This window comes from Myotis yumanensis, unplaced genomic scaffold, assembly GCF_028538775.1.
Source record: "Myotis yumanensis isolate MYYU_CA2020_CCGP unplaced genomic scaffold, mMyoYum1.0.hap1 SCAF_3, whole genome shotgun sequence".
Lineage (NCBI taxonomy): Eukaryota > Metazoa > Chordata > Mammalia > Chiroptera > Vespertilionidae > Myotis > Myotis yumanensis.
The window spans coordinates 80,803,363-80,873,262 of record NW_027223754.1 but is presented as its reverse complement, the minus strand read 5'-3'; the positions used below and the strand labels follow the sequence as shown (position 1 = coordinate 80,873,262).

The 69,900-nt window shown below is 43.2% G+C and overlaps 1 protein-coding gene across 1 annotated transcript; it reads left to right on the top strand.

The window, feature by feature from the left end:
* Positions 1 to 29,980: 29,980 nt before the first annotated feature.
* Positions 29,981 to 54,299, top strand: OLFM4 (olfactomedin 4). Its single transcript, XM_070407451.1, has 6 exons — positions 29,981 to 30,189; positions 31,229 to 31,233; positions 35,535 to 35,684; positions 43,398 to 43,610; positions 44,558 to 44,717; positions 52,264 to 54,299. Exons 1-6 carry the CDS (start codon positions 29,982 to 29,984, stop codon positions 53,064 to 53,066), a joined length of 1,539 nt encoding a protein of 512 aa, XP_070263552.1. The 5' UTR covers position 29,981; the 3' UTR covers positions 53,067 to 54,299.
* Positions 54,300 to 69,900: the final 15,601 nt, after the last annotated feature.

The window sequence follows — 69,900 nt, the reverse complement described above, 5'->3', positions numbered from 1 at the left end:
TCTTGGGAAAGGCATTTAACCCATTCACTCCTCTTAGTCTCAGTTTCTTTATTAGATAGAGGCTAAACTCTGAGCAGGGGGTAAGTATGAAGTCGGAGATGGGCAGAGAGCTGTTGAGCAAGCCACTTTGTGCCTCAGTTTCCTCCTTTACAAATTCCTCATTACTTGGCTGCATCCTGGTGAAGATTAAATGAACTAACCCCAGGAACTAGGGGAGAGGATAAAAATACATTGGGTACCAATTCTATGTTAAGTGCATTCATAATGTCATAGCACTTTATCCTCCCAACAACTTAAATGTTTGGTTTTAGAAATCTCCATTTTTTAGAAGGAGGAAACGGTTCAACGTCATACTGTTTGCAAATGGCAGAACTGGCTTCCCAATGTGACCCCAGAGCCCATGCCTGTCTCCTTTCTGTCTCTGTTGGCTTCTCCTTTGTTCAGCACCCAGCACTGGACCTGGCACGAAGGCTTGCTCCACCTTTCCAGGTCTAAGTTTGGCTGTAGGACCTGCTCCAGCCCCGGGAAGGTCTGCAGATGGAACGAGGTCTGGCGGGAGCCTGTGGCTCGGCTGGCTCAGGCCCTCTCATGATGTCTCCCTGGAGCGGGGGAGCAGGCACAGAGGCATCCAGGCAGCATGCATGGTTTATAAAAAGCCATCAGGAGCACCGTGTTGGGACTGCAGTCATTTATTCGTACTTTTCCCTTGTAAAATGTTACTGACTGTTTTACACCAAGGGCAGTTTATCCTGAATGGGATGTACAGGCATTCAAGTCACCTCTATTTTTTGCCAACTCTGCTTTCCACCCACCCCCCACTTGCTTCTGAAGTTATATATGGTTCTGAGAGAGGAAGCCATCTTCTATCTGAGGGGGAAAAAAGAGCTGACGGCTTTAAAGAGAAACCTTCCATCATAGAAAAGAACATTTGGTTGGTGAGATAATGCCTTTGTTTTTAAAAATGGAATCCTGCTTCGTGGTGTGACAGTCTTCTAGCACTGACCCCATTTCCGGTCAGAGGCTGAGAACTGTTCAGAGGTGATCCATATCAGTACCTCGTGAGGGCAAACTGGAGGGTAGATGGGATCAGCTCCATTTTTCAAGTGGGAAAATTGAAGCTCAAAGAGGTTAAATCACTTGTTTAAGATCAGGATGGAAGGCTGCTGGGGCAAACTGGGGTTAATGGAGAGACAGAGAGAGAGTGAGCACCTCTGAGCTAGATGCTCCCCCTCTCACAGCCCTCCCACCCCCAGCTATCTTGAGCTTCTCCCCAGTTTGTGACGCCAGCATCGCTGTGCTTGATTTGCACACGAGGAGACTGAGGCTCTGTGACATTAGCTATTGGCTGAAAGTCACACGCTTCGATATTGCAAAGCAGGTCTGGAGCCTAAACCTTGAGTCCAGACCCTCCAGCCGCCTTCATTAGTACCCGCCGCTCGCCTGCCCGGTTTCACAGAGAATCTAAATATAATGGATGGCTGCTGCACAATGCCAGGATATTTTAATTTATAGAAAAGAATAATGGGGTTCAGGTGAATGCCCTCTTCTGTATATTCTCTTTGGAATGAGGCTTAGCTTTATTGTCCTTTCACTTCCCGTTAGTTCTAGCTAAAGTGATTCCATAATGACATATAAACCCAAACATGAGTAATTGATGGCAGCCTCAGGAGCTTGAGCAGGATAAAGCCAGACTGACTAGAATCTCCAGGGTGAAGAATTAACATTTATTGGTTTAGTGAAATAAATTTATGTCCCAATAAAGCCAGTTACGGACTAGACAGTGATTTAATGATGTGCTTTCTGTAAAAAGAGCAAATATGAACTCTGGGCCTGGGTTAGATAGTAATTGATATGCCACCTTACTAAACCAGTTTTTCAGATATGTTCAGAAAAGTCTATGAAACTTTCTTAATCCATGGAATTTGTGTTTAACCCAATCTGTCAATGGGGTGAAAGTTGAAAGGATATTAGATCAACATCTCTAAATCATGAACAGTACCTTTGTTAATTACTCCCACAAGATCAGAACTCTGAGCTCTCCTGGAAGCTTGAAGAATGAAGATCAGAACAAATGCCACCATAAAAAGAAAGATAGTAAATACTGAATACAGATCTGCAAGGCACTCTTTAAACCTCAGGTTCTTGCTCAGGGTCTATAGGGGGACGAGGAGGAGGGCAGAAAGAAAACAGCCCTTCTTTACGATGGAGTGGAGGGCAGAGAAGGGCATCCTGACTGCTATCCCTCAGCCGCTAGCCCACACCTGCCATTATAAGCCAGGTGTAACCCTGCTGCCCACTGCCGTATTTGCTTCTCATTAAGAGAACTGAGAAATTGATTTTCTTTGATAATGAAATTCTCAGGGCAAAAACCTCAACCATCTTGAGTCTTTGCTTTTGTATCTGATATCTCACCCATCAAGAAATCCATAGGCTCTACTTTCAATCTGTCCATATCTCACCATCACCACTGCTACCTTCCTAGTTCAGCTACTATCTTCTCTTTGCCTGGGTAACTTCCAAGGCATCCTATTGGTCTTCTTGCTTCTATTCCTGATTCTCTCTCCCGACCCCCACATATATATTTACAAACTGTTCTCTTTTTTTGTAAGGTTAATGTTATTGTAAATGAAGAGTTAAATTTTGGTAGACATTTTCATAAATGAAGAATCCTTGTCATATGAAAAATCTTTGCCATATGAGTAATCATTCTTTCATGACATATTACATGCATATTTTATTAAGTATACATATTAAAGAACAAGCTCTAAATTTAAAAAGTCTAATAAGTGAAATGAAAAACTCATGAGAGGAATTCCTCAGTATATTTGAACTGGCAGAAGAAAGAATTAAGAAATTTAAAGAGAGATTGATTGAGATTATGCAATCTGAGGAAAAGAGAGAATAGAAATGAAGAAAAATAAACAGAGAAGCAGAAAAATGTGGGTAACCATTAAGCACACAGACATACACATAATGGAAGAACTAGGAAAGGAAAAAGAGAGGAAGGAGCAGAAACAGTATTAAAATAAATAATGCCTGGAAACTTTCTGAATTTATTTTTCTTAAAAACATTAATCTATGCATACAGAAAGCTCAATAAATCTAAGTAGGATAAACACAAAGAGATTCATAAACAGACACATAACAGTAAAAAAGAAATAACCTAAAATAATTACAGATGTAAAATCTTTTTTTTTAATTTTGTATTTTTATTGAATCTATTGGGATGACATTGGTTAATAAAATTACATAGGTTTCAGGTGTACAATTCTATAATACACTAGAGGCCCGATGAACGAAAATCATGCAAGAGTAGGCCTCATTTCCCCAGCTGCCAGCACCAGCTTCCCTCTGGCACCCAGGACCCAGACTTCCCTCACAGCCCTGGCTTCATCTGGAAGGTCATCTGGGAGGACATTGGTCTAATTAGCATATTACTCTTTTATTATTATAGACTAGAGGCCTGGTGCATGAAATTCGTGCATGGGAGGCGGTCCTTCAGCCCGGCCTGCACCCTTTCGCAATCCGGGACCACTGGCTCCTAACCACTCACCTGCTTGCCTACCTGATCACTCCTAACCACTCTGCCTGCCTGCCTGATTGCCCCTAACCACTCTGTCTGCCTGCCTGATAGCTCCTAACCGCTCTCCCCTGCTGGCCTGATTGCCCCTAACTGCTTCTGCCTTGGCCCCCACCACCATGGCTTTGTCCAGAAGGATGTCTGGAAGATGTCTGGACTATCTGATCTAATTAGCATATTACCCTTTTATTAGTATAGATTACCTGTAAATTGTACTGTGTGTTCACCACTCCAAGTCAATTCTCCTTCCATCACTATTTATCCCCCTATACCCTTTTCCTCAGGTAATCACCATACTGTTATCTGTGTCTATGAGATTTTTTTATTGCTTAATTCCTTCACCTTTTTTACCCAACTTCCTCCCACCCCCACAGCTTTTAGTCTGTTCTCTATGGGTCTGTTTCTATTTTGTTAGTTTATTTTGTCCATTAGATTCCACATATGAGTGAAATAATACGGTATTTATCTTTTTCTGACTGGATTATTTTATTCAGCATAATGCTCTCCAGGTCTATCCATGCTGTCACAAAAGGTAAGATTTCTTTCTTTTTTATGGCTCAGTAATATTCCATTGTGTAAATGTACCACAGATTTTTTATCCATTCATTTATGGATGGATACTTGGGCTGCTTCCAAATCTTGGCTATTGTAAATAATGCTGCAATGAACATAGGGGTGCATCTATTCTTTTGAGTTAGTGTTTTGGGATTGTTTGGATATATTTCCACAAGTGGAATTGCTGGGTCATGTGTTTCTGATATATTGCCTTGAGCAAGGGAAACAAAAGGAAAAAAAATGGGACTACATCAAACTAAACTGCACAGCAAAAGAAGCCATCTACAAAATAAAAAGACAACCCACTGAATGTGAGAACATATTTGCCAATAATACATCTGACAAGGGGTTACTATCCAAAATTTTTAAAGAACTTATACAACTCAACACCAAAAAAACACAAACAATCCAATTAAAAAATGGGCAAAGGACCCGAATAGACACTTCTCCTTAAAGCAGCCGTGGGCAAACTACGGCCCACGGGCCGCATCCGGCCCGTTTGAAATGAATAAAACTAAAAAAAAAAAAGACCGTTTCCTTTTATGTAATGATGTTTACTTTGAATTTATATTAGTTCACACAAACACTCCATCCATGCTTTTGTTCCGGCCCACCGGTCCAGTTTAAGAACCCATTGTGGCCCTCGAGTCAAAAAGTTTGCCCACCCCTGCCTTAAAGGAATACAGATGGCCAATAGACATATGAAAAGATGCTCAATGTCACTAATCATCAGAGAAATACAAATTAAAACCACCTCACACCTGTCAGAATGGCTATCATCAATAAATCAACAAACAACAAGTCCTAGTGAGAATGTGGAGAAAAGAGAATCCTCATGCAATCTGTTCTTAATATAGTAAAAGGCAGACCCTGACTCCTCTCTGCTCATGTCAGTAGCTGCCCATGTCACACCGAGTAAAGCAAAAGTCATTACCATGGCTCACAGAGGCCTGCACAGCCAGCCTCTCTCCCACCCACCCACTCTTCGACCTCACTCCCTACCACTACATCCTTGGCTCTTTCTGCGGCAGCCTCCCTGGCTTCCTTGCTGTTTCTGGAAGGCAGCAGGGATGTTTCCGCCTTAGTGCTTCTGCTTGCACCACTCTTTTCCCCGGTATCCCTTTCCAGCTTCATGTTTTTGCTCACTCTCCCCTTCTCAATTAAAGTCCACTATGACTATGCTATTTAACATTGTAATCCCTCCAAACCCCTCAAATACTTCTGCCCAAATACCTCTATCTCTGCTTTTTTATAGAGCACTTATTGCCTTTAGATATGCCATCTAATTATGATTTTGTTTATTTTCTGGCTCCTTCATTTGAATGTAAGCTCTACACAGGGTTGGAATCTGCTTGTTTGTTTACTGATGTAGCCCAAAAGCCTAGGACAGTGCCTGGGGTGTTTTGTTTTTATTCTGGAAAGTAAGATATATTGAATTGGATTGAAGCTATATTCTCTATGTCTATGAAGTTTTGAGATTTTGTGCAAAAGAGTTTCAATTAAATGTAGAGAATTTTTATTTGAGTAATTATTGTTAAGTCCTGTATTAGTGAATCATATTAGAAATTTTGAAATTTGAAACTAAGTGGAACAGCATTAGGAAAAATACGCCTTCTTGTAATGTCGCCATTGACACTGACAAAATATTTGAGCGCCCACTGGGTGCAGAGCAGTGGGAAAAAAGCCCCATTAAATATGTGGCACACACATCTGTGCTGCTGTGAGGCCAGATGTCCTACTTATGGGAATTTTATGTTTCCAGTGCTTCTAAACAGGGGCGTCAGATTCATGCATTTGAATGAACTTTGTGAGGAGTGGCTAGTGTCAAATGCGGTCAACAGCAAAGAAAGCAAACTGGTTCAGGCGGAAATATTCTGCAGCACTTGGGATGATTTTTTAAAATTATACTTTATCAGGCAAAATAGACCATAGTTGTCATCCTAATTCACATTTGTATGGCACTGTGCAGCCTACAAAGCACTTGCTTATAATAGATCATCTCAAGTGTATAGTCTCTGAGAAAAGTTTGCCAAAGCCATTGTCTCTCCCAGCACAGTCAGGATGTAGATTTCAGTTCTGCTGCCCTGGAGGCAAATGTTCAGTGTTGCGTGGATGAGGAGTCCCCAGAAGGAGCCCACAACTGTGAGGCAGGCAGCCCGGCAGCCACACACCTGGTGCTGCATTGAGAACACAGACTTCACCACCACGCTGCCTGATTTTAAATGCAGGTTTGCTTCTTGCTCACTGTGACTCTTGGTGCCTTGGTTTGCCCATCTGTAGAATGGGGTCAGTAATGGTAGCTCCTATAGGGCTCCTATGAGAATTAAGTAAATTGATAAATTGAGGGTGCTTACAGCAATTCCTGGCACGTGGGAAACCTCCCATGCATGTCTGCTGTTAGTATTAAGAAACGGCAAAAGGACCTGCTTGTCTCTCATTTCTTCTTCAGTGTTTGTGGTCAGAGTGCTGGAAAATTTCTCCTCAGAGCCACTCTCTATTTGGTATATAATTTTAACATTGTTGAGGAACAAAACCTTCTGAGAATCAGGTGAAGAGTGTGGACCCTTTCTCCAGAACAATGGGCATATTCATCTGTATATACAATTTTGCCTGCAATTTCACAGAATTTATAAATTCCTGAAGTCCAGATTCAGAATCTCCAGGCTAGGGTAGTGTGTCTCCAGAGGCTCAGATTAAATTGTCCCTGGTTCGACCAGCACATTCACCCTCTGATGCCTGTGACCACGCTGGTGTGAGTTATTTGAACTGTCTCATCTAGAACATGCAGCATTGAAAGGGCAGACTCAAGGGGATTCTGGTGTATCTCTCCCCTGAGGGATATGTGAGGGGCAACTTGAAGTAGACAGAGGAGACACAGACAAGGGAACAGAGACCAGATTTCCTAGTGTAATCACTCTCCTGGGGCACCTTGCCGCCCTCAATCCAGGGTAAGCCTGACACTCTCTCCCCTTCTGCCTCCTCCCAAGCTCAGTCATTTCTCCCTGGGCAGCCAGCTACGGAGAAACCCCCCAGAGGGAGAGAGACATCCTAGTGAAAATCAAGAAGGTCTGAGCCAATCAGAGGATGCACTAGAGAGTGATCTGACAAAGGCAGTTACACCATGGAGGCAGAATTGTGTAATTGGGTGTCAATATATGTATTTCAAAACACAGTCTCCAGGTATCCCAACTTCCCAGGGAGATGAAAAAGAATCTTTCAGTATGAAAGCTGGTTACACCCCAAAGAAAGCATGCTGGTGCTTCCCAAGGACAGAGCAAGTTTGTAGAGTGACAAGAACTGCATGGCATGGGATGACTTTGGCACCTTCTTCCATACAGCTAGAGGGGTCTTCAGATTTCTGTTGTGTGTCCATTCCTGTTCCACAGCTTCCAAGGGTGGTCAGGGTGCTCTAATGGTCAGAGTTTGGCTTGTGGAGGTAGCAGCCCTGTGATTTGGCTCCAGATCTGCTCTGTGGAGGAAAATGCTGATTCTCCATGTTTTATCTGCTGCTAGAAGAGGATAATACAAGGTTTCTTTTTTTCTTCTCTTGGGGACTTGGTGAAGATTAATTAGATGCTACCTATGAAGTGTTTTAAACTCTGGCAGAATAAGGTGCTAAGCATTATTTCTAAAGTTAGCTTCTTTTAACCCATTTCATGAAATAGGGATCTCCACTCATTACTTGGAGTCCCAGTAGAAGCCACCTATTCTCCATATCAAAATGGCTGGTAGGGTGGTGATGGTAGTGAGGGCTTGATGATAGAAACAGTTATCAATTCAATCTACTCATTTCTGAAGGAAAACCTTTTTATGAACTTTGGTGCTGGCTGAGCAAATCCGAAGTAGTGAGAGCAGATGTGGCCTGGGCCAGAGCAGCAGGGCCCCCTCTGAGACTTCTTGTCCTAGTGTGTGTGTGAATGTGGGGGAGGGGGGGTGGCGGTGAAAGGGAGGGGGCATCATGACTGAGACCAGGCAGCCAGAGACCCTGAGATGGGAGCTTCCGTCTGTCTTTCTACAAAGCAGAGCAGCAGATAGAACACCTTGACCGGGAAAAATCAACTCTCCCCTTCTTGTCCAGGCAACTGTAGCTCATAGTATTCCAGTGTGTGGTGAGGCCCTGTGAGAAGGATCTTAGCATGAGTTCCCCCTCAGATGATCTTCCACACTTCCAGAGTGAGGCATAATCACATATGTTTCGAACGGAGAACAAAGTCTTGAATCAAGAATATTTCTCTCATTTATTCATTTAAATATTTATTGGGCATCTACTATTAGTCATAGTTCTAAGTACTAGGGAAACATCCTTGCACTCTGGAATAAATTCTACTTAATCATGGTCTATAATTCTTTTAATGCACTGTTGAATTCATTTTGCTAGTATATTGCTGAGTATTTTTACATCTATGCTCATCAGGGATGTTGGCCCGTAATTTTCTTTTCTCGTGGTGTCCTGGTTTGGTATTCTTATCTGGGTAATGGAGGTTTTGTAAAATGATTTTGGAAATGTTCCTTCCTCTTCTATTTTTTTTTTTTTTTTTGGAATAGTTTGGGAAAGATAGGCATTAATTCTTCTTTAAATGTTTAGTAGAATTTACCAGGGAAGCCATTTGGACCTGGACTTTTTTTTTTTGTTGGGAGGTTTTTAATTACTGATTCAATCTCCTTACAAGTAATTGGTCTATTCAGATTTTCTATTTCTTCATGATTCTGTGTTGGTAACTTGTATGGTTGTCCAGTTTATTGGATTATAATTGTCTATGGTAATCTCTTTTGAGATTCCTTATGACTGTACTAGAGGCCCAGTGCATGAAAATCATGCATTGGGGAGGGGGGCTCAGCCCACGCTGCACTCACACTCCGGGACCCCTTGTTCCTTACCGCCTGCCTGCAGTGGAGGAGGGAGAGGCTCCTGCCACCGCTGCTGTACTCACCAGCCGTGAGCCTGGCTTCTGGCTGAGCAGCACTCCCGCTGTGGGAGTGCACTGACCACCAGGGGTCAGCTCCTGCATTGAGCATCTGCCCCCTGGTGGTCAGTGTACTTTCATAGTGACTGATCGTTCTGCCATTTGGTCAATTTGCATATTAGGGTTTTATTATATAGGATTTGTGTGGTATCAGTTGTACTGTCTCCTCTTTCAATTTAATTTTATTCATTTAAATATCCACTTTTTTTCTTGGTAATTCCAAGAAAACGTTTATCTATTTTGCTTATATTTCCAAAAACCAGCTCTTAGTTTCATTCATTTTTTTTCCTTAGAAATTTTAATATTTAAAGGATCTTAGAGATATCTAAACCAAAGGGTTTAACTTTCTCTGCTTTTAAAAGACAAGGAATATTTTCTTTAAGTGGAAACTTACAAAAAGCCCAACATGTAAGAAATTTAATTGTTCTCTTGACCCAGATCCAGGTCTTCTATATTTGCCTGTCCTTTTTCATGGCTGTCCTGATGTGCTCACAAAGGCAACAAATATGTCTCACTCCAACCCAGTGGGGGATTGATATAAGAAATTGCTCATTTGACTTAATATTTCATTATCTATAAAATAGGAGCTAAGCCAGTAGGATATTATTAAGCCCCACATTTGGTGGAAAAGAGGCTGGATCCTGAGTGTGGGAAATGGAACAAGGTCTAGGGAAAAGCCTTAGCAGGAGAGGAGGGCCTTGGGTGGCAGTCTTGCTGACGCCTATGGATGTGTATTGCATAGTCATTTTTGCTTTGTAGCTTGCCCCCCTCATTATCTTCAGGACACTTTCTACCTTAACTTCCTGTTGGTTTTGGTAAATTTTGCTGAGACACTGTATCTTCCTTCCTCTGCTCCTGGGCAATATTTTATGTTGCTGTTAGTGGCAGAAAGGCCTGGACTCCTTCCAGGTGAGACATTCATAAGGGTCAGCTAGACCCCTCTACCCTGCTACCCTCTTACCCTTTGGCTATCGAGATAATCCAGGGAACCAATGGCAAGAGCAAATAATGATTCTTTCACTTGGTTAACTGTAAACCTCCAGGGACATCTCAGGCCCTGCCAGATGGCTTTGCACATTATGAGTAGGAGACAGTTCTTCTCCAGGAAATGATTGCCAACCAGGTGATCGCCTCCCACTCCTGTGACACGTTCTGTGAGAGCTGATGAAAGCTACAGTAATTTCCCTCAGTGTATGCATGTCCACCAAAATTGTGTACTATTTTAGAGAGCTGATGGAACCCTTACGTTTCATCTCTAGAACCTCCAGGGGTATATGGAGGTCAGGTTAAGAATCCCTGAAGGAAGCTGGACCTTAAAGGTCATCACTGTCTTAGAGGCAGCCACTGGTGATTGCTGTTGACCTAGCCTATCAAAACCCCACAAACCAAACTGACATAGACCACAAAAAAATATTAAAAATGGAGAAGTCATTTACTTCTTCCTTGAAGTTCAGGTTCCTCAACCAAAAAATGGGAATAATAATAACACCCTCTAGTTAAAGGGTTATTGTGGGCATCAAATTATTTTTAAAATGTTATATATTACTGAAGAGTCAAGCATCCAAATGCATCTGGGCTTGGCTGGGGACTAGACAAATTACATAAATCTATTGATTAAGGCCAGATGTAAAATAATAGAGAGTGGTGAGGTCTCTGGCACATTGAGACGTGCGTTCTGTAAAATTCAATTTTATGAAACCATGTAGAGCCTGACAAAATATCTGTGGGCTCAATTTGACTTTAGCCACAAGTTTCAGATTTCTGAAAAATATAAGGTAGGGCAATTTATCAGCTGTTGTGTAGGAAGTCCAGATGGGATAACCAAGGCCTATTTTTATGTTTCCAGTATAGAGGAAGAGTGATGATTTAGTGTAGTTTGAAAGGGCTTCTTCTTCAAATATGTCCCTACTGGACTTCCAGAAACTGAAATCCTAACCATTGGGGTATGAGGAGTTGGGGAGGGAAGGAGCAGTAATGATTAAGGGATTAATGGTTCTTATTAAGATGTAAATATGTTATCTGCTATAGAAAACCTATTGATTCTGTTTTGGCTATTAACATGTAAGCATTTTAAGTGTTAATAGTAGCAAAAACCTTGGTAAACTATAATTATACCTTTTAGCTTTAATATTTCTATTTGACTACCTACTATGTATAGGTACCTGTCTAGGGGCTGGAATGACATAGATAAATACAACTTGACCTTGTCTTCAGAGGCGTTTGACTACAAGGGCCAAGGTGGTGCCTTTTTGATCACCACTGGATATATGGCACCTCACAGTACCAGGGGCATAATGGGAACTTAATAAACAGATGGGAGACACGCACCACCACAACCCCTGGCATGCATGACAATGCTCAAAGTAAGGTGTAGCCGGACTATGAATGAGTTTATCAAATTAGCTCTGGAAGGGAGAAGAGATTGGGGAGATGGACACTGATGAAGGGAGAGTGAGGGGTTAGGGATTGATGAATAAAGAGGGGATCCTGATGGGTTTGGGAAGCTTGGGTGGTAGAATCTCCAGGGAAGGAAGATGTCAGTGAGCAGGGGGAGTGGGAGAGAGCTGGAACCGGGAGAACCAACTAGGTCAAAGAGAGTGTCAGGATAGCTCTGGGGACCCGGTGGGGCTGATGGCGGCCAGCTGAGAAGCGTCTGCCAGGTGGGCACAGAGCTGGGCTGTAGCAGGCTCCCAGCCTAGGAGAGCTTCCCAAGGGGTCCTTCTAGGCAAGCAGAGAGCCACAGAGGCCAGGAGACCCAGGCGGTATTGGATTCTAATGCCTGTAGTGGGCCTCATGAAAACATTCCTGTGCATGAGTTACAGGCCTTTTCCCAAGCCCAGGGTTCTCTCATTCTTTCCTGGCACCAGGTGAAAAGGGCTATCTCACAATCCTTTCAAAGACTAGGTGATAATTTTGATAATTGCAAGGTTTTATGTTGGTAATTCACCGCTGATAACAGAGCTGCTAATTGCAGCTCTTATCAATGGCTGTTAGGGCAAGACAGTTTGATGTGAAAACAATGCTTTCAGGTGTAACTTGGATTCTTTCCCTTGTTTGGCAACTTGACTTAGTTCAAGGTCAGAACATCCTGTTGGAGGCTGGAGGCTAGGATTTAAACTTGACTCATATATCCATTGGCAGCATTAGTGGTTTTTCCTGGTTTCCGCAATCTGACCTGCAATATTTCAGCCTTGCCTTCTGCCATTCCAACATGCAGTACAACACTCAGAGTATTTGAAGTTACTGAACATGCCCAATGTTTTTATACCTAGAACTACTGAAGGATTCCACTTCTTCTTTAGTCTCCAAAAGCTTTGATTTGCTCATTTTAAAGATGTGGGAAATCATATCTAACTCATGAATTGCTGTAAAGAAATGTGATGTAGTTGAAAGAGTGTGGATTTTGGAGGAAGGTTTTAATTTCTTCTCCCCCATTTACCACATTACTGTGTGGTCTTAGGTTATTTTTAAGTCTTAGTTTCCTCAACTGGTAAAATGCATATAATCATACTGATCTTCATTAAGCACACAGAAGGCAAGCTTACATGGTAAAACCCTCCCTCCCTTCCTGCCTCATCCATAAGGCTCATCCTTAAAGTGTTAGCTCCCATGCAGGCATGTAATGAAGGCTCATTATGGAGTCTTATTCTTTCACCTTCCCTGGGCTTCCAGAACACTCCTCCACTGGGCAGTTCTACCTTTGTCAGCCTACTCTTATATTACCCTTTGGTGCAAAATACCACTTCTCTCTCTCTCATCCCACTTCCCCAAAAGGTTGGCCTCAATTAGGTATTGGGAGAAAGCAATCTGATTAAATTGATTCATATCAATGTGCTAATGAATGATCCATCATTAAGCTTTACAGGAGTCATTTGCATTTTCTATCAGAATTCCTAATCAATGGCAGAATCACCCAGGTAGAATTTCTGGCTAGAGAGCAAAGGAAAGTGTAGAATTTCAAGCATTATGAAGGAGGCAATAGTGTTAAGGTTGGAAAAGTAGGATGGTGCTGATAGTGGTCAATTATGCCCCTTGCCTAAAGTGCCTTCACCTACAAAGCTATCACTTGGCAGTGCATGAACCAAGAACACAGCTATTTGAGAGCTAAATCTAGAGGGAGATGCTATCTATATGCACCAAAATGTTGTTCCTTCAAAGATCTGAAGGATTAAGATCTGGCTTGCTGTTAAAATTATTGTTTAGAATTTACATGGCCTATTTTATTTTCAGAGTTCTTTTTATTCATTAATTAGTTATTCATTTATTTAATGCAGTTTTTAATTGTGTGCTTATTCCATCTTGCAAAGGTAGAATTATTCAGAAGAACATTCAAAAGAAATTAACAGTATGACAGGGCTTATAATTGTGCTTTAATCTTAAATTAATATCCCTCCTGTTTTCATGTTACCAGGACAATTATCCTGAAAGAAACCAGAAGCAGGAAATTATGTATTGCCCTATATATGGCATTCCCTCCCGGAGAGCACACCATTTATCACGGCTTTTTAATCTCCTCCATGTGCAATAGAAGATAAAACATTTCAACAATATTTCAGTGTTTGGAGAAGATTAAATCCCTGCAAAGATTTTGTGTTTGTTTCGCCCAGCTTCTGTATTGTGTCTAATTGGGTCAGAGTTAGGGTGGGTTTGGAAACACCTTCAGGAAGGAGGCTGTTCATTTGGAGTTTCTGGCCACCCTCTGAAAAAGCCACAAATGTAACCCTAGCAGGAAAAGGTGAAAACATGCAGGTTTCTCTCAATATTTCCTTCCCACAGCACTTCCTCTTTTTCAGTGCTAGCAGAACGAACGTGCCTGGTGACATTCGCTGATTTAAGAGTAAAGAGGACAAAGCCAGCATTTAGATACTCGTTCTGACTGTGGATTTCTTTTTTTATTAGAAGTACTGCCCTTGCCTTGTCTGCCCTTAGGGGAGGCCTGAGAAAGATGCTTTGGGATCCTGGAGAACAGCCTATTGGAAACTGTATTAGTCAGGGTTTTCCAGAGAAACTGAACCAACACGATGAACCAATATGACCTACTTCTACATGGTGGCTTACATGATTGTTGGGCTATTGAGTCCAAAATGTGTAGGGCATGCAGGAAATTCTGGTAAGAATTGATGTTGTAGTCTTGAATCTGAAGATTGGAAACTCAGGCAGAATTTCTATGTTGTAGTCTAGAGGCAGAGTTCCTTGCTTTTGAAAAGCCTTTAAGTCTTTGCTCTTAAGCCCTTCAATATATTGGATGAGGCCCACCCATATTATGGAGGGTAATCTGCTTTACCTGAGTCAACTGATTGTAAATGTTACCTCTAAAAAATACCTTCCCAGTTATGGTTAGACTAGTGTTTGAGCCAACGACTAGGCACCATAGCCTAGCTAAGTTGACATATAAAGTTGATCATCACAAAAACCAAGGGTCATGTTGACAGTGGAGTCTGTACTGCCTTCTTCACATGACAAGCAGTGAACTCTAGAGCTACCTCTCACCCTGACTCTGCCTGGTGGGCTTGCCCAGTTGGCAGCTTCCTCCGTGTACCAGAGTCCTATTTGGAGAAAAGCTAAGTGTGGTCCTTGCAGAATGGCCATGGTTTCTTTCTGTGCTCCTCCTCCTCTTCTTGGCATCACTTCCCCTCTTCCTGTCCCAGGTCTCCTAACTCCCACTCAGGGGCACAGGGCCCTCTTCCACAATAGAATTTTTAGAAAGCAAACTATTTCATATACATACAGAAAAATGGACATATCATAAGACGACAGCTTGATGAATTTTCACCAAGCGAGCCTTATTATGTAATGGGCCCTAGAGCAAGAAGCAAAAGCCTCCCTCATGTCACCACCCCTGTCACTACTCCCAAGCTCCAAGGGTTACCTCTATCTTGACCTCTAGCACCACACATTAGTTTTCCCTTTATGTACGGGGACAACCCAGTGTCTTCTTTCATCATAGCATAGCTTTGTGTGGAAAAATATCATGATGGGAAATACTCTGAGTGGCTCTGTCCCCTCCTTCCCACTATCCTTGCAATCACAAACATGGCTGGTTCATTACACATGGGACGTTGTGCCAGAGACTGTGGGCACACACAGTTGCCCAAGAGATGTTACAGAACAGCAACCAGGGGGCTCTGTGGGGAAACCAGGAAGGGGCCCAGCAATCTCAGAACTGGCTTGGGCCCCTAGTGTCCTCTCACTGGGGCCTGTGAGGGAAGCACTTCTGATTTGCCCCATGGAGAAATGGCACTGTCTTGAACTTTTCCTTCCTGGCAGAGCCCAGGCTGGAACATTCTGTCACTCAGGACCCACCTGTTCTAGCTTCTCAGGGCCCTCACAATTCTCTGTGGTTTTCCGATGGACTAATTGCTGATAAGCCCTGTGGTTGATAAGAATTTACTGCACAACCCCTCTGATAAGGTGTTCGTATCTTAATAATGCCATAAAACACCAAGCAGTTGTGCCACAGTGGGGCAACCCATGGGGTTTATTTGCTCCTCTCCTGTCTTCTTCAGTGACTTCTTTCCTCCTAGAGACCCTAAAATAGGATGTTACCCAAGGTTGTACCCTTATGCTCCTCTCTTTATTACCTTGCTCTTGATCATAGTTACCAGTTCCTGCCACACCTCTAAGCACCCCTGGCATCTCCCCAGACCCCAGATTGTGTTTCCACTGCCCACCGAACCATTTCCTCCTGGGGATCTTGCCCATGCCTCAGACTCCTGCTCCTAAAAGGGCCCTCCCTCTCTCCCCCAACATTACCATGCCGTTCTTCCCAACTCTCCACTGCTGACTGATCCTCTTCATTCTGCCTGCAAGGTGCCCGTGTGCCTGTGATGCTTTTTCAGTTCCCTTGCCACTACCCTCATTCCCTCCCTTTTTACTTACGTGTGGCTTGTTAAAAATGCCGCCCTTCCTGCCTCATCACTCTCCATCTCTCTATTCCCTGTATCATCATCAGTTGTGTTTTTCAGTCAGCTTTTGATAGCTGCTCAGTGCCTCTGGGACAAAGCCCCACTTGTTGGTTGGACATCCCAGTCTTCCATGACCTGTCCCCAGAAACTCATCTCAGCAGAGACCCTGTGATTTCCTCAGGAGCCTTCTCAGCCCTTCCCACTCCTGCTGCTCTTGTTGTTGCTGCTGCTGTAGGACATAATACTTCAGCACTGGATGGCTGAGCAGGATCTAGAGACCAAGCCCCTGATCTCACGGGCTACCTGGCACCTCCTGCACACTGCACAGTCCCTTGGCTTGGAAAGCCTTTCCCGAAGATCCCAGCGGAAAGTGATCTTTCCTGTCCTGCGTGGCTCTTATCTTGTGTTAGAATTAATTTCATATCTGAATGTTTAACCTCCATGTGGTTGACAGAATAATGCCCCTCTCCCCTCCAAGGATGTCCATGTCCTAATCCCCTGGAACCTATGAATCCTTTATGTTGCATGCGAAGGGGAATTAAGCTTGCTAATTAGCTGACCTTAGATGAGGAGATGATCTTGGATTATCCACATGGACCCAATATAATCACAAAGGTCATTTAAACTGGAAGAAGGAGGCAAGAAGAGTCAGTGTCTGAATGCTGTGAAGTGGGAAAGACTTGATGACACATTGTTGGCTTTAACGATGGAGCAAGTGGCCACAAGCCAAGCAATGCTGATAGCCTTTAGAAGCCAGAAAAGAATGTATTTTTGTTTTATATAAAAATAATATTTAAAATAAACACAACTGGAAGATGTGCTACATTAACCCCATGGTGTGCCACACTCCTGCCACACTGAGGGTAAGGATTCCCAAGTCTAGGTGCTTGGTTAGCTCAGCTACTCAGTGTCCCTTTAAAATGCTGTTTCTATATTAAAACCAAATGGGCACATTCCAGACTCACTGTCTCACTTGCTGAATTTCTGGGCCGGGTCAGCTCTCACCCCTGTTACTTGAGTGGCGTGGAGTTACAGACAGCAGGTTCCAAGGCTGCTCGCCTTGCTCTCATTTGCACTTTCCTTTCTCATCAGATGGGACTTCTTCTTCCTTTACCCAGACCCCGGGCTCAGGCAGGTGAGCAGAACTGGAGCTGGTCACCACTTCCCTTCCTGGAAATCACCCTTCTCCCTCTTCTTCCCCTGGGGTTAGTTGGGGCCTTCTTGCCCCACCTCTGGTGTGATCAGCAGTGTTACCTGTCGGTTGTGTGGAGCAATGACAGTGGGAGTGGGATCGGGGTCACAATCAGGGTTCTGGTCTCAGCTCTGCTACCAACCATCTGGGAACTCTAAGCAGCTTTCCTCACCTCTATGGGCCATTCATTCCTTAATTAAAAAGAGGGGTTTAAAGTAGATGGACCTAGAAATTGGGGCCACCTAGAATCCCTGCTGAGAAGGTTTTAAGGACTCCTGTCACCCTCAGGAGGAAACCCACCCTCCTCACTGTGGCTCACAAAGCCTTTCATCATCTGGTTCTTTACCTTGAGGGCTTTGTTCTCACTCTCCTCCTCAGACTTGGCAATAATGAGTGACAGGCAGCTCCAAGAACATGCCATATTCTCTCTTATTCTCAGGACTTTGCAGATGATGCTCCTCAGTCTTCACCGTATTTCCTGTGTCCTTTCCTGCCTCTTTCTCTCCTTGATTCTTACTTTGGGGACTCAGCTAAAACTTCCCTTCCTGAAGTAATCTTTCTGACCCTGCCCCCTCAGATCTGGTTAGGTGCTCCTTTCTTACAGGCCACTATCACACTGCTTTTATCTCTATTTTGGCATGAATCTAAGAGCCTCCTACTTGTCTGAGTCCAGTCTATCCCTAATAGTCTATAGGCATTTTAAAGGAAACATGTGATTTGTTCACTGTGGAATCCTCAGTGTCCAGAGCTGTACTGACCTATGGTAGTCACTAGCCATAGGCGGCAACTGAGTACTTGAAATGTGGCTACTCTGAATTGAGATGTGCTGGAAGTGTCAAATACACACTGGATTTCAAGGACTTAAAACAAAAAAAATGCAAACTAATTTTATATTCTCATTAATATTTTTTTATATTGATTACTTGTTGGAATGATGTGTTGGAATGATAAGTTTTAGTCTTATATCTGGATAAACAAAATATGTCAATGATATTAATTTCACCTATTTCTTTTTACTCTTTTTAATGTGGTCACTAGAAAAAGCAGTGTGGCTCACATCATATCTTGGTTGGAGTGTGCTGGCCAAGAGTGTACTGCCTGGCACATCTATTGAACAAATGAACTGGTAGATAGATGTGTAGTTTAGGGAGTGGTCCGGTTTCCCACCTCAGCCTCAGCTAATGTTGCTTTAGGTGCCGGCTTTGCTCCAGGTGTGACCCCATGGCCCTTTCATGCTGTGCTGGGTAGCCTTGCTCTCAGTGGTCTGTGGGCCTGGGTCCTCAAAGGGTGGAGTCATTTGGGTTGGAGGACCCTGCCTCAAGCCCATGGACCCAGTCCTGCAGGCACATTGTGCACATTCTAGGAAGAAAATATTAACTTGACATCCTGAATTGGGAACAGGACAGATGCTCATTTTGAATAACTGTAACACTCTTTGATACCATTGGGGCATTCATTCTCAGTAACAGTTGCTGAAAGCACTTTTACTGGAAATTTCTCATTTTACTGTATCTTGATACTGTAAACAAGCAAGACGTATTGATTGACTTGGGAATTTTCCAAGGCTCTGTAACCCTGAAGAACAAAGAACCCATTTTTTAAAGAGTAACTAGCTTTCCTTTGTGTGTAGAACTTCGGCTTTTCTCCTCATCCTGTAATTTGTGGACTGATTGTAAAACCAAGTTAGGAAGGGTAGTTTAATAGCCCATGCTTATCACTGATTAGTCTTTGAACTTTAATTTTTTGAAGATTTACTCTTTGCTTGGAACAGACATCAGTGTAGTGAGGACACAGTCTCCTAAGGTGCAAAAGCTTTAGTTGGGCACAGAAATTCTTGAGTCTGGCTGACATTTTGAAAGCCATTTTCTTAGACCACAACAGATTTAGGTTCTCATTTACATAGTGCTTTCATAATTTTCAAAGCCGGCCAGACACAGTATCTCATTTGGTCTTTATATTTATTTGGTACATTAAAATTTTTTGTTGTTGATCATATTACAGATGTCTCCCAGCCACTCTCTTTACCCCCCTCCACCTAGCCCCTACCAATCACCCTTGGTCTTCACCATTCTATTGTTTATGTCCATGGGCTATGCATATAAGTTCTTTGGTTTATCTCTCCTCGTTACTCCCACCCCCACATGAAGGCATGAGTTTGTTCCATGCCTCCATGCTTTGAGTCTTGTTGGTCAATTTGTTTTCCTCATTAGATTCCATAAATAAGTGAGATCATGTGATATTTGTCTTTCTCAGATTGGCTTATTACACTTAGCATTAGTCTCCAGGTCCATAAATGCTGTCCCAAAGGGTAAGAAATCTTTCTTTTTTATAGCTGCATAGTATTCCAGTGTGTAAATGTCTCACAGGTTTTTTTATCCACTCATCTACTGATGGGCACTTGTGCTCTTTCCAAATCTTAGCTATTGTAAATAACACTACTATGAACATTAGGGGTGCATATATTCTTTCTGATTGGTGTTTCAGGATTTCTAGGATATATTCCCAGAAATGGGATTGCTACATAAAATGTCAGTTACATTTTTAATTTTTTTAAATTTCTTTATTGATTAAGTTATTACATATGTGTCCTTATCCCCACATTGAGGGAACTCTATACTCTTTTCCATAGTGGCTGCACCAATCTGCATTCCCACCATCAGTGAACTAGTGTTCCCTTTTCTCCACATCCTCAACAGCACTTGTCATTTGTTGATGGTAGCCATTCTGACAGATCTGAGATGATACCTCATTATCGTTTTCATTTGCATCTCTCTGATGATCAGTGACGTAGAGCATTTTTTTTATGTCTCTTGGCCATTGGTATGTCCTCTTTGGAGATGTGTCTATTTAGGTCCTCTGCACATTTTTAAATTGGATTGGTGGTCTTCCTTTTGTGGAGATTATATTTTTGGAGATTAACCCCTTATCAGATGTATCATTTGCAAATATGTTCTCCCATATAGTGGGTTCCCTTTTCATTGTGATTGTGGTTTCTTTTGCTGTGCAGAAGTTTTTTATTTTATTTTTTTAAAAAATATATTTTATTGATTTTTTACAGAGAGGAAGGGAGAGAGATAGAGAGTTAGAAACATCGATGAGAGAGAAACATCAATCAGCTGCCTCCTGCACATCTCCTACTGGGGATGTGCCCACAACCCAGGTACATGCCCTTGACCGGAATCGAACCTGGGACCTTTCAGTCAGCAAGCTGACGCTCTATCCACTGAGCTAAACCGGTTTCGGCCAGAAGTTTTTTATTTTGATGTAGTCCTATTTGTTGATTTTTTCCCTTTGTTTCTCTTGCTGTAGGAGGTGTATTGGCAAACATTCTACTACGTGAGATGTCTGAGATTTTACTGCCTATGTTTTCTTCTAGGATTTTTGTGGTTTCATGGCTTACATTTAAGTATTTTATCCATTTTGAGTTTTTTTTTCTTGATTATGGTGTAAATTGGTGATCTAGTTTCATCTTTTTACGAGTTTGTCCATTTTTCCCAACACCATTTGTTAAAGAGACTGTTTATACTCCATTGTATGTTCTTGCCTCCTTTGTCAAATATTAATTGAGTGTAATGTTTTGGGTCGATCTCTGGGGTCTCTGTTCTGTTCCATTGATCTATGTGTCTGTTCTTGTGCCAGTGCCAGGCTGTTATGATTATAGTTGCTTTGTAGTATAGTTTGATATCTAGTATTGTGATCCCTCCAACTTTGTTCTTTTTTCTCAGTATTGCTGCAGCTATTTGGGGTCTTTTATGGTTCCATATACATTTTTGGAATATATGTTCAAGTTCTGTGAAGTATGCTGTTGGTATTTTAATAAGGATTGCATTTAATCTGTAGATTGCTTTGGGTAGTATGGACCTTTTAATGATGTTAATTCTTCTAATCCATGAACATGGTATATTCTTCCACTTGTTTGTATCTTATACTTTTTTTCAATGTCCTATAGTTTTCTAAGTACATGTCTTTTACCCCCTTAATTAAATTTATTCCTATTTATTTTATTTTTTGTTGTTACAATGGTAAATGGGATTATTTTTTAAGTTTCTCTTTCTGAGAGTTCATTATTAGTGTATAAAAATTGTATCTATTCCTGGATGTTAATGTTGTATTCTGCTACCTTGCCAAATTCATTTATTAAGTCTAGCAGTTTCCTGGTAGAGTCTTTAGGGTTTTCTGAGTTGCATGAGGTAGGCTCTCAGTGAGTCAGCAGTTGGGGGTGAGTGGTGTTCCACAGATTGATATAGTTTCAAACTTGGTACCAATCTGTGTCTGAGGCCACTCAACAAATGTCCAGGGTATACCAAATATAGCTGCCACTGGTGGGTGCTTTGTGGTGGTGTCGGATCTCAGGGAGTTGTCAGAGTAAGGTCAGCAGAGGTTATTAGGCTTAAACAGATTAAGATTTGGCTGTTTGAAGGAAGGTGTTCTGCACTGGTCAGGTGTGTGAGGAAAATATGTCCTAAAGACACACATTTCAATCTGTCCCAGATTTTTCCAGGAGCCTGATCTCAGCAGAGCAGGGCTGCTGGGAATGAGGAGGATGGGGATAGTGGATCTTTCATGAGGGGGAGCTTCAAGTCAGGCTTGGGAGAAGGTGAGGGGAGTGGCCCCTGCCCCAGAGCCACACAACTCAGTCTGTTCCAGAATCTGCCCAGATCTTGGCAGAGTGGACCCATCAGGAGTCAGGATGGTGAGGCCATGGAAGCGTGGAGAATGGGGCTACTAGATCTCCCATGAAGGAAAGTGAAGGAAATAGCCCTTCCTCAAAGCCATACAACTCAGTCACTGATACCCCCTGAGCCTGCCCAGATCTCTACACCCGGGTACAGGCAGTAACTCCTCAGCAGGGAGAAAGCTCTGCAGGGTGGTGTGAGAAGCAATCCAGAGGGTGGGGCTATTGCTTTCCCCCAGGGTGATGCCATATGTAGGGGAGTGCTCCACCTAGGAAAGATGACATCTAAGTGTGGGAATGAGACTCAGCACAGGGATACTCATGGCTATCCTTTCATCTCTCTCTCTCCAGAGCCACAAACTCCAGTCTTTCCTCTTGTAACACTAGTCCATTCTGCCCTCCCTGGCCAGAGCCTAGGTGAGTGTCTGTGAGTGAGATTTTGTGAGTTACACCTTTAAGAGGATGCCTGTGAATCTAGAAGATTTGTGTCTCTATCTGGCAGACAGAATCCCTGCTGATTTTCACAGCCAGATGTTATATGTGCTCCTCTTCCCAGCTCTGGTGCTCAAGGCTGGGGAGCCTGACATGAGATTGAGACCCCACACTCTTCAAAGGGAACCTTTGCAGCTGAGATATCCCTCTGGAGTTTCAGTTGCCACCTGTCTTGGAAGAGGGACCAGTTTTTTTTCTGTCTCTGCCCCTCCTACCAGTTTCAATGTGGCTGCTTCTGTAAATCCTTGGTTATAAGACTTCTGTTCAGCTAGTGTTCTGTTGGTTATTCAGGTTGCTTACTCTATATTTTAGTTGTAATTTCACAAAAATGAGGAGGTGAGTGTAACACCCACCTACTCTGGTGCTATCTTGAATCCCAACCCAACTTCAATTATATTTAAACTAGAGGCTTGGTGCATGAAAACTCATGCACTGGAGGGGGGTCCCTCAGCCTGGCCTGCCCCCTTCCACAGTCCAGGAGCTCTCAGGGGTGGGAGGTGACCCGGCAATCAGGGGAAGATGACACCCCATCACACCTCTGCTACTGCCACTGCTGGCAGCGCAAGCCTCAGCTGGCCCTGTTACCTGAGCCTTGGGAGGTCCTGGGTAGCTGGAAAGCTGCCATCTGAGGCTTTCCTGTGCCTGGGGATAGCTCTGGGAGGCTGGGGGCCTGAAGGGATTGGGGGACTCCTGCAGGCATGCCGCACGCCTGCTGCCACAGTGGGGCTGAGGGGACTGGGCACTGCCATCTTGTGGCTGTGGGTGTCGCCATATTTGAGGGTGGGGCAGTCAATTAGCATATTCCCTCCTTATTGGCTGTGGGCGCCACCATCTTTGAGGGCGGAGCAGTCAATTAGCAGATTCCCTTTTTGTTGGCTGTGGGCGCTGACATCTTTGTGATGGTGTGAGGGTAAATTAGCATATTCCCTCTTTATTAGATAGGATGATCATAGATAAGGTTGAGTTATTTGACACTTTTGTGATCATATTTGCATAAGTTTCCTGCACATGTTTAGCTATTGCTTCATTTTATGATTCACCAAAGAACTTATATGCATATATGCATAACCCACGGTCACAGGGTAGTGAAGGCCTAAGGAGGTGGGCAGGGGCAAGCTTGAAGGGGTCAGTGGGGTGAGGGGAAGGAAAGGGGACATATGTAATACTTTCAACAATAAAGATTTAAAATTTTAAAAATAAGTAAATTTTGTTTTAACAAAATTTTGTTTTGTTAAAAATTTAAATAGCAGTTTTAAAATTTGTTTCATTGTGTTCTGATTGTTTTCCAAAACTCATAAGTGTAAGTTTAGTGGTATGGCATGCAATCCTTGGTAATAAGTGTTAACACTATACTGTTCGTCTGATGAAATAGGTGAAACACAATAGGGGAAATGCAACATCCAAATTGCTATATTCTATTTTTTTTTTTTTTTTTAGCAAACTTTTCTTGCCTCTGAAAAGCTGGCTTTTCGAATTTTAAATCTTTAGAACAGTAATTGTACATCCAAAAGGCTTATAAAGACTAGACAGGTCAAATACATAAAGAAAAGAGACTAGGTATGAATGATAGGGATGAGGCTGACTAGGGAGTAGAAAAGTGGTTTAAAAGGGCAGCTGCTTACCAGGTCTAGCTCATTGATATGGGAATGTAGGTCTGTTGTTATCAGATTTTTTTTTGTCTCCGAAGAAATTCCAAACAGAAATTTTTGTGAAATCTCTTGATTTTTAAAAATGTAGGCTCAAATAAAACACTGTATGATCCCTCTTGTAGAGGTAATTTTTACCATGATCCCTTCACTTTGTTCCATATAGCTCTGAAATAATTTTCCTTTCTCTTATATGATAAGCTTTTCAAGATAAAGAAAAAATTATCTATAATTTCATAAAGAGAATTTCTGTAACATTTAACATTAACATTTATGAAGAAATGTTAAATTTGAAATCCATTGACAGCAACCCACCTGGTTAGCTAATCTCCTGTCAGTGGGAAGAACAATTTTGTACAATTTCCTGTGCCAGTAATCTCAAGAATCTTCTGCTTCAAAGCTAATAATGCTGCATGCTTCACCATAGCATTGTGAAATAGAAATATAATGTAAGCCACACATGTAATTAAAATTTTTCTAGAAGCTACATTAAAAAGAAAAGACAGCTCTGGATCAATTAGTTGAGTGTCATCCCACACACGTAGAGGTCATTGGTTAGATTCCTGGTGGTACATGCCCAAATTCTGGGCTCAATCCCCAGTAGGGGGCATGCAGGAGGCAGCTGATCAACATTTCACTTTCACATTGATGTTTCTCTTTCTCTCTCTCAAAAAAAAAAAAATCAATAAAAAAGATAGGTGAAATTAATTCTAATAAAATATTTTATTTCAATAAGACTAAAATATTACCATTCAAACAAATGATCAATATAAAAATTACTAATACATTCTTTTCTTTCATACTAAGTCTTTGAAATCTGTTATGTATTTTATACTTATAACACATTTTGGTGTGAAGAAGCCAAAGTCACATTCCAACTGCTCAATAGACACACATGGCTAGTAGCTACCATATTGGAAAATGCAGGTTTGATATGTTCTGCTGTGCTTATATACCTAATGTTACACAGGAATTTGGTAGATCCAATAGTTTTTCTCAGTATTTTGGCTTCTTTGCCCTTCTCACTACATTGACTTGGCCCTAGCTTGAACTTGGCATTTGCAAGGTTTGAGAAGATTCATGCTGAGAAGTAATGGAAACAGAAAGATAAAAGATGCAACTAAGTCTGAAAATGCTACAATAGTTACAGTGATCATATTTAGAATTTTCAGGTGAAAACTTCTCACAGATACAGAAAAAGTTTGCCTCTTTTTCACAGTGAGAGATGTATGAGGCTAGACATGTACAAGTAACTAGAGGAAAACAGGCCCAGCCGAGAACACTGACAGCTGGTGTGAATGGGAGGCAAGCAGAGCTTCTGCAACGGGGCAGGTAAGAATGAAGAAGAAGCATCTTCACCTTTGGTTGCAGAAACCAACTCAACTGGGCTTTGAGGGAGGACTGGGTGATTTACAAAATCCAGTAGATGTGGAAAAGTTGAGTGTTGTGGTGGGGATGCAGTGAGGGTGTGCCTCAGTGTAGTGGTCAGGAGAGAGCAAGAGAAATTTAGGGGCAGCCTGTGTTGTTAGGTCTCTGGGCAGAGACTCTCTCTGGTGGGGTCCAGAGATAAGCCTGCAGTTTGGTGTCTCCCGAGTCCACACTGAAAGCCATGAGGAAATACTTCTGAGCTCTCTGTGTTTCATTAGTCCAAATTTTACCTTAGAATAGGTAAAGCTTCTTCTTCTTCTTTTTTCTTCTAAAAAATCAGTATATGTTACCATGCAACGCTTTTTTTGTCATTGTAGTGTTTTTCAGCATTTGCCCAGAACTTTTCACTGGTTTTGTGCTCTTCATTAGCTTGGTTCTGCATCTTGACAGTGTTGATGATTTGCTGAAGGTTGAAAAACAGAAGTATTTGGTAGAAAATTCTGTGTTTTGGGGTTTGAATCTGCTAGACCATAATGGGATGGCTAAGACAAGGTAGCTCTGGATATAGAATATGCGGAGGGAATTGGAATGTTGATTTGGGGTTGGATCAGGCTGAGGAACAACCTTAGGAACTGTGATCTAAGGATGAGTTGCTAGTGTTGGCTACATGACATTGCAGGAGCGTGGGCATCATCATGACCCTGGAGAGAATTCAGGTTGATTGAGGGCTTTTACTCATGTAATTTCTCTTGCTTGGAACTTACTTCTTTTCATGCTATGCTAATTTAAAAAGTTAGTATTTTCTCCAATACTAGTTTAAGAATTTTCTTAACAATTCTTATTTAATCAACTCATTCATTCATTTATACATTTATGAAATATATTTCTTCAGCATGCAAATGTTTATTGGGTACCAAGTGCCAAACACTGAGCTAGGTGCTGGAAATTCAAAACCGGTAAGGCCTTCATCTCCATCCCCAAGAAGCTCATTACTTAGAGAATTCTCACATCAACCCACCCGGATTGGGCCAGCACAGTCTGTCCAGTCATTCTTTAATATTCATGTAATTGGTTTGTATTCAATTTGTTGTTTTTATTCCTAGTATATTCTCTGAAGTGGCCTGTTTCCCCTGAGTGACTAGACATTTTTATTAGTAAATATTATGCTTTCTTCTTTCTCTCTTTGCTAGTATAACTCTTTGTAGATCCTGATATTTTGCAGAGAGTGGGGCCCAATAACACTTAACTAATGTTCCTTCTTTCCAGGGTGCGTGAATGTTGTCAATTGATAATTATTTTTTACACATGGTTACTGGTATTGTTAACAGGCATTGGGAGGGTTTGGGAGACAGGCTCAACAGACATGAAAAGGGTCACCAACACAACCTCTTTAAGTCATCTATAGACTAAACACAGCCTCTATTGTTCATTTATTCACCAGATACCGTAAGACACTCCCTTCTCAAAGTACCACAGTATGTTTGGCATTGGTTTCTAACCACAGCGGCGTTAGATGAAGGCTCCATCTATCTGGGCATCTTTTCTCTGTGTTGCAACTGTTCAAGAAGTACAGCATTAGGGAATTCCCCTAATGAAGTGCATAAACAGTAACTTTCCTTCAAACTGTCAGTGAAATGCTGTTACTCAAGTGAATTTCAGTGACCCCCTTACTCTAGAGGGAGCCTAGTGTGGGAACAAATTTTTATAGATAATATACTGTTTGCTTTGCCATGCTGATAATTTCCTCCTGTCTTTGAGGCTGTCAAATAACCAGGAAGCTTATTGTTTCTTAGGACAAAGGTATTTGCAGAGAAACTAATCAAACTATTATTATTATTAATCTCATTACTGAGGCATCACCAGTGCTTTTGTGCATTTGAGGCTACCAAATAGATTTAAGTTTTATTCTGAAAATGATGGAGGCATACAGGAACAAAGAAGCTTATGAGCAAGGGGTAGGAGACTGGTTCTTTCCTGGCTGGGGCACACTTGTGTTTGGGAGAACTGCTGCCTCATTCTGCTGGAATGCAGCCCCTTTAGAGGTCTCCTAAAGGTAACTGTGGGCTACCATTGTTAATGAGATTTTTTTTCTGATAAGGGCACTGACATGCTCCTGGAAAAAAATGGACAAGGAAAATTCGTTATAGCACAGACAGAGGCTACTAACAAATGAGATGAGATTTTGCCCTTTGCTTTGCTTTGCTGAGAATCAAGAGGAAGAAGGGGAACTGTGATGGGAGGGAGAGAAGTGCTCTCCTCCCCGTATCCATATCCATAGCAATCAATTGCAGGATGACAGATGCAGTATACCCATATTTCATCCTCACGCATGCTTTTCCTGTCTTGGACTGGCCGTCTAAGTGGCTAGAACATTCAACCACAGAGGCCAAGGCTGAATCTGTTCCCATAGGGAACAGTGAATTTCACGGCTCACATCCTACCCCAGGAGGCTCTGCCCAAGTATAGCAAATATGTTACAAATATTGCATGGGACATGTACTAAAAAGATGATTTGCAATTTATCTGAAATTCAAATTGGACTGGTTGTCCTGTATTTTTAATTGCTAAATCTGGTAACCCTACATAGGGTAGAATATGAGAGATGGGCTTCAAAATACTCCTCCTACCTTATAAGAGCTGTCCATGGATTACCTGTCCTTGACCTCAGTCTTCACCACAGATTAACTTTGGAGCAGACATGTAGGTAGACCCTGTTGTTTCCAGAAAGCTTCTGGAAGAGTGCTCCTGTCTTTCTTGGGTTTGCTCTTACCACCTCTAAAGACCACAGCCACCTGAAAATGGGTGTAAGACTGGCATGAGAAGATATCCTGTGGGGTTTGGAGGTATGATTTAATGTGGAGGCAACAATAACAGCCTTGCTGGTTGGGAAAGTATGGACCTTAAAGTTGGGGAGAATTGCCCTGACCGGTTTGGCTCAGTGGATAGAGGGTCAGCCTGCGGACTGAAAGGTCCCAAGTTTGATTCTGGTCAAGGGCATATACCTTGTTTGCTGGCACATCCCCAGTAGGAGGTATGTAGGAGGCAGCTGATTTATGTTTCTCTGTCATTGATGTCTCTAACACTCTCTCCCTCTCCCTTCTTCTCTGTAAAAAATCAATAAAATATATATTTTAAAAAAGGTTGGGGGAATGATTAAGGTGGGTCAGGGGGGAGAGTGGGGCACATAAAGAGAGATGCAGCCCAAATGCACCTTGGGTGCACCCAAAGCAGAGACTTGTCCTTCCCACCCCTTTCCTCTCTATCTCTTCTTCTCACACTCTTCCATTCATTCTTATTTTCCTGCTTGTTCCCTTCCTTTAGTATCTGAATAGTTTACCAAGGATTTAAGACTGTTTCTCACGTGAGCAGTGTTTATTGTGAGAGCTTGTAGAGCCCATGAGGAGAAAGAACCCTTCAAACCAGGTCTTCCAAATGTTCCTGGGGAGGATGAAGATGAAGTGGGCAGTGACCTTCTTTCTCTGTTTTGAACCCAACAACCTCACATATTAAACCAGGCATTAGAAAGTTAAAAACAAAACAACAACAAAGGAGCACAAAAATCTGACATTTGTATAACACTTCAAAGCTTATGAGCAACTCCCCATATAATATTTTCTTTAATTCTAACAATTTAAAATTGTTACAACACTAGAGGGGCTAAAGGACTTGCAAAGGCCACTGAGTGACAGAGCTAGTTTTTAATATTCAGGCCAGCACCTTTCTCTGCAGGGAGGAAGGCAGAGGACACAGAGATGTGTGAAATGTTGGAGAGGTACAAATGGAGCCTACAGACCATTCCTGTCTCTCAGTTTCATGATAAGCACTGAGCCCTTGACCACCTGGTCAGCTCACAGGAGGGTCTGGAACAACGGAGCTCAGACAGAGTCCTCTGGAGAGAGTAACTGCTCAATGCGAGCTTCCCTGCCTGGGTCTGGGGCAGCCTCCTCTTGGGGTTCTTTCTCCTGCGTGGAGCCACAGTGGTGAGTGCTTCATGTGCAGAGCCCCAACTGAGTTTCCAGGGAGCGGAACATTGCTGGTCCCTGCTTCAGTGTGGGTTGTTGAGAGAACTTGGGCTAGAAGCAGACATTGCAAAGGAGAAGTCAGAGAACCCAGGCAGCAGCAACTGAAGAGGGAATCACACCCTGGGGAGAGTCACAGTTTCTCACCAGTTCCCCCTACCGCCCTGTCTCTGGAGAGCAGCATTCAGTGAAATGGGCCACTGAAGTGGCTTCTGGGCAAAGGACTGAGGGTTGCCTTTCCCTCCTGGGACCTCCCAGCTCTGTCTCATCCACAAAGACTACTTTGATACAGCCTCTTTCAAGGAAGTGGCATGTTGGAAATCAGATATTAGGCTTGAAAAAGCACATTTGAATTAATATTGGGAAGAAAATAACCAGATCAAGGGGCAGCTGACAGAGCTGGGCTCTGAGACAGGTGTGGAGGTGACTCAGGTTCCTGGGTGTCCTGACCCTCTCAGGGCTGTCACGTGCTCCCTGGTGGCTTCCTCTTTCCCCACAAACTGGCCCTGGGGAAATCCCCACTGGGCACTATAAGAAGGCCCTGGACTCGGTGCAGAAGCCAGCTGCTCCAGCCAACAGCACAAAATGAAGCCCGGCCTCCTCTTCCTAGAAGCACTTCTGTTCCTCCTCGGCCCAGCTGCAGGGGATTTGGGGACCCCTGGCCCCAGCCCCAGCTCCTTGCCCCTCACTGACTTCACCTCTAACGTCGTCTCTGGCTCCGGCTCCAGCAGCAGCTTTGGTGCCTCCAGCTTCAGGGGTAGCTCCAGGGGTAGCTCCAGCAGTAGCTCCAGAGGTAGCTCCAGCGGTAGCTTCAGTTCCAGCGGAGGCGGAGGCGGAGGCGGAGGCGGAGGCGGAGGCGGAGGCGGAGGCTCTGGCTTTGGCTCTGTGTCCCGGGTGAGTAGGCTCCAGAGTCTGAGAGTCTGAGAGCTGCATTCATTCCCTTCCTCTCACTTTTTGGGGACCTGGATATAATTTCATGGATGGCTAGACCTGAGCACTCTAAAAGATTTACGACTCCCTTTGTTAACTGTAGGCGCCATGGAAATGAATTAAAACCTGGGTGAAATAATTAAATTGTTAGCAAGAGAGATGTCATCTGGGTTCTCCAGCAGACTTTCAGGAAACAATCTAAGCTTTAAAGAGGGTCTCTAACCTGGCTGCACTTTAGAGTGGGAGGAGGGGGGGAGGGGCGGTCCAAAAGCAGAGATGCCCAGGCTCTATCTATCCTCTGTGAGAACTGCTAGGGAAGGGGCCCCGCCCGGGCTAGCTCCAGAAAAGTTTGTCCGATTAATTTACCGCCCAGCAGGGCCCCTGCGGAGGGTGAAGGAGAGCCCTGGAGGGAGTGTGAGCCACAGTGCTCTCATTGGAGCCTGGTTTGTAAAGGAGATGGGCAACAGAAGTAGGGGGAGGAGACATTGGCCTCTAGGAAAGTGTTATTACACGTAGGTATTTTCCCAGAGGAGTAATAGTACTCTTTCAATCTTCCTTGTAGGGAATTTTTAGAGCCATTTTTAGTTCAAAACAACAGAAGTAGCAACAAGGCAAACCATGTACTAGGAAGAAACTGGTCCAGCTGGAGGTGACATCACCAGAACGCACAGTGAGCCCAGTCCTTTGGGGAATGAGGCCTATGGACCTCCTTTAAAGAAATAGAAAGAGGCATGGTGGGGTGAGAGATGAGAGGGCAAGAAGCAATTCCTCTCAGCTCTGGGCCTTTCAGTAGGAGCTTTGCTCTGCAAAACCTAGGCTTTCCATGCTCAGGTGTGAATTGGGGTGGAGGAGTCTTAACCCCCCCAGAGCCCATTCTGCATTTCTATAATCTTTACTCACAGGTCAGGTCTTATGTGATCATATCTGAATGGAAGGGCCAATGGGAAAAGGGGAGGAAAAGACTTTTGTTTGTTGTTTTTGTTTTACCACCCGGGCTAATATAGGCAATACAAATTTATTGATTAAAAAATTGTTTGGATAGGACCCAGATAGAAATGGCAGGAATGGTGTTCATTGGGTGCCTAATAAATGCCAGGACTGTGTTCAGTACATATTATATATTATCTTATTTAACTCTAAGAGCTATATAAAATTAATGTTCCCATTGTAGAGATGTGAAAACGAGGCTTATAGAGGTGAAACCATTGGCTAAGGCAGGGGTGGGCAAACTTTTTGACTTGAGGGCCACAATGGGTTCTTAAACTGGACCGGAGGGCCAGAACAAAAGCATGGATGGTTTGTGTGAACTAATATAAATTCAAAGTAAACATCATTACATAAAAGGGTACGGTCTTTTTTTTTTTTTTTTTTTAGTTTTATTCATTTCAAATGGGCCGAATCCAGCCCGAGGGCCGTAGTTTGCCCACGGCTGGGCTAAGGTCACTAAGCAAGCAAGTTCTGTAGTTCAAACGCCCATGCTCCTCACCATCTCTCTCTATGTGGCTTTCTGTATTTTCAAGGCATATAGATGAAAACTACTTATTTTTAAGAGGCGAATGCTTTGGGAATCAGGATTATGCACAAAGATTCTTTGTAGCCAGAAATCAGATGCATCATTTTATTTCATTTAACTAAATGATTTTCATGGAGATAATTATAATTTAACATTTTTTAAATGAGACAATAATAATAATTTATTTTGAAACTTCACCACCAATCAGAAACCAACATTTGAGTAAGGCGATTAGCTAAAATAACAGAAACTAAAATATAGGTCAAGAAACAGAGAAATCCAAAATACCTATTATCTGATAAGGGGACGAATATCTAAAAGTAGATAAGAAATGGTAGTTAAATTGTGGTTAGAGGTTTTAATTTCTTTCCTGGTTTGCTTATCTTCCTCTGGTGAGTCAGTATTATAACGCCAACTTCTTTTTTACAGCAGATAGCAAGGTGTTACTTCCACTGTAGATCCAGTTTTCTAGGGCTGGCTGTCAGCTTGATGAGCTCTTTGGAAAATGGTGGAAAACCCCTTCATAACTGTCATTGAGCAAATTCCAAAAATGTATCATTTTCGGTACTTTGAAAATGTTGAGTGCCATTATTTTATGCCTTGAATCTTCACAGGCACTTAGACTTAGCTGCTAATTAGAGCCAATTGCAACCTCAAATCACAAATGTGAGGCGCACCTTCTGCTGTAGTGCTCGGAGCACTCTACATGCCTCAGGTGCCGCCCTCCAATGAAGGGGCCGCCATCAGGGTCCTCATTTCACAGATGAGAAAAGGCTCCATGCTTTGCTCCACACAGTAACTGGCAGAGTCGGAACTGGAGTGAGGAATGTACTTTTGCCATCAGGCTAAGGGGCTGTTGAAAAAACAGAGGCTTTCACCATGAACATGAGCCTGATTCCCTTGTCTATCTCTCTAACACAGAGCCTGGCACATTGTAGACACCAGTAAATGTTAACTGAACACATGCTGAGTTAGGACCTGCCAGTATAAGGTGTCTTGTGGGGCATTCAGGGTCCTATTTGCCCTCCACAAGGGGCATCACATACCTTCCCAATAACTAAAGGACAAGCACTTGCCTTTGTCGTCCATTCCCCACATTACACACACAGAGTTTAAGCATTCACCACAGAGAGAGACCCATCACCATTAGCTTCATTGTCTTTGAATGCGAGGAGCAAAAATATCTCTAATGGGAGACACTGATCAAACTTATGGACCATTTTGATGTCAGCTGAGCACGCTGGGCTGATGATAAGCAGGATGGCAGCTGGGGAGTCCGCAGCACTGGGACAGAGATGTTCAATAGAAGCCGGTGGAATGACTGTCAGCAGGGTTCATAATTATTTGCCTGCCTTTCAGGTGAACTTCAGGATTAAAAGTTGTTAGCTAGTGGTTTCTAGTTGATTGTTTGAGACTGCTTGATGACCGGTAGTGTTTTTTGAGTTGACAGAGCTTTTCACAGAACTCGAAGAATGGTCCAACCGTGCCTTGTGCAGCTAATTAACCTTCCCTTGTCAAAATGCAATGCAAGACTTTTTTTTTTTTTGCACAGTTATTATAATAAGCTATTTCTTCAAAAGCCCATGATATATTGGTCCTTCTGTAAAAGGCTTGGCATGCTTGAGCTGGAGTCTTTCTATCTTCAGAGGGAATTATAAAGCTGCTTCCGAGGGAAGCTGGCCTCTGTGACAGGTTCCCAGTGTGGCTTGTCCAGTCCTTATTCATCCTGGCAAAGACCTTCAATTCCCCCCACTCCTAGCCCTGGTGTTCAGCATAAACCTGCTTGTCCCTCCTCTTTATTCTGCAGCTTTTGTAGGCATGGGTGTGATTGGGAAACAGAAATTGAGGGATTGTCAGGATTGACTTGGCATAGCAGTTTGGGGTACAAATTTATATATATATTTGCAAAAGCCAGAGATCACTGATGGAATAAAAGCATCTAGGTCCAGCTTGCTTAGGAATCATGGAGGTTGGTGGACATTAATGCACAGAACTCACATCCTTAGCTGCAGCCAGCTGACCTCCTAAACTTTGAGAGGAGTAGCCTGGATTTATTTCACACTCTGCAAACCATTGCTCTCCCCTTGATAGTTTCAGAAACAGATATTTTGGGTTGAGGTCCACAGGTGAGCTTTGGGCTGGCGGGCAGATGTGATCAGTGAAAGGCACAGCCAGGTGGCTGCTAAGAGTTACTCTGCAAAGCAATAGCAGTAATAAAAAGTGTTAATTGTGGCAGGATCCCATCGGGGAAGTTCAAAAGGGACAAAAGAAGAACCACATTTTTCAAACCTGTCATTTTAAAATATGCAGTGGCGATGAAGTGTGAGCCTGAATATTTTAAAGAAACATCCGATATTTTAAAATGGCTTTTCTGAAAGTAGTAAGCTGGAAAACTTTAAAAATTTGCACAAAACCTTCAAACTCATACATTGTTCAGTTTTTTTTTAACAAATGGCTGGTTTGTTTTCACTTTGAAGGATGCTAATTATATCATTTCCCAGGTGAAGAGAGGATATGAATTTGCATTGTGTATTTTCACTGTAACCCATATCCTTGATGTTTTCCTCATTCCTATGGTTGGGGGTGGGGGATTGGGTTGGGGTTTGGGTGAAGGTGAGGAAAAGAAAATGAGTAAGTAGAAGGAAAAGGAAAGTAACATATACTGATCACCTACTATGTGCCCTGGAATTGGTTTACATCACACAGTTAATTTGAAGAACAACCTGGGAAGTAGGTCATCTCTATTTGCAGATAAGGAAACCGAGACTTAAAGAGGGAAGTGACAGGTGCGGTAGGCTAAATAGCCATCTCAGATGGTGACTAAAGAAAAACTGAATTTATTTAGGGAAAGGGGGTGAGGAATGGGATATCCAAAGCAAGGGCTGCACAGCACCCAGCCAAGGGGACATTGGGTCGATGGTGGCAGCACCCAGGAGCTGGAGTTTCATCCTTATATGCAGTCATTGGTGGGAAACTTCTGTCGTCTGTGGGTTTGGGGGCTGAATAGGGGGCAGGATTGGAATGCAGATGGAGTGCAGATGTGCAATCAGGTGCCTTCAGGACAGTGTCCATTCCTTGTCTGGTCTGACTCCTGGTGTCCAACAAGCTTTTTTCCTGGCCTTGTTCTCCTGTGTAGGGAAGCTTACAATGACCATTAAGGATTATGTTGCCCCATAGTCCTGTCAGATAAGTGGTAGAATTGGAATTTAAATTTAGGACTCTCATTCATTCTTTATTCCCCTTTCCTTACATAGAGACAGTAATAGTTTCCTTTAAGGCTCCTCAAGAAAGGAGAATCTTCTTTTAGATAAAGGTAGCTAACACAGTGGTTTAGCCCAACAGGTGGGGATGTGGCTAAAATGCTAAGAGTAGTTACTGCCCGTGACTCATGGCAGTTGTAGCTTGTTTCTATGATTCTATTCATTTATGCATTGGACGCCACTTGCTTGCCTCTAAGCCTGTGGTTCTCAACCTTGGCTGCACATTAGAATCACCTGGGAATCTTTTTAAAATCCTGATTTCTGGGCCTCATCCTCCGAGGATTTTAAAAAGATTCCCAGGTGATTCTAATGTGCAGCCAAGGTTGAGAACCACTGCTCTAAGCACTCTTTTGACAAGCCAATTTCTGTCACTCCAGTTGCCAAAAAGCTCATTTCTCAGCTTATTACTGATGTTGAACTTATTTTTATTTACAGTTTTCCAATTTCACCGGCTCCAAGGATGACCGCGGGACCTGCCTGTGCTCTGTTGCCCTGCCAGACACCACATTCCCCGTGGAAAGAATGGAACACTTGGAAATCACAGCACACATCCTCTCCCAGAAGTTCGAGAAGGAGCTTTCTAAAGTAAGCATTTTCCCCTCTCCCAACAATATCTTAATAAGAACAAACAAACAAAACAGAAAACTTTAAAAATTAAATTTATTGGGGTAACATTGGTTAACACCCTTATGTAATTTTCAGGTGTACATTATAATTCAACATCTGTGTACTCTATGGCTTGTTCACTACCTGAAGTCTAGTTTCCTTCCATTGCCATATATTTGACCCCCTTTACCCACTTCACCCTCCACCCACCCCCTTTCTCTTCTGGAACCACCATTCTGTTGTCTGTATCTCTGAGTTTGCTTTTGTTGTTAGTTCACAAAACACTTTTATTCAGGACTTTCTAAGCAGCTGTCCTTCACGGTATCACAGCAGCATGTTTGCATCTCTGGAGGCTTTAGCGTTTATTTACAGCACACCTGTTGAGTTCTTTACAGGAGGAGAAATGAGGGCATGGAAGACATGGGATGGGGATCCTTCACGCCACGGATACACTAACGTCAGTATTGCGGTGCTCATGCTGCTGGAAAGAGGCCTGGAGCTCTCCCTGCAAACCCCAAACCTACAACCGTTTTTGTTTCATTGCTTTTAATTCCTTTTGGTCTTCTTCTTGGTCTTCCCTCCAACTTTGCTTTCTTTTATTTCCTCTCCTCTATCCTCTTTATGTTTTATTTTATCTTCCCTTTTTTCACTTTTTCTTCCTATTCCTTTATTCCTTCCCTTTTTAAAAAAAAAAAAAATTTCTCTCTCTGCCTCAGTCCTTTCTTTTGTCCATTCCCCCTAATCTTTCTTTCCCTTTCCTTAATTTTTTTAAAGCTCTCTTTGGTTTTCTCTTACTTTTTGGAAGGCCCCTTCTCTTTCTCTTCCTGTTCCTCTTCCTTCTCCTCCTTCTCTCCCCCAAATCTTCTGCCTCTTATACTCCTACCTTTCTTAATCTTTTTCTTTATCTTCTTATTTCCTCTTTTCAATTTACTTTTTTTCCCCTCTCCTCCTTTTGGTGGTTATCATTTATTGTCTCAGTGGGAACAGTACGTTAGGCATGTCCGGCATTAGACCAAAAATCAAGGCTTCCCTGGGAATCTGAATCAAGACTAAAAGGTCACTCAGCCTCGGTAGAGACCTTGACTCCACCCCCTGATTAGCCCTTTCCTCTAGGGGAGGAGGTTGTGCTGCAGGGCCTGCCTTCCTCTGAACTGGCTGGAGCAATGGGGCTTGGCATTCCAGTTTTGACCCTTTCTACCTTTTTAGCCAACTTAAAAATCAATTAGAAAGGCCCCCATTTTCTGCACAGGAGAAGTTCACGCTAGGCTATTATCACATTATGCATTATTAATTACAAATCCATTAATTTACAAAGAGCTCTGGCCTACCTGCAAGATTCAAAATAAGTTTTCCTGAGACATTTAAGTTTAGCTACCACAATATCCAGCATAGTTATCCTTTAAGACAAAAACTATGGTGAAGCTGACATCCTGCTTTCAGCCTGAATTGGTAGATAAATATTCTAAATTTAAATGAGTGTCCAGGAAAATGTGTTTGACAACTCCAGGAACCTAGCTTTTTAAGAAGTAAAATGTCCTTGAATTAATCAGCAGAAAAGGCATAGCACTAAATTATAAATTCCAACCATTAATATTCATAGCCTTATTCCAGCATAATCAAGTGCAGATAAGAAGTTATGCATAAAAACATAACAAGTGGAGGAAAATCCTAGGTAAAGATCTCTTCAGTCAGAGTCATTTGCTTTGAAATAGTGCAAGCTCCTGATTTGTATGTCTCCTCTGCTGGCAGGAGTGTGAAGGCAGTGTGAAGCCCCATGCTGCTCCAGAGAGCATGTAACTTGCCAGTTTGTGAATATGGGGCATTTAATTCCAATTCTGTGAGAGGGGCAGGTGGCATCTGCCTTGCTAATAATTGGCAGGGAGGGAGTTCAGAGTAGATGGGAAAACTTTTAGTTCTGAAAATGTCAGTAACTTGACCTAAAAATATTTGTGATTAAGGCCTAAGAAAGAAATAGTCCTGCCTGTTGAGATTTGCATATTAGATAGGTGTGACAGTTGATAATAAAAATAATGTTAACATGTTATGTTTGTGCTTTTCTAAATGCTTTTTCTATTCTACTCTCAAGGCAGATAGGCCCATGTTTTCCTTCCCATTTTAGGGAGGGAAAAACTGAGATTCATAAAGGTAAAGAGACATAAAAGTAAAGGTCATTGCTCTCTGGGCTGGTTAATCCCAGTTCTCTTTCCTCTCAGCCATACTGCTACCATCCTCCAGTGCAGACCCAAGAAGAGAGGCAGTAGGTCACTAATGCCTTCAAACCCAAAGTTATCTCTTCAGCTGAGGGCTTTTGAATTTCCAGGTGAATTATTATAGCTGTCCCTAGGTTGCCTTGGAAATCACCGTTTATCTAGAGGCCTGGGGGAGTGCCCATTTGGGCAGGCCAGTAGAAAAGGGTTTTCACTGCCTTTCATTGATTCATTATCTGCCAGTACACAGAGAAGACTTATGTCTCTGTCTAAGATGCTGAAAGCGTTTTATACTTTTCTGTTGTTTATGATATGTCCTCTTGTGACTATACTTAGGAAGGGGACAACACAAAAGGCAGTTCTGGATTTTATTTCTCTGGAAGGTTATGTTTTTTGGGTCAAGTTATTTAATACCAAGCATTTGCTAATAGCTCTTCATGCATGAGAAGGTTGAGGCAGCCTGTAAGACATTTAGGCAACTCATAAACAAGCAACATTGATTGAGCAATGTTTTATGTAGTGAAATATAATAAATTGAAAGGTCAGATTGAAAAAAACCAAAATCACTGTTTCTCTAATAATTGCTATAATTTATTGGGCATCCATTATGCCAGGCACTTAATACATATTATCTCTAGTCTTCACAATAATCTTGTATTTTGATACCTTTATCCCCAATTTATAGGAAGAAACTAAAGCTTAGGGAAATTAAGTGATTTGGTCAGATTAGAGTTCATGTGGGTGTAACTCTGAGGTGATTCATATGTTGTGATGGTCAATTCAAGCTCATTTAATCTCATTGCATTATTTTGAAAGATATATATATATATATATATATATATATATATATATGCAACCATTACGATGAAACAACCAGAATGACTGGAATGACCAGTCGCTATGATGCGCACTGATCACCAGGGGGCAGACGCTCAACACAGGAGCTGCCTCCAGCCCTTAGGCCCCAATTGCCGATGGGGCCTGTCAGCCAACCTCCTGGTCCCTCCCCCTGGCTGGCAGGTCCTGATCACCAGATTGAGGCTGAGCCCTGGGCTGGGAAGGGGAATCGGGGGTGGGTGGTGGCAGATGCAGGCAGTGAGGGAAGGAGGAGGTGGGGAGGCAGGGATGCGGGGAGGCAGGGAGGCAGGGAGGTGGGGAACCTGATCAGCCCTGATCGCTGGCCAGGCCTAGGGACCCCACCCATGCACAAATTTTGTGCACCGGGCCTCTAGTCTACACTAATAAAAGAGAAACATGGTAATTGGCGTACGACCGCTACCCTTCCCATTGGCTAATCAGCATATCCTTATGCAAATTAACTGTCAGCCAAGATGGCGGCTGGCAGCCATGCACTGAAGTGAACAGGGAGGCTTGCTTCCTCCAGGAACTGCAGACTCCAACGTTCCCCGCCTCACTTGCCGGCCTCTCAACTGCAACTCTAAGCAACTATTACTATGTTGCAAATAAGAAGCTAAACAAAACCGGCTTTCAGTCAGCCCCGGACCGCAACATTGTATCCATGTTTTCAGCAGCGAGGCCTCAGAGCTAAAGCTGGCCCAGAATAATAAAAAAAAGAAAACAAGGAGCGGTTGGAAGCTTTTAGTCAACTGCCAGCGGGAAAACAGCCCTTAGCCCCTCAGCCAGCCTGGCCAGGCACCCCAGTGGGGACCCCCACCCTGATCCAGGACACCCTTCAGGGCAAACCAGCCGGACCCCACATGTGCACCAGGCCTCTATTCTATATAGTAAAAGGGTAATATGCCTCCCGGCACTGGGATCAGCATGACAGGGGGCAGCACCCAAACCCCCTGATCAGCCCTGCTCTGTGTCTGATGGGGGGGGAGCTCCCCAATCCCCCTATTGCCCTGCGGCTCTGTGTGTGACAGGGTGAGGTGCCCCAACCCCCCGCCCCCACGGGCCCTGCTCTGTGTGTGACATGGTAGAACCATAACCTCTCCATTGGCCCTGCCCTGAGTGTGACAGTGGCGGTGCCCCAACCCCCTGATCGGCCCTGCTCTGTGGGTAATAGAGGGTGGTGCCCCAACCCTCCTCCACGGGCCTTGCTCTGTGTGTGACAGGGTAGAGCCATAACCTCCCCATTGGCCCTGCCCTGAGTGTGACAGGGTGCAGCGCCCCAACCCCTGATCCACCCTGCTCTGTGTGTGACAGGGGGCGGTGCCCCAGCTCCCCTATCGGCCCTACTCTGTGAGTGACAGGGGGCAGCACCCCAACCCCCCTGATGGACCCTGCTCTGTGAGTGACAGGGGGCAGCGCCCCAACCCCCTGATCGGCCCTACTCTGTGAGTGACAGGGGGCAGTGCCCCAACCCCCTGATTGGCCCTGCTCTGTGTGTGACAGGGGGTGGCGCCGCAACCTCCCCATTGACCCTGTCTTGAGTATAACAGGGGGCGGTACCCCAACCCCCCAATCAGTCTACCCTGAGCGTGACTGAGGGTGGCATTGCAACCTCCCAATCCGCCCTGCTCTGTGCATGACGGGGCAGCGCCCCAACTCCATAATCAGTCCTGCTCTGAGCCCAACCAGAGGATGCACTTAGGGATTGGGCCTGCCCTCTGCCACCCGGGAGCAGGTCTAAGCCAGCAGGTCGTTATCTCCCCAGGGGTCCCAGACTGTGAGAGGGCACAGGCCGGGCTGGGGGACCCCCCCCCCCCCCCCGAGTGCACAAATTTTTGTGCACCGGGCCTCTAGTATATAATAAAACCCTAATATGCAAATTGACCGAATGGCAAAATGACCAGTTGCTATGACATGCATTGACCACCAGGGGGGCAGACGCTCAATGCAGGAGCTGCCTCCTAGTGGTCAGTGCACTCCCATAGGGAGGAGTGCCACTTAGCCAGAAGCCAGGCTCAAGGCTGGTGAGTGCAGCTGTGGTGGCGGGAGCCTCTACCGCCTCTGTGGCAGTGCTAAGGACATCCCCAAGGGATCCCGGACTGCGAGAGGGTGCAGGCCAGGCTGAGGACCCCACCCCCACCCCCCAGTATTAAAATAAGAGTATGCTGCAAAGTACATTTACTTATTTCAAATAACCTGGCCATAGTTATGATCACAGATTTTGGAGAACTGGTAGAAACACGAGCCAGACTAATTCTTTAGTTTAATAGCCTGCTGTATTGTATCCTTATTTATTGCAGGACCTCATTTATTGTACAGAACAACAACAAACATTCCAGAACAAATCCCTAAACAGACTTTGATTCTTAGAACCCATCAATGACATAATATGTATACAACAAATATAAGCATGGATGCTCTGAATGTTAGGCTGTGAATTGAAGGCCAGCATAGATGAATCTTCTAAAGCTCAAACTTGTAGTGATGAGGAGGAGTCTTGGGTAGAGATATTGACACAGGGATATATCTCCTTAAGACTAGACCTGCATTCCTGCCACACATCCTAGGGCAAGTTGGGCTGCCTCAGCTATGACTGCAGCTTCCAGAGAGCTGGGATGTTCTCAGAATTTTCCATGCCATCTCAGCATTACAGATTTGTACATGTGAAAGGTTTATACTAACAATCCACTTGGATTAGTAAAGTTCAGACGGTGAAGTTTTTCTGGTTTATCCTCAAATTCTCCCCTGTCTTCCAGAGCTCCATGGATGATTCCAGTTTTCCTGAACACCACGGAGCTTTCCTTCCACTCTCAGCTGAAAGAACCTGAACTTTCCCCAGACAGATCTTCAGAGACCTTTCATTTAGTGGCCGAACTAGTGCCGGCACACCATACATTCTCATAGGAAACAAACTCCAAGTTATGCCTTGGTTTTCAGAGAGAGCCGCGTTTCATTTAGCACAGATGACAGTTGAGTCACTCATTTTTGTAGAACAACAGCTGCGACGTGCCACCAAAATGTTCCAGGAAAGCAGAGGGTGTTCCATTTGTTCTAAGAGCTGGCAAGGCCAAATGCTAATGGGAATACTCATTTCACAAACTTTTATTTCTGCAATGGATTGGCACTTTATTATTATTATTTTACCATAGGCAAGGTTTTATGCAGAATTTTTTTTATTTTAGAAATTGAAACCTGGTTACGTTATATCTGTGTTTGTACTTTGGAGGGTCGCTTATTAGGTTTCATACATACATATGTGTATACACTTAACCTCCTTATCTGCCAAAATGTCACCTGCCTGATCACCCTCTGGGCGATGGCACATCTGATGGCCATGAGCATCAGTTGCCCGAGGAGATACATGAGCAGTGCCAAGGGCTGCATTTTCAACTTTCATTAAAATCCTCTTCGCCTGAAGCCCTGGCTCTTTAGGTCTGCGGCCTATGAGTCTATACTAATTTGCACAGTGAGGTTAAGTGGAAGGGCTAAAATGACAGAAGTTAGGGCTGCCTTTAGTATTAGAAGGATTAGAGGCCAACATCTGGCCCTGAATTCATCCAGGCACGGTGGATCAGCTACTTGACATTATCATGGTTTGGGGAAAAGTATCACTTATGTTCAAATTTCTAAAAAGAATGTAAAACCAGCAACTTATAATGAGAAGATTCTTAAAAAAAACCCAAAACCATGGCATTTCTTTTAGAGATCAGATACAGAAAGAACCAACTGTGTTTATTGAAATATCCATTTGGCGATTCCAATTATACATTAAAATACCAAGGGAATTTTTGGAAGTATTTTAATGATCAGACATTTAAATATATGCAACAAATGTGTAATTTTAAGGTCTGATTGCAATGATCAGTTCTTGGAATAAATATGGGTACATTTGATGAAATGTGCACTTTACCAGTACAGTTGCACATACACTTACATTCTATGTAGTAAGTTGAGTCTTTATGTCATTTTGTAAAAGGCAGAGGGGCTTAAAACTCATTGCATATGGCGACCAAGGAAAGAATTGTACTTAGTGCATTTCTTCTTCTAAGAGCAGCGGTTCTAAATGGAGAGAGGGTGGTGGCAGTGGCGATGAAGGTGAATTTGCCCCCAGGGAACACTTAACAATCTCTGAGACATTTTTGGTTGTCACACCTCGGGGATGGGTGGGTGCCTTTGGCATTTGGAGACCAGGGATGCTGCTAAACATCCTGTAATACACAAGAAAGCCTTCCACAAGAAAGAATGATCTGGCCCCAAATGTCAATAGTGCTGAGGTTAGGAAACCCTGATTTAGAGCATGTGCTTTGAAGGGAGAGTTGATTCAAACAGTTTAGTTTGGAGAGCTGATATCTTCAAATACTAATTCAGAGATAAAAATGTACTTGCAAAAGATGATTCTGAAACAAAATTATTTTTAGTCTACATAAGTGCAAAATTCACCTCCCCAATTGTAGTAATTTTTTTTTTAGTTTTGATTTGGCTAGATAAAAACGTATATTGTGAAATATATTTTTGATCCATTTCTTTAATGCTTAACAGCAATCAAATTACCTCCAAGGGTGTGGTAGTGGAGGAAGACTGTATGATCCCACTCTGAGAACTGACTTGAGGTTTTTTTATTTCATTTTAGGTCAAAGAGTATGTCCAGTTAATCAGTGTCTATGAAAAGAGACTCTCAAACCTAACTGTCCGAGTAGAGATCATGGAAAAGGATTCTATTTCTTACACTGAATTGGACTTTGAACTGATCAAGATAGAAGTGAAGGAGATGGAGAAGCTAATCATCCGGCTGAAGGACACTTTTGTTGGAAGCTCAGTAATTGTTGACCAGCTAGAAGTAGAGGTAAGTGGTGAACTCACTTCTCAGTGTATTAATAATAAATGTCCTCAGTTATCAGTGGTAGGTTGAGGATGTATAGATCTCTTTCTTCCAACTTCTAATTCTGCATTCTCTCGTGATCATGTGACATATTCCGGTGTTCTGCTGTAGATGGTAAGTTAAGGACAAGGGGGACACACTGACAGAGGAGCAGGTGCCAGCTAATGATCAGGGTCCTGCCCCAGAGCCAAATGGCATTTACATGTCTCTAGAGAGGAGATGACATAAAACAACTTTATGGACAACATAGATCAAGTGTCTTCTCTGTTCTGGATTTATCCTCATGGGATTAAAAGCCACATTTTACCTGATTTTGGACTCACTGGATCTGTTTCTCCTTTTGGATGATCATGTAATCGTTGATCCCTCTTGGAATTTCTTTCTACATACTGGCAACCCGTTTTAAAGGAGGTTCTTCTGAGCATGTTTTAGTGAAGCCTTTTAAACTCTGTGGATAAAGACCATGGTTGAGTAATTTATATCAACGAGAATTTCGTAGCATAGTCATGACATAGGCTATAATTGAGAATTCTAGTCACATATTTTAGAATTTAAGTTTTTTTCTGGCTCTCACCACTTAATTATGATACAACAGGAGTAAACAAGCGTTTACAGAAGAGGTTATTAGAAATGAACATTAATGGACATTTGTGGATGCTTAAGACTGAGCCTGTGCTCTATTATTGAAGCTGTTAAAATCTTTGCCATTTTCTTCTCATCACACACATCTCCCTGAGATCTGACAGGCATTCACGCAAAACCATAAAATGTATTCTTCCAAATGAAACCATTCAGAAGGATCTCGGGTGTATTCTCTAGCGATGTTTCACTAAGTGACAAATTCAGCCTCGGAATGTTTATGAAAGAAATTGCACAATAATATAAAGTCACTCTGAATTTTTATTTCTTAGATAAGGAATATGACTCTCCTGGTAGAGAAGCTCGAGACACTAGACAAAAACAATGTCCTTAGCATTCGCCGAGAAATCGCGGTGCTGAAGAACAAGCTAAAGGAATGTGAAGCCTCTAAAGGTGAAAACATCCCTGTTGGCCCCCCTCCTCCAGCTCCAGGTAAGCATGTCACATTTCTACCACTTGAGCCAGGCCCCCAGGAGCCTAGAGCAGGGTGGGGAAGGGATTCGGATTGTAACCCTAAGCAAGGATGGGCGTTTGCAGTCCTGAGTTTACCCTTCCATCTCTTAGATCTCCTTCCCTAGTAGCTTTACGAACTATCACATTCTGGAGCTCACAAAGGAAAAGCACGAACAATGAATTGATTTAAAGCAAAATCCACATGTTACATATATCCTCTCTGCATTTATGAATAGGAAAAACATCCCTCCAGTGACAGAGTTGCTATCAGGGGGCCTGTGAGAGGGTCTGGAATCTGCATGGCCTCCTCCTTCTCTGTGGGTTGTAAGGGCTGATTAGCTCCTTTAGTTGATGAGCTGGGGTTATGACTTGAATCTAAGAGTGAGAGGAAGGAAGAGGGAGAGAGAAAAACATCCATCGATTGCTGGATCAACCCTGCAACCTGAGTATGTGCCCTGACGGGGAATCAAACTCAGACCTTTCAGTGTACGGAATGACGTGCCAACCAACTGAGCCATCTAGCCAGGGCTCTCTGTGCTCTTCTTAAGTGCATGTTGAACACCTGCTGTATAGTGTGTCCTGGGATTCAGTGAGGATTTAACGGGGGCCCCACATGTCCTATACTTGTGGGTGTCTCCTGTTGTCCCTCCTGGACTGAGTTCCTGGAGGGCAGAGGTGGCATCTCACTCTCTAATGAATCACACTTGAGGCATAGCATAGAGATGGGTGCTCCGTAAGTACCCCATGAATGCGAATGGAGGCAGTGGAGTGTAGGGGCCAGGAGCATGGTTTTGGGTCCTCAAAGACCTGAACTTCCCAGCTGTGTGACCACAGTGAAAAGATCCTTAATCTCACTATAAGGTGGGAGAATAGTAGTGCCTGCCTTGCAGGGTTGTTGTGAGGGTTAAAGAAACAACACTTGAGGAGCTCAGAGCTCTATGATCGGCACTTATACTCTGGCAGTTGTTATTACTAACGAGGATCATTGAAATGAAAACCTTGCTGCGAACTAAGGCAGGGCCAGGTCCTTGGCGCTTCAGCACTTCCCTCCTGCGAACGGAAGCCAGCCTCTGCTGCAGCAGTCAGCCTGTCCTTTAGAGACACCTTGTCACAGGGAAACAATTGCTACAGGCCATGAGCATCCCCATCTGAATGAGGACTATCTTTTCATCAAATGGCCAGCTTTTGTTATTTTCACCAATTCCTATTGTCAAACCTGTTTCCTTTTAGGCCTCGAGTTTCTGGATCTTTGTCAGTGTGGCTCGCTTCTTTAAGGCTTTAATTAGATGCTGCCATAGTTTTAAGCCTCTTGGTCCTGTTCCTTCTGCTGTTGGGAATCTGTAGGAGTGTGACATTCAGAGGAGGTTTAAGACAAAGGCCATGTTCTGGCCTCTGTAACAAAGTGAGGCTCAATTGGGTCTGGGATCAGTGGTGTCAACATACATTGTAAATGAGAGCTCCTTGTGCTAGGCGACCAAGGGCTCCTTGAGAGCAAGAGTCGAAGCATTGACACCCTCTGGTAATACCTAAGCAAGACTTTCTTCCTTTTTTCTTCTCTTTCTTTTTTTAACCTCAGCAAATCTTCCTCCGGGAATAGATTTTTCTGGCACAGTTTCCCTATGCATCCCTTAGATCGAGGACATTGTGGAGCAGCAAGGAACATTCAAGGTCACCTAGCCCAGGCCCATCATTTCTCAGAGGAGGGGACTAAGATGGTGAGGACACTGCTTTTCCCGAGGCCACATAGGTGGTGACAGCTGAGGCTGAAATGCAAGGCCCTTCCCTTCCTGGTCATCTCAGGACCTACAGTGTCAGGCATCAATAAATCAAGGGCAGTGATGCGGGAGAAAGAACACTGATTAGTATCTAAGGAGGAAAACAAGTGAGTCTGTTGGATTATTTTCATTAGAATATTTTCTCCCAGAACTTTCCTGTAGGTCCTCACACTTAGACTTGTGTCAGCCATCCCAGCCCAGCTGTGTTGTTTAAGCAAATTGGACCCACATTTCCTCTCACTTTCCTACAACTTTGGCTGTTCCTGGATCCCAGCCAAGCCACTTGGCCCTCCTCCAGCTTTGTTCATATTATATTTATGATGTTTATATTAAACTGACTTTTTGTCATGCTTTTAAATCAATTTCTTTCACTTGCTCTCTTTCTGTTTGGATTGGTTGATAATGCAGAATTGAAAAATCCCCAGGCTCCACCAAGTTGTGAGCCTGTGGAGACTTTAATTAAAGTTCCTCGCTATTATGGGACTTTAAAATCTGGCCTCTCTGCTGTTTGGACTGCAGAGTTGTACTGAACAAAAGAGCTTGCATGCAAGTCTCAGCTCTGAAGTCATTCTGTGCCCTCTTGGCCCCTCCCTTGCAGCTGTGGCTTGCTATCCCCATGGTCAGCTTGATCTTAGAACCAGGACATGCAGTGAGGGTTCAATAAAGTGCACTTTACATTTGCTTTATGCTGCAAATGGCATCCTTTTCTGCTTCATTTCATAGAACTTCCTAATCTAAAATAATTGGCCTTCTGCTCATTAACTTTTTTCCTGAAAACAACTGACTCTGTTGCTCTGTTTCCCCCTGAATCTAAATGACTGCATAGGCAAAATGTGATGGAAATGTTCAGGGGTTGATTACCATTGTGCTCAGGAAGGTGCTCAGTAAATGGTTGGTGACTGACTAGGGTGTGAAAGATTTGGGGTGACCTGCCAAAATCACAAGCCTAGGGGAAGAGCAGAGTGTTGGGTAGCATATATCCAATAATTCAGGGTCAATTTAGTTTTAATTATTTTATAATTATTACCATTTTAATTGCCTAATTTTTACAAGTCAATTATATTCTCCTTTTGGCTCAAAGTTCACTTTGTCCAGGTGAGAGAGCATATTGATAGATCTAAGATGAAGTTTCCTCTGCAGGTATATAATCTTCAGCTTTAAAGAAAAGTGCTAACCATGATACTTTATAAAAGCCAAGTTATAGAATTTAAAGTTTCATCATGTGGCTCCCCAGGATATTTTCAGAATGCCATGGCAATAGCTAATGAATTACATGGTGAAGAGATTGCCAATCAAGGCTACCATTGTGTAGAGGTTCCTTGTATGATGTTCTAGGAAGTGAATACCAGGGTCTTCAAAAAATTCAGATATATAGCAGGGGAGAGAACTGGTATTTTATAAATAAGGGTAGATAAACTGGTTTTGAGAGATTTGATTGGTGATTTATTCCCTTATTCCACAAACACTGTAGGGCTGGCCCTCTTCTGAGTACTGGGGTTACCAGGATGGGTATAAAACCACTATCCAGGAAGGGAGACAGTCACATAGACCTTCAGTAGTAACATGATAGTTACCATTCATTGAGTTACATGTACCTACCTTTTCTCTATTTCTCTGAACAGTCCTGCAGAGTTGGTATTAGTATTTTTTTTAGAGGTTAAGTAACTTGCTCAAGGATACACAGCTAGTAAGTATTGGAGTCAGGACTGAATTGGAATCTGCCTGGTAATATTTTCATTGTACCAGGCTGCCTTCCATAGATGCTCTAATAGAGAGAGGTACACCTGTGACTCCTGGAATGACAAGAAAGCTCCAGCAACTCACCAACCAGATTAATACCAAATTACCTCCTCTTCCTTGCTTGTGGAGGAGCTAAAGGGGCACTTTTGCTGTCAATATGCTGTGTTCTTTTCCACCAGAAAATGCAAAATGATTCATTGTTTTCTCACAGTTCTTGTGTCATGGCTGGGCTATGGGTTGTTAATGCCAGTAGCAGGGTAAAGTTGAGATGGTTGGGTAAGGAAGGGAATGGAGTATCTCTCCTGAAATGAAGGAAGAGACCAGGAAGGGGTTTGATATAGGAGAGGGGGGAGAAGCTTAGGGTAGATGGGGGCAGGGTTGGGGACTCTGGCTGGGCTAGATGAGCAGTGGGCACCGGCTGTCAGTTTCAGCATTGTTTCCAAGACCCAGGGAAGTCCACCATAGCATGGCTATAGTCACATCTGTAGTACTGGCAACATTGCCTAGTTTTTTCCCTGCATTCACTTTTCACCAGAGCCAGCATCCTAAAAATGGCCCAAAGGAGATAGAGGATAAAGTAAAGATAACAAACAAAACAAAACAAAAACAACAAACAGGAAATTATTTAGGAATGGTTGGGAGGTGAGGAAAAGAGATTTAAGTTCATACAGTTTTAATATTTATACAAGGTATAATTTTAATTTCCTGGTCAACATGTGAAGTGATGAACCATTACTATTATTAGTGCTAGTAGTAGTGGTAGTGATTTTAAAGAAAAGATTATTTTGGTTCCTTCATATATAAGGATTTCCACATCTAAGACAGAGTAGTTTATTATCTTTAACCCCATGGTGATGATTGAATTAGTTATATGCATCATAAATTTTCTTTAAATATTTTGTGGCTATTGGCTTGGGATATTTCCTTTCCAGGAAGGCATTATTCAATTAAGCAAACAATTCCTAAGTCTTCTAACCTGCAAGAAAAAGGTGACTTTCTTTCATTTCCTCAGAGTGAAAAGTAGTTGAATAAATAAGTTCTCAGGAAGATATTTTAACTAGAAAATCTAGTTTATAGCATACGGAAACTCAAATACTTTTTGTTATCATTAAACTGAACACACCGCTAACTTTATTTTAATAATTTATGCATTGTTTCATAAACAAAAGCAAACAAGCATTCATCTGAGAGATCACTTTTAGGAGAAGAAATAATAATTTATAATTTTATTTATTATTTCTTTAGTGAGAGCAGTCTCTTGGCTGAACACATGTTGCTTTTTTATTTATGAAATGGCGCATGCATTATTAAAATAAACCCACGACTGTGTTCTGCTTAATGATATGCAAAATTATTTGAGGTTGGGTACAGAGTGGTTTCATTTCTCTACCTGTTGTATGGTTGGCTGGCTTTCTCACCAACTGCAGATTTATGAGAGCATTTAAGGAGCACGTATTTAATTCTGGGATCAAAAAGCACCAGCAGATTGGAAAAACAAAAGCGGGATTCCTAGTAATGGTTTCACCTCTGAGCAGTCCTTGAGTGAGGTGGGGAGAGGGAGAGACATTTAGCAAGGAGGAGAATGGGTCAGGAGCAGAGACTCAGAGGCAAAGTTTTGCACCCCCCTTACCCCCTTCCCAAATGCTAACCTCATGCAATTCTTTGGAGCTCTGCTTTTGGCTCCAGCTCACTTCATATGCTCTCCAAAACTCCCCGATTCCCTCCAAGCATTTAAAGCCAGAGCCAACAATTCAGGTTCTGCTCCCTCCTCCCTCACCTGCTCTGTTCCAGGCAGCAGGATGAGGCAAAATGTCCTAAAATATATTTGAAGTTGTATTTTTTTTTGTGTTATCTAAGAAACAATCTCACCCATTTTTAGGGGTATTTATTAAGAGCCCAGAAAAATGTGTGTTCAACTCTTTGAATAATTATTATAAAAATATGGATGGATTCGTGCACAGGTGGGGTCCCTCAGCCTGGCCTGCACCCTCTCTCAATCCGGGCCCCATCAGGGGATGTCGGACTGCCGGGTTTTGGCCCAATAGGACGAAACCTGGCAGTCCAACATCCCCCTGAGGGATGTAGCAGTGCTGAAGCAGCAGGCTGCAGGGGAGGAGCCCCAGCCAGGGCTGGATACAGTTCTGCTGCAGCTCATCCTGGCACCACAGTGCCTGCTGCTGCCACTCACTCAGCTGAGCAGTGCTCCTGCTGTGGGAGTGCACTGACCAACGCAGGAGCTGCCCCCTGGTGGTCAGTGCACATCATAGCGACTGGTTGACCGGTCATTCAGGTTGTTCGGTCGTAAGGGTTGCATATCTATCTATCTATCTATCTACCTACCTACCTATCTATCTTACCTAATAATAGATAGACATGTAAAATAACCATCCCTTCGCTACGCTCACCAGCCAATCAGGAAAGTATGCAAATTAACACAACAAAGATGGCAGTTAATTTGCATACATAAGGGTGAACCAGTGGAGCGAAGACTGAAGGCTCCATCCAGAGTCACAAAGACTGAAGGTTCCGTCTGGAGCGAAGGCCTGGGTCCCGGGTGCTGGAGGAAAACCGGTGCTGGCAGCCAGGGGAAGGGAAGGCCTATTGCACGAATATATATATATATATATATAGAGAGAGAGAGAGAGAGAGAGAGAGAGAGAGGCCTGATGCATGAAATTCGTGCAGAGTTGGCTTTCCTTCCCTGGCTGCCAGTACCGGCTTCCCTCCAGCACCTGGAACCCAGGCTTCCCTTCAGCCACCGGCAGGCACTGGGACCCGGGCTTCCCTTGCAGCCCCGGCTTCATTCGGAAGGTTGTCCACAAGGATGTCTGGTCTAATTAGCATATTATGCTTTTATTATAGATGATATTAGCTCAAAAACAGTTTGGGCTCACAGGAATTTTAGAGAAAATGCAAGGTGAAGGGCCATTTACCTAGCCTGAGTCATTCACCCAAGTGTTACAGAGGATATCAATTCAGTGGACCAGTGAGTCTGGTCCCAGTTGACTGTACACATTGTGACAACGACAGTATAGAATGGGAATGATGAGGCACTTGCCTGTCATTCTGTGGTGTAGTACAGCGGTCGTCAACCTTTTGGACCTCATAGACCCCGAGTGATTCCCAGACCACTGGTTGGCGACTGCTGCTCCAATGGTTTCCTTAAACCAGCAGTCGCCAACCTTTCCGACCTCAAGGACCACCAGTGGTTTGTGGACCACCGGTTGGCAACTGCCAGTGTAGTAGAACACAGGTGATAAATAGCAAAACCCTCCTTATAACTCTGCAGCAAGATAATCACCAAGTGATCGATGTGATGGGCTATGCTTTGGGCACAGAGCAGACAGTGTTACCCTAAAATAACTCCCATGGCTTCTCAAACCTGAAATCCTACCATTATAGAACCATCTTTCTGTATCTTAAAATATCACATTTAAAACTTCTTTGATTAAGATTAGCTTGGGGAAGCCTTGGTACTGGGTGTGGATATGCACTTGGAGTCCAGGCAAAGGGAGAAAGGTGAAGGGAAAGGAGAGCTTCCTGGGACAATCTTCTCCTTCATCACATTCTTCCTGACCCTGGCACCTTCTGGCTTTCTGGGAAAGAGTAAAATTCTGGGATGGTCCTGCTTTCTTGATTTTTCTATAAGAAAAAGGAAATAAAATACTATTTGCAAAATGCTCCCTGATAGAAGAAAATATACTAAATTCCCCAAATACCCTGTTTCTGTCTTGGGCCATCCCTCTAATCTTGACAGTTTCATTATCCCCATTTTCCAGATTGAGAGCCAATCCATGGAAATGAAAGGTAAGTTCTCTGTGGAGCTGATAGCAGGTTTGCACTGAGACTGAAACCAACAGAAGGTTTTGGTTCTTCTCCATTTGAACCACTGTTGTTCTTGAACTTCAACAAGACAAATATTTATGCCTTCCTTTAGTTCTTAGGATATTGAACTGTTTGTATCTTGTTCATTTTCTCTAAGAATGCCCTTTTGTTTTCTTTTTGTATAGGGACATGTGCTCATGGTGGTGTGGTGAACATCAGCAGACCTGTTATAGTTCAGCTCAACTGGAGAGGGTTTGCCTACAAGTATGGTGCCTGGGGCCGGGATTATTCTCCCCAGAATCCAGACAAAGGGCTGTATTGGGTGGCACCTTTGAATACAGATGGGAGATACTTGGAATATTACAGACTCTATAACACACTGGATGATCTGCTATTGTATGTAAATGCCCGAGAGTACCGGATTCAGTATGGTCAAGGTAGTGGTACAGCAGTTTACAAAAACAACATGTATATCAACTGGTACAGCACCCGCAACATTGCCAAAGTTAACCTGACTACCAACACGGTTGCTGTGACTCAAACTCTCCCTAATGCTGCCTATAATAACCGCTTTTCATATGCTAACGTTGCTTGGCAAGATATTGATTTGGCTGTAGATGAGAATGGATTGTGGGTGATCTATTCAACGGAAGCCAGCACTGGTAACATAGTGATTAGTAAACTCAATGACACCACACTTGTGGTGCTAGAAACTTGGCAAACCAAGCAGTATAAACCATCTGTTTCTAACGCCTTCATGGTTTGTGGGGTTCTGTATGCCACCCGTACTCTGAACACCAGAACAGAGGAGATTTTCTACTACTATGACACAAACACAGGGAGAGAGGGCAACCTACACATTGTCATGCAGAAGATGCAGGAAAACGTGCAGAGCATTAATTATCACCCTTTTGAACAGAAACTTTTTGTCTATAATGATGGTTACCTTCTGAATTATGATCTTATCTTTGGCCAGGAACCCCGCTAAACTGTTTAGGTATTAGGGCAAGAGAGAAATAAATATTAGTTGAAAAAATTCTATTCTCCACTTTTTTAGATACCTGCAAGGGGATCAGAAGTATATTTGCTTAGTACTAATATTTGGGAGCATAGTTCTACCACACTAGAGACTTAAGATATTTGTCCTGATTTGATTAGTTCTCTTGGAAGCCATCTGCCTCCTGGGATGCATTTCCTTCCTGAAATAAGGCCTTTCCAGGGTGGGGTTGTCAGGGGTCTGGGAACATTATGGACCCCAAAAAAGCCTTCAGTGCAGTGACATCTGGAAGTGATGAAACTTAAAGAGGACTCTGTATGGCTTCTGGGGGCCTTTGTACAGCAGAGAGGCTCAGTGACCAGTCTCCTCCATGTACCCAAATAATTCTTTCATACCTGACAAAAACCTGGGGCCTAATTATGCAGAGTAATACCTGAAGCTCCTTGAAGAACAAAATCTTTAACTTTCTTTTCTTGCTCAAACCTGAAAGAGTGTTTTGTATGGAGCAGATAAGTAAATTTAGCGTGCTTATATTTTATCTGTAAAATGCTCTGAGTTTTCTGGAGAAAAGCCTTTTTGTATATCAAAGCATACACTGAAAATCAACCCCATATGGATCTGCAGAAGAGGCTCTGGGTTATTCCCTCCCCCTCCCATTGTCTACTTATATGAATAAGTAGAACCCAAAGATAGCTTGGAAGATTGGAAACAGATCTGCCAACCAATTACTGCCTCCCATCTTCCTACATCTTCTTTTTTAAATAAAAATTAACCAGTTTTTTTTAATGGAACAGATATGAGATAAAATTATCTTTTCCCCCCCTCATCATGAACGTTTACTGACATGACTCTAAGACTGTAAGAAAATCAGATGGCAGAGACAAAATGGTAGCATGTCTGGTTATATAACAAAGCCCTTGGAGCACATGTGAGACTTGTATGACGTCATATAAATTGTTTCATGCAATTTTTGTCTTTGTTTAAGACTGAAACTTGTAAGAAAATACTTTTTTTTGAGGAAGAAATATAGAAAACTTGTTGCAAGTACCTCTTCAATCAGCGCAGTTTGAAAACCTTGTGGGTGTATGTGCTTCTGCGCTTTTGGAGGCTTTATCATCTGGTCTTGGGATATTTTCCCCTAATGTTCATGAGTTCTGCTCTCTAGAACTGGCTCCTTCAATGCTGTACTCTTCTTCTTTTAATAAATGATTAACATGTGCTTTGAAAAAATTGTTGTCTTTTGTTTTTATTTACTCTTTTAATTTAATTAGAAAAAAAATCTTAATAGGATAGCTCATACTTTGCTGTGAGGTACAGAGAATGGCTACCTCCCAAACAACAAAGCCTGGGAGATCATATACATGACGGCAAATAACATTAATAGCTTTTAAAGGAGTCCAAAGCCAGGCTGGTCTTTTTATTTCCCTTTAAAATCCATTCTTTCTGGCAGCTTTTGTTGTATGAGACTGCACTCTTTTCTGTTGGGATATGACCTTATGTACTTATTAATTTGCATGACTGATCTGATTATTTCCAATGTTAGACTATATTTGTGTGGCTTATGTTCCTTTTCCAAATGAGCTATTAACATGGGTCAGCAACCTCCAGATCTTTCCCAAACAAGAGGTCTTGCACAGCAAGCAAAGGGACTAACTGGCCATACTAGGGAGAGAGTACCTTTATCAAAGAGAAGGTGGAAGGGACGGGTGACCTAGAGCTGGAAGGACAGACCGACAAGGCTGGTGTAGTTAGTCTTACCAAAATGCTAATTTTTAATCCATGCCAAGCCTTTTGAGGCAGGTGGTAGCTGTAATATTTAGTATTTTTAGCAGGATTTTCCCCTGTCATTCAAAGCTAAACATAGAGACCAGGCATGGCCTTCAAAATGCAGCAAGATACAAAGATAAAGACAGGTATGTCATGTGAGATATAAGTTAAAAACAGGGATGTTATATTTAATCTGGCCCTAGGCAATTTTCCAGATGAATGTTTCTACTGAATACACAGTATGACCTCTGAAGATTTGGGAAAGGAGGCAGGAAGCCAAAAAAGGTAACTCTAGCAATCAGCTTCTTATTTAAACTGCTACAGAAGCATTTGCCTGAAAATTCCCTCCAGGACCTTGCCATTGGGCACAGGGGATCAGCCGGCAGGGACTACCTGCAGAAAACCTCCCTGCTGGGAAGGTTGAACAACTGAATGGATTCAGGTTCCACGGTTTCCTACAAAAAGTTATACAATACAAATGTAGCTCTAATTCATCAGCTAGCTTTCTTTTGGGAATAAAAAACAACACCTATGTACATATATTTAAATCAGCTTTATTGAGATGTGGTAAAATCTGCCAATTTTAAGTGTGTGATCAAATGAGTTTGACAAATGTATACAGTTGTCTCATGGCTACCATAATTAGCCTATAAAACATTTTCATTATTGCCCCCCAAACTTTTCTTGTGCCTTTTTGTGGTCAACTCCTACCTCATGTCCTAGCACCTAGCAACCACTGATCTATTTTCTATCTCTGTGGAATCATACAATATGTAGCCTTTGAACCTGGCTTCTTCAGGTCTCCTCTTGAAAAAGGGAACTGTGGGCTCAAATTACCCCAGAGGGTGACTGAGCATTACCAGTGGCTCTGAGGGTTTCCTACATATTTATAATTTTGGGGGCCATTGGGGAATTTTGACAAGTTGTGGTGACCTGCTTGCCTCTATAAGTGTTCTCTAGTGAACTGGAATCGCCAAGGGAAGGATTCCCTTGGCATCAGTCAAGCCTATCTGGCAAGACTTTCCAAACCTTGAAAGTTCCCCAGCCACTGGTTTTATTCAATGTTTCTTGTCCAATCTTTACCCCAGTACCACAAGCATCTCTGCCTAGGTGAGTCCTGATATTAATCAATGATGCACAGAGGTTAAGAGTGTAGGATTTGGAGTCAAGCCAAACTGGATTTGACTCTTGGTTCAACTGTTTACAAGCAACATGGTATTGGGCAGGTTCTTTAATTTTTCTGGTACTCAGTGTTGTTTTCTGTATAATGGGATAAAACCACCTACCTCAGAGTCTTATTGGATGAATTAAATAGTATCTATATATATAAAACCCTAATATGCAAATAGACTGAATGGCAGAACAACCAAACAACTGAACAACTGGTCGCTATGATGTGCTCTGACCACCAGGGGGCGCACGCGAAACATGGTGGGCGTCAGCAGCAGGCAGCAGAGCATGGAACATGGCAGGTGTTGGACATGGTGGGATAGTGGAGCAGGTGAGCAGGGGCGCCAGACCAAGACGGGGCACCAGTCACTGTCATTGGGGTGAGCCTCTGGTGGTTACTGAAAATTCTTTGCCCCAACACGCCCTGGTCCTGCCCAGTGCTCGAACCAGCTGCCAGCGCTGGCCGTACTAGCACCCCCTGCTGGCACCCAGCACCAACCTGAACTCTCGGCGCTGTCAGCAGGTGAGAGTGGCCACTGCCAGCCCTGATCACCCCTGAGGGCTTCTTCACCTCTCCCTGCTCCTGAGGGGCGATCCGGGCAACAGCCACAGCTCACACTGACTGACAGTGCTGGCCCTGCTTATACCTGCTGCTGGCACCAGCCCAAATCACTCCATGGCCATCAGACAGGGCACTGGGGGCCAGGGTGGGAGGGGCAAGGAGGGGGCATGGAGGATGCCCACCACAGCCTCGCAGCCCACAGTTCCTTTCAAGGTGCATGAATTCGTGCACTGGGCCCCTAGTTCAGTATATAAAGTGTTTAGCACAGTCTTTGCCACATGCTCTGTCCTGAACAGGAGTTATTATCCCTGTTTCTCATTTGAACTTTAGGTTTAAATTGGGCTGGCAAGATACAAGCTAATTGGGATCAGAGTTTACATTTTCCCTCCCTTTAAGACTTGTTGCAACTACTGAGTCTTTAAGCAGGTGCCCTTCTGGTATGAAAGAGTTCCAAAGGCTGGAACACCCTCTCTCTGCTTCGACTCCACAACTGATCCTCAGAGCTTATGTTTTTCATGTTGTGACTCCAAGGGACAGAGCAACATGAGCAGCAGAAACTGAGGTGCTTTACCTTTCCTTTGAGCCACTGAAAACCTTAACCAAGGCCAACTCTCATTAAGCCTCATCCCGGAACTATATACATGCACGTGCTCTCCTACGTGCTGTGGTCAATGGAACATCAATCTTCTGTAAACAGGAGTAGGTATGTTTTCTGTACTCTACTTTTAGTAACATATATTTATCTTTTAAAGCTAGTTTGCACTGCCAGCCATAAGACTGTTTTCCTTCTCTTCTTGATTTGTGAGCCACTGATAGGGAAATGACAATGCTTGGAGAGAGGGTGACTGTGTGGCTGCCTTCAGGATGATGGAGGGAGGTTCTGGGTGTGAGCCCCCAATCATCTCAAACAGATGTCATACCATTAAGGATGATTAGCCTCCTGTGCTCCAGAATGTTCTGGAACAACAATAGGGTGAATCGTGACACATGAAAATATAAAAGGCAGGCACATTTCTCAGGCATGCTCCCAGCCAGGGGAACAGACCAGCTGGCCTGGCTCATCGATGAGAGATGCTATTTGAGTTGTCAGCTCAGTTGCCAGGCCTCACATCTGTACCTCAGGATGTGCCCACTTGTCTCTGAGATCTGCATCTGCTCCTGGAATCCATTCAAAGGGAACAGCCCTTGGAGTCAAGGTCCGTGGAGGAGAAAGATGGCTTTCAGCCTATCCAGAGGGGAGGCTTCTCCTTGGATGCCACCCCTGGACATCCTGTAACCTGCGAGCCTGGTTTCCTAGACTAGACATGGGAATATTAAAAACAAACAAACAAAAACCTTTGGTGTGTTTGGGGTCTTCTAAGTGGTTTTTCTGGAGTTTTGTGTATGTGAAGGATGAGGATGGAATGATGAACAGAGGCCAGGGTTTATATGACATCAAAGGAATTTGGTCCTTTAGCCGCCACACAGGAAATTTTTGCTGAACCCCAAGGCTCTCCAAATCTCCTCTCTTTTTTAGGTAGATTCTACCAGCTCATGTGCTCCTTTTGGTTGTGGTCTATATTGTGCTTATGTCAGTATTGCCAGTGACTTACTCTTTCACTTGTGGCTGTCATCCATCAGAGTTCAATACAGGAACAGAAACACCTGCTTTGAACTGGGGTGCTGCTGCTAGCTGCCACATTAGAGAAACATCACTATGCCAGTGACTTGGTAAATAGCAGGTTTCGTCCCTTCACTTCAGTGACCAATGCTTTCACCATTTTGCCCTTGGTTGCTGCTTCTATAATATCTGCCTCATCCCCAACACCTTTCTTCCCCCTCACATGCCAGCTGTGGTTTTGTCTGGGGCCACTGTGATGGGATTGAGCTAGTCTTTCTAGATGACTCTCTTCTAAATGGTCATTCAGGTACCCAGGCTCATTGTGGCCCCACTATTACCACCCATAGCTCCCAAGGTCATTGTGCTTGTCTGCATCAGACAAGTAGAGGGGAGAAGAGCATGGAGGGTCTTAGGTGGAGATTGTTTAGTACAGGTCTGAAGGGGGTGTCCAACACTCCCACTCGCTATCCGCTAATATAGGGCCACACCCAACTGCAAAAGAACCTGGGAAACATTTAGTCTAGCTGGGCACACAGAAGAAAAGAAATGGGTTGTAAGGAGAAAGGATTTAATGCAGAGAATTAGTTGCTTACAAATCATTGGAAAGACTGGAGGAATGGCAGCCAAAGGCTGCCATTTAACATTTGTCTTTGAGGTCACACCCCTGCCATCAACCCAGAAATCAAGAAACTGCATCTGCCACTGGTATCACCCCCACACCCTCCAAACTGGTACCAAGACATTGGAACATGGAGTCCATCTGCAGCCAACACTCACCTCTGCTGGTGCTCCTTACCCACTAGCACACCTGGAAAGCCTTCCACCTTTCAGGGGTTATACTGCCAAGTGGTTCTCATTGACTAAACCTAAAATTAGCCAAAAACTGGATCTATCCAGGAGACTGGAAAATGTAGTTGGAATCTTCCCTGCCCTGTGATATAAGGAAAGAGGTTGGAAATCAATGCCAGTGCCAATAGACAATATCTGGCAGCAGCCTCATTTGGTGACCACTGCTGTCACCATCACTACTGCTCCATTGTGTGTCTGGTGACTCTTCTGTCAGCACCTCCTTCATCCCCTGGTGACTGGTCACTTTTTTTTTTAATGCTCACACCCATTGGTGGCATTCCCTGATGCCACCAGAGTGTGGGAGAATTTTTCCTCTAACAGTGGTCACTCTGAATGAACTTCTGCAGAGGAGCTGGCTTTTACAGCTTTGTGGTTCCTCTGCCAACTCCATCAGAGGTGTTGGAATGTATCTCAATGGTGAATCCATCACAGGAATCCACCAGTGTCCTAGGACAGGCCTGGGCTCCTCAATTCCTTTTTGAGGATAGAATATAAATCTCTTCTATTTGTGGAATGATCCAGAAACTTCCAGAATTTGGAGTATGCCATGTCTCTCATTTTCCCTCTGTTCATCATCCCTGAAACAGTGGCTGATATTCCCCGCCCCAGCAGTCTTAGAGGGTCCTTTGGCCGACAGGCTGTGTTTGGGAGGTGATGTTTTACCCAGAACCCCAGAGGTGATAGTGCAGAGAGGGACTTCCACAGGGCCTTCAACAGGCTCTGATCTTCTACTGAGGAAAACCTGGGTTAGAATGGTAGCTTGGGTTTTCGTCCCAATGATACCACACAGTGTGTTGGTTTTCTCAGAGCTATCATGGGCAGGGCCGCACCGCATGGCCCCACTGAGACCATCTGCTGCTTGCTGGAGTCCACGTGACAGGTTTTCTAGCAAAATCTCAGAAGTCACTGAGTGAAGACAGAACTGCCCCGGAGAGGAGGAATTCTGGCAGCATCAGCTGAGGGAATTAGTTTGGGAAAGAAAGTTTATAATAACAGTGTTCTAGTTCCTGCTGAATAAAACATTTGGAGAGCTTTTCTTCTCCCAGCAGAAAAATAAAATACTCCAGTGGCAATAGAATGATTGTTCTTTTTAAATGTTGTGCTTAATAAAAATCAGATGATTGCAGTCATTTGACCTCTACACTGCTCTCCCTCCTGATCTTGTACCTGGCATCCTGTGGGCACATGTGGGACACCATGTCCTGGGGCTGTACCAGGCTCTCTCATTTAAGCAGATGGGGAAACAGTCATTTGAGCGAATGGGGCATGAGCCCAGAAAAGGTACAACCAGCTGCAAACAGACCAGTAAATATGGTTGTTACACATCTGGTAGGCAGTAGCACAGTCATGCAACTAATGGTGCTGGTATTTAAGTGGCCATTAGCAGACTCCGGATTCCGTGCACACAATTAAGAAGTGCCCTGGAAGCTCCCTCTCAGTGCTGCTCTGCTCTCATTTGGCTGCAGATCCGGCCAGCAGCAGAGCTCACATTTGCATGGCTGTCATTATTGCCTGAGGGAGAGAGAAAGTCCATTTTATCAACAGGAGAAAGGAGGTTCTAAAGTGGGCCCCCCACCAATGGGGAATCTCAGAACTGATACTTACTTTGGCCCTTTCCTGCGAGGTTGAGAATGCCAGCCTGGCATGCCATGCATTTCTAGTGTTTGGCTCTCATTAATCTTGAATTGGCAAAACCTAGAGCCTGGTAATCGGAGTGATTCAATATTCTTGAGTGCCAGGCTATTCCCTTCAAACCTCTGGCACAGTGCAGAAGGGGAGGTGCTTTTTCCTTCTGAGGCCTCACCTGTCCGGAGAATGGAGCTGAGTCTGTCAACCTTGCCAACCTCTTGTAAGATCCCGAGAATCCCAGGCTGGGAGAGCCACTCCATTGCCTTAGGGATTTGTTTATAGTTAAAATGCAAATATCATTGGCCAAGATATTCATTCAGAATGTTTTTTTTTTTTCACCTTGCCTGAGAAGTTAGAATAATGGAGAGTTTAGAGATTTGAGGAAGGTGGGGCTAAGTGTAGACGAGGGACATCTCTGACTGGAAAAGGGGAACAATGGCAAGAAGACACTTTACCTACCTTTGCTGGCCCGCCCCACCCCACCTCCTGCCCCTAGCAAAAGCTCTTGCTTTTTAATTCTTCTTCTTCTTAGGTATGATTAAAAACAACCACCACCCCTACCACCACGTCCTAATATGCTACATGCTGCCCTGAAAAGAGCGGTGACATCTTGTTTTCCGGGGCCAGTCTGGGTTATGCTTGCCGTCCTGGTGTAATTATTCATAGTGGCTCCCCTTTGAATTGCGATCATGTAGTCACCCTATTTGTAGGCACCTCATAGAAAAATGCCATTTGTTTTGTTTCTTGTTTAATCTCTTTAGTTTTTTCTTGTTTTGGGGGAGCAGCAAAGAGACACATGCTTCTACGTTCACACAGTAATTTAGCGACAACGAGAAACATGAGTCGATTGGGAAAAACACCAAGGCAAGCCTAAAAGGAGTCAAGCTGCACAAAAATGCAGATTGCAGTGGGACATCGGTCCCAGGTTCCTCCTCAGGCCCCAGTCTCACTGGAGTCCCCGCTCAGCACCAAAGCTGCCGCGGGGAGAAGCTTTGGGAAGCTGGCGTGCGGGGCTGGGCTCTTGATGACCCAGTGGTGTGAACAGAACTCTTTTGGGTACAATATGCTAATGATGTGGCTATGTGGTGGGGGCAGCATGTGACAGAGGTACTCACTGAGGTAGGTCACAGTCACGTCTGCTGCCAGCCCCAGCAGTAAAGCAAAGGCTGACACTCAACCTGGCTGCCTCCACTGGGAAGAAGGGTTCTTAGAATTAGGAAAGATGGGCTGAGCAGGGGCTTGGGAAGCTTGCTCTGCTGGACTGATCTGTGTCCCAGTACTAGGGTGTTTAGAGATCTGTACACACACACACACACACACACACACACACGCACACACACACACTCTTCCACCCATACTATTTACTAAATAGCAGGCACTCGACATATGGCATATAGATGGGAGGTGTTAGTGTGGCATAATGGAAAAAGATCTGGTTTGGGGGGCAATCCAACTTGGTTTCAAATCCTCCCAGCTCCATGATTTACTGGCTGTGTTCCCTCAAATTTCTTAAACTTTCTGAGTCTCAGTCTCCTCAACTATGAAGTATGGCTATTGTGAGGATGAACTGATAAAATATCTCCCAGTCCTGAGCTTCAGGTGTGACCCATATGATCAGTCCATAAATGGCAGTCACCAGTTTTTCCTCATTCTTACTTCAGCTCTAGTTTTAAGAACCTTTAAGTTGAGCAGGGGGAGGCACCCAGAAGAGAAGAATGTACTCTCTTCTGGCCATGGGAGCAGGTCAATCTTTTATTTAGTTACAGATTTTATATTCCTTACTGGCAGCATCCAGGTCTGACCTGACTCACCTCACTTCATGTACGCCATAGGGGCCTAGCCTATGCCTGGCCTCTGGCTTGCATATGTGTAATCATTGTTACTGCTGCTGAATGAAGGGATGAAGTTGGGTCGGGAGCAGGAAGAGTGTTCCATTTGCTAGGGGCCATGGAGCTAGAATGATGTTCTGGTTCTTTGAGGTTCCTGCAGGCAGATCCTGTAGAGATTTATCATAGGAGTTTGTCTCTCAAAGACACTGCTGAGGGTCTGCTCCTTTTTTTTCCCCCTGCTGTCCCCAAACGATAAGAGGGTAACAAGATCTGTCCCCTGGAAAATGGCCTGCTCTTGGCCCGTTTCTGTTGTGCATTCTCTGTGTTTGGCCTTGACTCTCCTGTGTTCTGTGCTGTGAGCAGAATATCAATTGGTGAGGGGAAGCAGCAAGCCAGGCCCTGCCAGCGCAGTGTGCGCACTGTCAGGGGAAGTCATGCTACATGCACGGAAAATAACTTCCTTTTCTCAGTTTGTAAATTAGCTCAGGATGCCTGGGATTATGATCCCTTATTCCCATAAATAGTGCTTTAAAAAGACCAAGCAAAACCAACAACAACAAAGGAATCAGAATGCAGCTCTCTTGGCAGCTCCAAAGAGCAAGCATGGATAGGAACACAATCTGACAGTCCTTAGGGCACCCTGAGTTGTCCCCTCTCCCTGATCCCACCTTTTCTCCTTAACATCACCCCTACTTTGGCTGCTTTATCATGAAAAGCTTGGATTAAGCCTCGGGGCTGCCAGGCTGGAGAGAAGAGGAGGGTCCCTGTTTCTAGAGGAGAAAAGTCACATAAAATGTTAGATTTCTGTGCCTGCTGGTCTACCAGACTTTTCAGAAACAGGTTTATACTTTATATGATTTTGTCATAGATGCATTGACAATCAGAGCAGGAAATGGACCAAAATGTCCCCCAACTGACTTTTTTATCCCAGAGATAAGGACATTGAGACCCAGAGAAGGCAAGTGACTCGCCCAAGGTCCTCACTCAGGTGAGTATGACTGTGCTTCTGCTTCATTGCTTTGCCTATCAGAGAAACAGACTTAGGGCTCCCAAGGGGGAAAACGGGCATATTTCCCCATTTCATTTTATTCCAGAGCGAAAAACACATTCCTATTTGTTCTTACCCTACTTGTAAACTCTAATGACTAGTTCTAGTGTTAAGTACTTAACATGATTTACTTAACTAGCTAATTGCTAACAATGAAAAGTAGTTTTCTTTGACCTTTTATAGTACACGTTCCTCCCATACAGAAAAGAAGTCCCAATCATCAGCGATTTGGTGACATAGGCATAAAAGGTGAATTACTTGGCAGAAAACCAGAGTCCAATTCTGGAAGGTCATGCTTTTCTCTACTAAACACCCTATACTCCCTTATAAAGTAAAATGTAGAAGGAAAAGGACATTTTGGAATTGAAAGCATTACACACACCTATATATTCACTGAGCACAGAGGGGAGTTAATCTGGTAGTAAGTGTAGGGAGACTGGAGCCTCAGGGGCCTGACTTCAAGTCTTGCCTTCCCACTTTCTTAGAAGAAGGACTTTGAGCAAAGAACCTGTCTCTAAACCTCTGTTTTTTCAGCTGCAACATGGGTTTGATAGCTGTGCCTATTTTGTAGAGTTGTTATGAGGATTAAGAGGATTGCTATATATGCAAAGTTCCAAATAATGTATATGGCGTATAGTGAGTCCTTGATAATTGTTATTACTATTGTTCATAAATACGTATGGAAAAATATGAAAGGTCATAAAAGTATGAAGAAGAAATGCTGCCTCAATTTCATTCCTCTGAATTTGCTACTCTTCCCATTGTGGAGTCATCATAATATAATGGGTATATAATTTAGCAGGCTGCTTTTACTCATTTAGCATTCTTTTGTGAACATCTTCCCTTCTTCTTCAAACACATGATTTTTAATGTCTACAAAAAATTTCATAAATAGACATACCATAATTTATTTAACTATTTACCCATTGTTGAAAGTTAGTTTTGTTTTCCCCATTTTTTTTATAAACATCCTGACATATCAATCTTTGTTTGCACTTTTCATCATTTTCTTAGGATAGATTTCTAGAAGTAAAATTATTGGGTCAAAACATAAACATGTCAGAATCTTGATTCAAACTGGCAAGTTGCTTTGCAAAAAGAAGCAGTGCTTACTTTTTAAAGCTCATTCTTCAAAGCTGCACACATCAACATTTCCCAAAAGTCTGGGTTTCTGTTTGTTTGTGTGTGAAAAGGGTAGACAAATTGTTAACTTATGTTCTTGTTCAATCAAGAGTCAATTTCCTTCTCCTTCTACTCCTACATTGCCTTGGGAATGTCCCTGATTTGAGGGTCCTTTTGGAGAGTTACCCAAGCCTGAGCTGACCTCATGACCTCAGCTTATCTAATTCAGTCTTCTGACCAGTGAAATAGCATTTTCCATCATACTCATCTTTAAAAGCTTTCCAAGCAGCTAGGCCCATGTGTTCTTTGCTTAGTGTATTACTAATGCCTCTCATTTGCTTGAAATTACTGCTTGAGTTTACCTCCCAAATCCTTGACCAATTTGGTCTTGTTAAGCAGTGTTAGGGGCATGTCTTCTCTCCACACTGTGTGGGCCACCATGTCACAGGGGTGCCCTGTTTATACTGCTCTGGGTTCAGCACAGGAAAAGTTTGCTACATGGCACAAATATTAAGCTTCTTCTCAAGCTACTCTATGTTGTTAGATCTAGAATCTTTACCTTTTCTGGAATCACCCTTTCTAGTCTCGCTGCCCTGCCTCACCCTCCCCTCTCCCCAAGATCGGGGCTCCTGTTCTTTCTGCACCAAGTGCTGCATACTTATCTAATTGGTCTCTTTGTTGCCAACCTCTTCCTCCTCCAACCTGTCCTAGATGCCAGATTAACGCTCCTGAAACACAGTTCTGGGGCTGCCACTCTTCACTAATGACCAGTTTAAGCACACTCTCAAGGCCGCCCATTGTGTAGACTGTCTCCTGGTTGGCCCATGACACTTTCCAGCCAAACCATATTACTTGCTGTTTCCCGAATGGACCCAATCCTTGCCAGCCATTGTTTCCCTTTGCCTTAATTGTCCCCTGCCCCCCCCCCCCCCATGTCTCTTTTGGAATTTCATCTCTCAGTGCCAATCCTAAATACCCATATATGAAGCTTGTCTTAATGCCTCTTCACTGGAATGAAAGCTCACCCACCATAAAAATAAGGCACATTAGTTCCCTTTCCTCAGTTTCTCTCATAAAACAATGATTTTCTAATCTTCCCTTTGTCTCATTCTTGGTAGATAATAAAGATTACCTACCTTTATTATCGATCTCTTATTATTTCATCTTCCCTTTGTCCCATTCTCAGTAGATAATAAACTCCTGGAAGGCAGGACAGTGCTTGCCTCCTAGCACTGTATCCCTTACATCACCCAGAGTGGGCTTTGTACATGGTGGGCACTCGTTCTGAGACAGATGTTCTCAGACACAGCCCTCCTCTCAGGCTGCCACAGAATGGGAGCAGCACAGCTGCCTGGATTTATTGCTTTTCCCAGGAGAGGCAATTATAATGCTTTATCTTCCCTCTTTGGCTTTCAGCCAGTGGTTCTATACCTACTCTTTAATTTTCTTTTGTTTAAAGGGATGTTCTGTCCACTCAGTCAAAGCTAAATAATGATGGTAATGAAAATTGCTGCTACTTATTGAAAGCCTACTACGTGCTAAACACTGCACTTTTCATATGGAATCTCATTTATTAATATTCATAAAAATCTGATAAATTAGATATTGTTATCCTACTTTATGAATGAGAAAATTGAAACTCAGAGAGGTTAAAAATATACCCAAATCACTTAAGTAGTAGATTAGAGTTGGAGCAAGAGTTGAACCAAGATCTATTTGTCTAAATCGTTTTCAGTAAGTATGTCCCACTAGAACAGGATGACGTAAGGCTGGGCTGGATGTCAGCCTCTGGCTCACTTTTCCTGAGATCTAGCACCCTGAGGTTTTTCAGTGGGGGAAGTGCATACTTCTATTGCAGCTTAGTTATGCTAAGCCCCTGGTTCCTCTTCATCCTGTGGCAGCGCCTTGGAGAGGACAGGGGAAAGGTGAAGCGTCTACTGTGTGCTGCTCCTTGGTGAGATCTTTGACGGTAAACATACTCGGACTTCTTCCAGAGCTCTCTAGAGCTTCTAGATCTATCACTGCATTCAGGGGCAAAATATACTCTTTGACATTGAATTATGGGAAAACTGACTCCTTGCTACACTCGCCTGGTCATCTGCTTGCTCAGGGGAAGGCAGTTGAAAATGGTGTAGCATATGCCAAGATTAAAACAATATCAAATGTCTTACTTTAGGCATCAAAACTGGGTATGTTGGGATAATTCAATGCTAATTTTTAAAGAACTCTAGAAAACAGCATACTAGCATAATGCTTGAAATAAAATAGTTATTTAATAGACATTAATTAGATAAGTGAATGAATGAATTCAGGAATACTGTTTTTTATGGCAAGCAATAGGGAACAATGGGAAAAATGGTATCTTCCAATTATTAGCAGCATGACTTTGGGTAACTTATTCTGAGGCTCAATTTTGCCATGTGTAAAATGGTGATGCTAATACCTATTGTCAAGAAATGTGAAAAGCTTAAATTTTACCTGACTTCCAGCTTACTTGTTAGCCTGCCACAGTTTCAAAGTTGCTTGGAGAGGATGGGGACTTTTAGGTCAGATACAAGACTTTATTACTCATGGAACAGCAAAACATGAACATCATATTTGTATAAGTTCCCCCGGCAATGCTTAGATGGATGGCTATACACACAGCCAGCTGTGTAATAGGAGAGGAACCCCAGGCTTAGAGTCCTAAATTTATAAAGGGCAGCAAACATGTATCTCTATCCTTGCAGACTGTTTGCTAATGTCCTCGAGAAGATATTCTGGAACAAAGGGAGCTATTGCTTTGATTGCAAGACATGCAGGAATTCATGAGACCCATGAAGAATTGTCTCCCTCAAAAACCTTGTGGATCTTTTTAAAAAATGATTAAATGATCTAACATAATATATCAGTTAGGATAATTCAGGTTATGCTTCAGTAACAAATTTCTTTGCCCTAAACTTCCAAAGAAATATTTCTTGCTAATGCCACTCACTAATGGGGAATGGGCTAGGAACTCTGTTCTAAGTTATCCTCACTCTTGGTCCTAGGGTGAGGAGGTTTCATGATGCGGCACATTGCCATGGCAGAGGGAAAGTGAGTGTGCAAAATAGCATGCTGGCTCTTAAAACTCTATCCCAGAAGTGACATACATCACTTTTGCTCACATGCACTGTCCAAAGCAAGTCACATGGTTCAACCTAACTGTGAGGGGGCAGGGAAGTATGCTCAAAAGAAGAACTGAAAATATTTATTTGGTAGGCAGCACAAAATACTGCTACACAAACCCAAAGTCTTTGCACAAGGTTTGGCACATTAAAAATGGAAAATTTTCTCTTTCTTACCACTCCTGGAGAAGTTTGGGCAGGCTCAGAAGTGTGGGTCTTTGGTTTATAAGAAATTCACAGTGGTCATGGATTCAGATTTTTTTCTGGCTATCCATGGCTGTGGTCAAGAAAATTTGCAGATTTCCCAACATAAAGGTGTGTCCAAGCTTATACATCAAATTAATCAATAGTCATCATTAACATATATTCAAATTCACAATTTTGTTGGTCAACATTTAAAAGGAGGAATATATAATTTCTCCCAATTCCCAATTATTGCACTAATTGAGATACTAACTAGATTGAAAAAGAGAAGAAAAATTTTGATTTTTACTCATGATACAATGCAACCACAGATTCAATAGCAAGAATACTTCCTGACTTAAACTCGTCCCCCGATCTGACTAGAAACTACTGAATGTTGTAGAATGAAATAAACATTATGGATCATCATGGCCTCCATGCTTTAGAGTTTTTTGTTAAATGCCACACAGGTCATAATTAATGTTTTCTATAAATATGCATTGAGACCCCTCTATCTGTCAGGTTCTGTGTTGAGGATCTGAGTATAGAGTGAAAAGCAAAACAGACACAGTTACTGACTTCATGGAGCTTAGAGTCTACAGGGGAAAAAGATCATCATAAAAGCTAACTTTTTTTATGGCTTGCTTACTAGGGGCTGGGTGTAGGGCTATGTAATATATTTGTATTTCATAAAAGGCTCAGCAGCCCCTTGGTGGTTTATTACTTATGATAATCCTGCAGAGATAATGGAAACCACAGACCAGAGACAGTGTAGTCAAGGCTCAGAAAAGTCATTTGGCATTTTCTGAGGGTACTAGAGTTGCTAGGACAGAATCCAGGTAAGTCTCAGAATTCAGGTAACCCAGATGATAGATGATAGATGCACTGACACCTGGACATTTTTACTAACCTGCATCACAAGAACCATTCTTGTTCATAAGCTATGGATTCCCCATTTCCAAGCTGTACCTTCTCTTAGTTAATATTCTCCATCAATGAACGAATTATTCAGAGAACTTATTGCACACCTATTTGGTGCCAAGCACTGTGCATCTACAATTATCTTTCTATAATTATCTGCAAAGGTAGGAAATTGAAGGTCATAGAAGAAGAAGAGATTTTCCTGTTATTCCAGGAATAAAAATTGGTAGAAGAAACCAGGATTCAACCCACTAGGTTGAGCCAGAATTCTTCCCAGGGGCTTGATGCTGCCCCTCCTAACTGCTGGCAGGCTTGGCCCTTGGATGCTCCCAGACCTATAACCATGGCTCCTGCCAGACATCCCTAAATCCCGCTGCAATAATGCCAGGTTATGAAATCCAGGCAGCTTTAGCAGAAACAGACTCATTTGGGAAACACCTGCCTCTCCACACTGCAGCAGTATAACATGCAGCTTTTACTCACCTATTTTAATGAATTCAACAAACATTGATTGAACAGCTTCAATGTGGCAGGCCCAGGAGGCTAGCAGACAGAGCCAACACAGCCCTGCTCTGCAGTGGCTGAACATCAAGAGTGTGAGAGAAGCTTAGAACCAGAAACTGTAATGCAAGTAGACTTAACTCAGGGTTAGAGCAAATAAAGGGCAACAGGAGAACAAAGAGACAGAGGAGAGAGGAGAGAGAGAGAGAGAGAGAGAGAGAGAGAGAGAGAGAGAATCCAGAAAGGTTCTGGGGGGAAGTGTAATGGTCACAGTCTTGAAGGATGGCTACGGCTCATGTGCTAGACCCGGGGCAGTGAGGGGAGTGGAGGGAAAGGGTGAGTGTGAAGGAGCCAAGCCATGCAGGCAGGAAAAGGTGCTCGTTCTCCCAGAAACTGGTAAGCTGGAGAAGTTGTTTGTCCAGAACTCACAAAGTCTGACCTATTTTCACAGAGACCCCGAGGAGGAGTGGCTTGTAGAAGGCAGGTGCAGTCCGAGGG

Excerpts from the sequence above, each read along its gene's own strand:
- OLFM4 (XM_070407451.1), top strand. The coding sequence starts at position 29,982 with ATGAAGCCCGGCCTCCTCTTCCTAGAAGCACTTCTGTTCCTCCTCGGC. Across the intron at positions 35,685-43,397 it reads TCGAGAAGGAGCTTTCTAAA|GTCAAAGAGTATGTCCAGTT; the intron begins GTAAGCATTTTC and ends ATTTCATTTTAG. Across the intron at positions 44,718-52,263 it reads CCCCCCTCCTCCAGCTCCAG|GGACATGTGCTCATGGTGGT; the intron begins GTAAGCATGTCA and ends CTTTTTGTATAG.